Source organism: Bos javanicus, chromosome 11 (assembly GCF_032452875.1).
Source record: "Bos javanicus breed banteng chromosome 11, ARS-OSU_banteng_1.0, whole genome shotgun sequence".
Taxonomy (NCBI): Eukaryota; Metazoa; Chordata; class Mammalia; order Artiodactyla; family Bovidae; genus Bos; species Bos javanicus.
Window position 1 is genome coordinate 65,119,716 of NC_083878.1, and position 72,089 is coordinate 65,191,804.

Here is a 72,089-nt window from a genome sequence, read left to right on the forward strand (position 1 = left end):
TTCGAAGGAGCAAGCATCTTTTAATTTCATGGCTGCAATCACCATCTGCAGTGATTTTGGAACACCCCCCCAAAAAAAAATCTGCCACTGTTTCCACTATTTCCCCATCTATTTGCCATGAAGTGTTGGGACCAGATGCCATGATCTTCACTTTCTGAATGTTGAGCTTTAAGTCAACTTTTTCACTCTTCTCTTTCACTTTCATCAAGAGGCTCTTTAGTTCTTCTTCACTTCCTGCCATAAGGGTGGTGTGTTCTGCAAATCTGAGGTTATTGATATTTCTCCTGGCAATCTTGATTCCAGCCTGTGCTTGCTCCAGCCCAGCATTTCTCATGATGTACGCTGCATAGAAGTTAAATAAGCAGGGTGACAATATACAGCCTTGATGTCCTCCTTTTCCTAATTGGAACCAGTCTGTTGTTCCATGTCCAGCTCAAATCTAGTCCAGTCTCAGCACTATTGACATTTGAGGCTAGATAATTGTTTATTTTGGGCATTGTTTGATGCATTATATAATACTTAGTATTCCTGTCAGTAATAATTTGGTAGTTGTAACATCTGAAAATGTCTCTACCCATTGCCAAATGTCTTCTGGGGGACAAAATGGCACCTCTGTTTGTTTCAAAACCACTGGACTAGGTTAATCTTATAGAACAAAGTAGAACTATTACCAGCTTGTAGAAAAGCCCACTAAGAAGGTGGTGGGCTTTATTACTAATTTTTATTACTAATCAGTAAGGTCCCACAACAGAATAGAGGAGTGTCTGGTCATTTTGCATCCAAGCAAAGGCTAAGACTGTCAGGGATTTTTTTTTTAAATAGAGCACCTATTCTGGATATTATTTGTATTTGTAATTCCCATATTCTTAATTCTCCTATTCTCTATGTTCTTTTTGAAGCAAATTTCATCTCGAATGGGATTCTTTAGCACATCCTCAGCAAAGCACCAATGTGCTGGGGAGGACATAGAAGCTCTGGTCTTACTGTTTTTGAGTTACTGAACCTCTCTGTGTCTCAGGATCTCATATACTTCCTCTTGGTCAAATCCAATATTCCATGGTTCTAGAATATTGCTTCCTGTGATGTCAAGCCATTAACTTTTTCTAACTTTGTTTGTCTTTTATAATTAATGGTGTAATTTCTAAACCCTGAGAAATCCTTACCCACTCAAATCTAGATCTCCTTGGTGAGGTGATTTAACTCTTAAAATCTGAAGGAGAAGAATAAGATAAAATTTTATGAGCTTTGGGTGAGATATAAGTGGCCATTGCCTTTTGCTAGCAAATAAAGGGCATGGGTGAGCCTCAAAACTCCTTCCTGAAAAAGTATAATGGTGTGCCCATAGAAGGTAATTGATGTATAGTAATTGGATTAAATAAGATAAAAGTACCTTACGATGCAGTAGATTTTATGCCTAGAAACCCACCATTTACTCTGATTCTTAGAATGTTCCTGATTCCCATTTTAATATTAACATTTTTTTTGTATATAGTCTCTAAAATGATTATGTTATATTATGATAGGTCATTTTTGTCATGTAGCTGTCTGACCACATCATTCTAATATTAAGAGATAACATCTGTATACTTTCACATGTGCGTGCATGGTCAGTCGTGTCTGACTCTTTGTGACCCCAGGGACTGCAGACCGCCAGGCTCCACTGTCCATGGGATTCTCCAGGCAAGAATCCTGGAGTGGGTTGCCATTCCCTTCTCCAGGAGATCTTCCTGACCCAGGGATTGAATCTGTGTCTCCTGCAGCCTCTGCACTGGCAGGAGGATTCTTTACTACTGAGCCATACTTTTGTGTAAAACTGGATAAATGTGTCCATTGCAAAGATAATAAGCCAATGTTCAAAGACGATAATTACATGCTATGATAGTCAGATCCACAGTTGCTTCTTCCAGTTGAATTAGTCGTAGCATCAGCCTAAAATGTGTTCACTCCTGAGGCCCAAGAGAGCTGCCCAGCCTGAAACCGCACTTGAGGAAGATCAGGTGAATAAACCAAGGATAGAGCTAAACCAGACACTGACTGACTAGAGATAAGAACGAGATCATGACAAGAGGAAGGAAATGTGTGACATTCACAAGCAAGGATGTCACCCACCCTTCTATCTATTATAGGTGGTCCATTAGCTTTCTTAAATTGACTCAGAATTGGCTAGGCTCTTCGATGCTTCAGTAACAAATGACACCCAAATTTCAGTGGTTCCCAATGATAAAAGTCCTTTTCTGCTCATACTCATCTCGGGTCCATGTTAATACTACTTTGTGCTGTCTTCATTCTAGGACCCAGACTAATAGAGCAATTCCTCTTTGGAGCACTGCTGGTCATTAAGCAGAAGGAAAAAGAGAGCCTGGGCATTATATACTGGCCCTAAAACTTCTGCATATCAGTCACTTTCCACAGTTTTCACTGGTTAGAGTTGGTTGCATGGCTAAGCCCTGTCCATAAGGGACTGAACTATGATTTTCCTGCGGGGAAGGGGCTGTGTGTGTTTGGAAACAGTAACTTATGCTGCCATTGTTATTTTCCTTGCAGAATTCATCAATGCTCAGAAACAAGCTGAACGATGTAAGCCTGAAAAATGGAGGCACAGCTGTGTGTGTCCGTCCACAGATGGAGAATTCGGAAGCAGTTTCTTGGTCTCATCACCCCCCTTTTCCTCCTGCTGAGTGGGTGGGGAATCTGAAGCTCTGTTATCTTTTCCACAGCCTCCTGTTAACTTGGGGAGAGAAGACACTGGCTGTGTCCCCCCAGTGGAGTGGAGATGACAGCTGCAAACGGAAATACTATGTTTTCTCCTGTAGTTCCCCTGTCAGTGCATCTGTGACTGTGTGGCCACCTTGCTAACTAACCACTTGTAGAGATGTTTAGAAATTCATGTGTCTAGCCTTATTACAGCCAGATCATTCCACCAGAGCTGAGCACGCATATGTGCCACCAATGAGCTGCTAGTTAGTTTGCCTTTGCGGGCTTCTTTCCTTCCAGCCCCCATTGCTTATGACATGTGTGTTGTTGAAATGGTGTCAGAGTGAAAAAAATCTCTCCTTGACTGAGAGAAAAACGGGCAAATGTGGCATGGAATGTGTCTGTATAAATTTCCTGTGTTGCCTTCATCCCTTGCATTTCAGGAAAACAGCTTGTTTAGAAGTTCTATTCACTGTGCATCAAAATGCAGATTTGTCTTTCTTTTTTCTGTGTCATAAAACAGCAATGCCTCCTGAGTATTTGGTAAGCTGCAACTCTGCGAAAGCTCCCGAGCAACCCCCAACAACAGACTTAGAGCTCTAAGAGTTGATGAGGTCAAACGTTAAGTGGCCGCCTGTTTAGGCAGCCGGAGGACAGATTTAGATTTGAAGTTATCATCTATAATCTACTAAGTTCATGATTTTATGATATGATTAGGCAGGCTTTTCTCTGCCATGGCCTAAAAATAAGATCACGCAATGGAAACTGAATTCATTGGATGTATAAACAGCCCTCGCTCTGAGATGGGGCTTTCTCTGGGTCAGATTTCTTGTGATTGGCAGGAGATTGTGACAGCTCATATTGTATGTTCCTAAGAGGATCCTGGGTAGAAATGGTCAATTAGAACTGCCACTCAGCTTCTTCTAGCGTTGGCTGCTAGTGGACTGCCACTTGGGCTCTGAACTAGCTGTTAAGATGGGGAAATCCTGCTCCCCATTGTCATTGGGTTAAGTGGGGGTGATTCCAGGAAAATCTTAATTGCATGCCTATGTACCTAACATTATAAATCAGCAAAAATGAGGCAACTCATGCTGTAGGATAGAATTAGCCATCCTCCAGTGCAGGTACAGGAGAAATTTTTTGAGCGGAATATTTCTCCTGATTGTTGTCACAGCCACAAAGGTGGGTCTGCCTCTCACTCCACTACTGTAGCTTTCTCCTCTCTGTGCAAAGATCTTTCCTCACTTCCACTACACGCAGACACGTTCTAGCAGAGTATGTAGTGACACAGCCATGCACATGGCTTGCCTCTCCCCTTCCTGCTTCCAGCGCCCTGATTTCAAGGTGAATGAGGTCAGTCCAGAGAGCAGCTGGCTGGAGCTAGCCCTGTGCTGATTTTTTCCCTGAGTTATAAGGGATGCTGCCAAGTCATTCACCTCACCCTGCATGCCTTGTGATGTTGTAAAAGCAAATAGAAGGAGAGAGTTCAGTCCAATTTGGAAAACTTGACAAACAGGTGGGAAAGACAAACACAAGTCTTGTCAATGCCATTGGGAAGAAAATGTCATTGTGCTGAAGGTGAGCTAGAGAGAAGGCTGAGTTTGAACACAGAAATGATTAGGAAAGAGAGAAGAGAAGAGAGAAGGGGAGAGGAGAAAGAAGGTAAGAGAGGGGAAGGGGAGGGGAGAGAAAGAGGTAAAAAGCATTCTAATGAGGAGAGGTAGGTAAAATGAAGGAGAAAGATTCTCCCATTTGTCAAAATGACCTGGAGCCTTTCTTTCAGATTGAATTGAGAGGAATAAGGAAGCTCCTAGACAGATGGGCATGGAGTGAGCTTGGGCAGGGCAATGGGTGAGCAGCCAGTCTTGAAATAGATTCTGAGGATGTGGCATGTGTTGGAACACTTCTTCCATGGGGCCCCTCCTTTCTGAGTTCATTCTGCAATCTCCTGGGACTCAGCTGAAAGTGAGGCAGCCCAGAATCACCCACCAAGGGTGTTGGCTGACACCTCCCTTATGGCCAGTTTTCCAGGTACTGCTGAAGCCATCTCTCAGTCCAGGTTGGAATGGACTGGAGAACCTTCCCCACCAAGTTGCTGATGCAAGAGGGCGCTCCTCCAGCCAGTCTACCACCTATTCCTTGTGGTCTAGTCTAGGGAGTCACTTGTGGCAACTCATTTAGAACAAGAGCTTATTGGGATAATTCCATCAGAACATAAGTGCTCTGTCCTCTCAAATACACATGGCTCTATTGGGGACTTTGATGGCTCATTTCAACAACCAGTACTCCTGGAGTTCTATGAAAAAAGAGGTTAAAGCTCAAAATAAATTAGAGGCTGGTTTGCTGTTTTGTAGGAATTAGCACTCGAGTCAAAGAGGGATGACTAGATCACATGAAAGAGCAAAAGGTGGGTGAGGGCATATACTGAAATGTTGAAGCCGTGGCCAGACTTTTAGAGCCCATTGAGATCAGAGACAGTGGGGTCGCTCAGAGCTGTCCCTTGGAAGGGCTGGGACTTGGATTCTGAGGAGAGGATGAGACTGAGGAGAGGAGCCAGGAGAGCATCCGAGGTCAGGCTGAGGCAGCTGGAGCAAGCTGTGTAACCTGGGAGCGACAGTCTGTGGGGACAAAAACTCAAGACTTGGAAATGATGTGTTAACATATGAGACTTGAATGCTAAGTGCTAGGGTTTCCCATCCTCAACATGATAAAAGTCTCAGTCTTAGAATTAAAGACTGACTTTTATAATACTTATTGAGTGACTACTAAATGATTGGAACTATGTTGGCCCTTGCATATATAAAAAATTTAAGGACGATACCAGAACACAAGAGTACCTAGGTTTGGGTATGATTGGTTTATCTTTGGAATTATGGGGAATTTTCTTTTTCATTTAGTAGTGGAAGAGAGATCACCAAGGTATGTTGGAGCAAGAATTGTCTCTTATTGTTGTTTGGGGTGAATTGGAAATGGCAGGGAGTATGACTAGAGCTCTAGGCACCAACATTTATCTGCTTCTGGAGAAGTTGAATTTAACTTTCCAAAACCATCTTGAAATCTAAATGTTCAAAACAAAAATCCATCCCCTTTCCTTCAAAACTTAATCTCTCTCCCAATCTTTTTAGACTTTCTGATATAGTGACAAATCATTCAGATTCTAATTATCAATGGCGCGTGTGCATGAGAGAGAATTGAGAACTGAAATATATAGAATATATTTTATATTTATAAAAAGTAAATATCAAGTTAGTAGCATTGTTGCTAAAGAGAAAACTGGAGTCATTTACAGATGAAGGATTAATATATTATACCAAACTCACATCAGGACATTTAGAAAATAGGAAAGAATAAAGTTGGGATGGGATCTTAGAGTCTCCTAATACATCATGAAAATCATGGCAGACAGTAAAAGAGGTATTTTCTCATGACACCTGGCTTCTTAAAGGTCAAGAAGAATTAATGGTAGCTCAAAGGTTAGGCTGCAATTGACTTAAATGCACTTCTGGGACATGGTCCCAGATGAGAACACCAGCTTTGTTTCACTTAGAGAGGAAAGGATTAGGAATTCCTGATTTAGAACATTCCAGTCTGTGAAGGGGTTCATGGGCTAACAAGGAGAAGTTGCTTTCCATCTGGAGATGACGCCAGGAAGAACTTAGATATAAAGAAGACATTTGTGACAGGGTGGATCACAAGATGTTGAAATATGACATCTCTGAAAAATTCCATGAGTTCTATTTTGTAATTCTCTTTGCCTTCTCTTCTGTCTCAACTGTCTGTCAAGTCAGCATCCTCTTATCATTTCTTTGCTTCTGAAATGTCCCTTTGGATTAAGAAGCTTTGACATATCAAGTTTGTAAGGAGACATTCTATTGCAATTCTTTGTACTTTGCACCACCACCCACTCCTGTATACTAAGTATGTTTTGAGCCACTTCAGTGTGATGGGTAACGTAAACACTAGAAAGTTGAGAAGAGGCTCGCTTAATTCATCTGTGCTTACTTAGTAGCAGTTGGCATAGGCTGTGGGGGTTAGCACTGAAGAAAGCAGACACAGGCCTGACTTCATGAAGCTTACACTTCAGTGGACACAGCAGAGAGATATACACCTGAATGTGTTGCAGAATGATAGATAATGGTCAGTGCTAAGAGTATGTCAAGGCTGTATATTGTCACCTTGCTTATTTAACTTATATGCAGAGTACATCATGAGAAATGCTGGACTGGATAAAGCACAAGATGGAATCAGGATTGCCGGGAGAAATATCAATAACCTCAGATATGCAGATGACACCACCCTTATGGCAGAAGGTGAAGAAGAACTAAAAAGCCTCTTGATGAAAGTGAAAGAGGAGAGTGAAAAAGTTGGCTTAAAGCTCAACATTCAGAAAACGAAGATCATGGCATCTGGTCCCATCACTTCATAGCAAATAGATGGAGAAACAGTGGAAACAGTGTCAGACTTTATTTTTTTGGGCCCCCAAATCACTGCAGATGTTGACTGCAGCCATGAAATTAAAAGACGCTTACTCCTTGGAAGAAAAGTTATGACCAACCTAGACAGTTTATTAAAAAGCAGAGCCATTACTTTGCCAACAAAGATCCGTCTGGTCAAAGCTATGGCTTTCCCAGTAGTCATGTATGGATGTGAGAGTTGGACTATAAAGAAAGCTGAGCACCGTAGAATTGGTGCTTTCGAACTGTGGTGTTGGATAAGACTCTTGAAAGTCCCTTGGACTGCAGGGAGACCCAACCAGTCCATCCTCAAGGAAATCAGTTCTGAATATTCATTGGAAGGACTGATGCTGAAGCTGAAACTCCAATACTTTGGCCACCTGCAGAGAAGAACTGACTCATTTGAAAAGACCCTGATGCTGGGAAAGATTGAAAGAAGCAGGAGAAGGGGACAACAGAGGATGAGATGGTTGGATGGCATCACCGACTCAATGGACATGAGTTTGAGTAAACTCCAGGAGTTGGTGATGGACAGGGATACCTGGTGTGCTGGAGTCCATGGGGTCACAAAGAGTCGGACACAACTGAGTGACTGAACTGAACTGAGGGGTTGGGTGGTGGCTGTGATTCTCTATATTTGATGTGGCTGATCTGGGAAGGTTTTTCTGAAGAGCTGGCATTTGCCCGAGGTCTGAAGAGTGAGAAGAATGTCCAGGTAGACCTCTGGGCAAAGAGCCTCTGAGGCAGAGAGAGTGGTCAGTGTCAGAGTTCTGAGTAGGCATGTCCTTGGCCTCTTCAAGAAATAGTTGCAGGCCATGTGGCTGAAACTGGAGAAGGCGAGGCATGGAAGGTGAGGGTAAGTTCAGGTGACATCAGGCTTCATGCACTTGTTGAGTGTTTCTGGTTTTATTCTAGTATAATGGGCAATTGTTGGAGCTTTTTGAATAGAGGAATGATATGACTTGACATATGCGGAGAATAAGGTGCGACAGAGTAGAAGCAGGAAGCATAGGGAAACCAGTGAAGCCCACATGTTTGAAGAAACCACAACCTAACAAAGAAACAGACATGCCCATAGGTGTTCAGAGTACAGTGCTCAGAGGAAGAATCAGGAGGAGAATGTCAAAGGGTGATGAATACCTCAGGGAGGTAGAAATGAACTTGGCCGGACGGTCCAAGGAGGATCCCAGAGAGAGATCACATCCTAAATGCATCTTGAAGATGAGAATTTTTCAGATGGAAGAAAACAGAACAAGCACTGCTGACTGAAGGAGCTGTGGCTACAAAGGGCTGGCTAGGCGGACAGAATGTAACTTGTTTGAAGGACACCAAGCAGTTCAGGAGGGCTGGAAGTCTGTGTCTCAGGTGACCATGGCGATTAGCAAGAAGGGTGGTTGGAAAACCTAAATAATGGCAGACTCTGGAAAGCCTCAACTGTTTGTGACTTTAGTGTACAGGCAATGCATTACGAACCACTAGAATTGTGAGTGGGGCTTCCGAAGCGGTGCAGTGGTTAAGAATCCACCTGCCAATACAGGAGATGCAAGAAATGCAGGTTCAATCGCTAGGTTGGGAAAATCTCCTGGAATAGGAAATGGCAACTGACTCTAGTATTCCTGCCTGGAAAATTCCACGAACAGAGGAGCCTGGTGGACTACAGTCTCTGGGGTCACAAAGAGTTAGACCCAACTGAGCTCACACTCACACACACACACAGAATTGTGAACAGAGGAATAAGTGATGACATTTGTAAAAAGTGACTATTTATATGTCCTTTAAAACAAAGAATTTGGAACATGCAGAGGTGAATTTAAATCTTGGCTAGAATAGGTAGTACTTGTGTGATCATAGCTAAGTTTTTAATATCTCTTAGCCTTGGTTTTCTTGTTTATAAAATGAGAAAAGAAGTATCTACTTCAGGAGAGTTATGAAGATTAGATTTTTAAAAGTGCTTAGCACTTTTAAGGAGAAGGCAATGGCAACCCACTCCAGTACTCTTCTTGCCTGGAAAATCCCATGGACAGAGAAGCCTGGTAGGCTGCAGTCCATGGGGTCACCAAGAGTCGGACACGACTGAGCGACTTCACTTTCACTTTTCACTTTCATGCACTGGAGAAGGAAATGGCAACCCACTCCAGTGTTCTTGCCTGGAGGATCCCAGGGACGGGGGAGCCTGGTGGGCTGCCGTCTATGGGGTCGCACAGAGTCAGACACGACTGAAGCGACTTAGCAGCAGCAGCACTTTTAAGCTGGTCCATAATAAGGCATCATGTACTAAAGAGTTACTTCTATTACTGCAAAGAGTTGGAGTGCAGAGAGATGGGAGGCAGGCATACTATTGAGAGGACCATCCCATTAATGAAGGGGACCCATGTCAAGGGCCCTAACTCTGGTAGCAGGAGAGATGGGGATAAAAAGGAGATTCAAGAAATATTTACAGACTGATTGACAGAGTCTGATGGCTATGGGAGATGAGATATCAGGAAATGAAAATGTCTCCAAAAATTTTAGCTTATACTCATGGGGATTGTTGTGTGACGTGATCATTATTAAGACCTGAGAGAATGAAAGAGGAAAAAATATCCAAGGACTTCTTCATCTCTCTAGCAGAATGTTGCTTTACCATCCTGCTCAAACTACTCTCCATGGAAAAGAAATAGTTTCTTCCAGAGAATACCTAAGAACTACCAAGAAGAAGAAATGGGCATGAAGTTAAAAAAAATATATGGTTATCCACTACAGTGTCTTAGATTGGGCTTTTCTAATGGACAATGGTGACATCTCATATATTTTATTTATTTATATTTTAAATAAGAGGGCTATCCTAGTACTATTGATAAGCAGACATTTGTAAATAGTCTTTTATGCTGGGGTTGAAATTGGTGATGAGGTTGATCATGTTGACACTGGTCTTTTGTAAGATGATGGACAACTGTCTACACTTCGGGAGGCTTCCAGGAGGCACTGATAGACTTGGATAAACTCCTGTTGGCCTCCCCACTGCTGTGCTTCCATGACACAGCTGTGAGGCCTAATACCGCGTTATGAAATGAGTGATCACAGATGGTGCCTTGTGCATTTAGCGCCACCTCTCAAGTCAGTTCCAGAGGTTGTAGAAATTGCCATATTAAAAAAATGACATTTCTTTTTACTCAGGGATTGCCTTGTAAATAGTAGCAACTCAGGTAATATTCTAGAGTTCTCTGGATAGGCTTCAGGAGAGGTGCATAGACAGGGGCCCAGAGAAAGGTCTCCATTCTTCCCATTTCCCTGAGTCAATGCAAGCTGAACACTTACCCTGTGGAGCTGCATCACACACATATTTTGCCCTGGATAATTTCTTTAATATCAAAGAATCAAGTTTATACTAGCTTAAGACACATTGCAAACAACAGTACTTCCTGGACTGAGTATGAGTAATTAGCTGTGAGAGGCATGACCGTTTGGCCCCCAACCCATATTGACATTTTAAGACTTATTATAGAAATCCACATAGTGTTCATAACATAAAAGGCTAGCCCTTTAATGAACATCTTATCTGGGAAGCCCAGCTACAATATATTTCTAGAACCTCATAATGATCACGTTTACTTTATGCTCTGGTGCTCTTAAGCTAAAAAGAGGAGGGGGTGGGGGGTAGGGAATGGATGGAGAAAAATGTTAATTTAAGTTCTGTGGTTAAGACCAAAGCAAAAACTCCACAGTGTTGCCATGTTAGAGTGGACTGCAAAGCAAGTACAAGGACTTATTTCTCATAAATATTCAGCAACATCTCTGTGTTTTCCTTGAAGTGGCAGCAAATCCAGGAATGGAAGGTCTTGTTTTCCACAACTGCTTATGAGTTTGTTATGCTTGGGCATAAATTACAGAAGCCACGATTTCAACCACAGTGGAAAAGACTATAAAGATTTCTGCCCCTTATTAACTACTGTGGGACCACTAATTTTATGAATGGAGTTAAAAGTTCTGAATAGGAACAAAATATGTGGTAAATACACTCAAAAGCACTAGGAAGAAAATTTCACAGTAGTGCTGCCCAGACCTGGGGCGGAGCAGAGGAAGGAAAGAGAGAGAGAAAGAAAAGGAATAAAAACTCCACAGATCTCCCCAAGCCTGGCAGTGGTCACCCGCCAGTCATGGCAAACAGAAGTGCGCTTTCTGTGCTAAGTAAATAAACTTAATTGTAAGTTTGTAAGGCCACAGAAAGTATAAACTAAAAGTTTTGAGCCAAGGCCTGAAATGTCTCCATTGGAAGTTCATGGAAACAAGAACTATCTTTTTAAAAATCAGAATTGAACTGGCTGGAACTTGTAACTGCCCAAAACAGAGCCCCAGGGGCCAGTGGTTAAAAATATGATTTTTATAAACAAATCTGACATTGCAACTAAATGCAAAATCTTATGCAGATAGTATCACTTATGTGTGTAACTTGTTTAAGAGCTACAAGAAAAAGGAAGTAAAATTGACCTGTAACCTTTTGTTTAGCATTTTCAACTGTCTATATTTTGAAGTAGACAGTGGTGTACCCTTAGCCCTCCAAGATTAAGAATCTATTGGCATTTTCCTCTGAATTTTTTATGCATATTTTAATAAAATTCAGTTCTAAGTGCATGCTGTAAACATAAAATATCCTGGGTGCAAAATTTAACCTTGCTACAGAACTCCTGGGGGTGTCACCAAATTCATTCTGCTGAATTGAAACTTAAGAGAAACATTATAAACAACACTTATCTGAAGTCCTTCCTCACCCTCATACTCACAGGTTGAAGATAGAGGTAGTTTCTTTTCCCTCTGGAAATTTATTGGCCAATATTTCCCTCACTCCAATTTAATCTCCTTTGATATTTGAAGAGAAACCACAAAACACTAGCTGTTAATATTCTTTTAAGCCTCACCCTCTTGCTTCCTTGTCTCTTTGGTTAGATCTGCTCTTAATACGCCACTTTGCAAATTCAATTAAAATCATACAGCTCAATCCTATGAGTTTGGGTAACCCTGGATAGCAATGGTGATTTCAAGAATTACGACAGAGATGTAAAATCTCTCTTAGAGTTGGATGGTTGGTTTACCAATAATTCAGATGGAAAAGACTGTTTCTTAAAACCATAAATATTTAACATGATTATGACTCATTTGCTCTTAGTTCCATTATTCCAGAAGATCATGTATCGCTCCTGAGAGTGTTCTGAAACGCCTGGTTCTGATTTGAGTTTGGATCACCTTCCTCGTGTGTGAGGTCAGTGTGTGTGTGTTCTTAGTGTGACCCAAACGCCATTGTCTCATTTCAGCCCCTTTGAAAATCCACGTTGGTAGTTTGCCAACCTTTCCCCTCTTCATTCTTAAGCTTACAAACATTCTTGAGTCTTTACGATGATCAAGAGGATTTTGTTGTTGCTTATTTGCATGTTGCTTTCATTGCTGAAGCAGTGGAAGTAAAATTAGCTCTCTGTGCCTGAAGGGTCAAGGATGGATAAAGGATGGTCTGGTGCAATTGGAGCTTTGGAAGAGATTTACCAGATGGGATGATTTTTGAAGAGGTTTGGTCATTATCTTGGATGCGGTACATGTAGTACTTTCTGCATGATTTCTCTGAAGTGATTAACCATTGTATTGCTTTTTATCCACAGTACATTCTGTGATCTTCTTAGAAGCGTGTGTGGTATGCTTAGTTCTACTCTATTAATTATATGGGGTATCCTCAAATCTTTCCTCTATTGTTTTGCTATTAAGGATTAACGAAACATTTTCTTCAGCTGACTATTCATTTGTAAGACTGTGTCCTTCTCCTTCTCAGAGCCTCTGCTCTATGCCCAGAGAGGAATATTTTTGGACTCTATAACTTTATACCTCTAAAATATTAAGAAGAAACCCTCTAATTAAAAATACAACACGATTGCAACCACAAAGGAGATGTTAAATTCCATTTTGAAATCCGCTGGAATGGAAGGGATGTCAAAATGGAATTTGACATCATGAGATTCACTTGCACCCACATAAGTCTGATATTGGGAGGTGAACTAAGGACAGAGGGCCATTTTAGTTCTAAATATTGCTGGGTTTTGTGGGAATCAGCCAAACCCTAAATGCTAGAAGACCATCTCTTCAGATTAAATTGCAGGGGATAAATATCCAACTCTGGTTCAGTCTACACTCAGATATTTTGTTTTCATTCTCCCAAGTTCCTAGTAGTTGCAGAGATGCTGGCAAAAGGATAAAGGCTTCATGGGAATGTATCCTATTCAGAAATATCCCTGAATGATCACTGCCAAGGTTTTAAAATTTGTTGTCCTGAAAAATTCAGGCCTGTGTTTTGGTCAAGGTTGGGACAAAAATTATTAACTTTTCCCTCTATATCAAGTGAAATCATGCCTGGCTAAGTAATTTACTTGCATTAGAAAACCAAGTAGGGAACTTCCCACTTCCACCCGATCTTCTCATTGGATAGTTTAGCACATCTATAAATTCACTTTGATGAGTTCAAACAGAATTTCATATGTGTAGGAGAATAAAATATCATCGCCTGATTGTTGCCTATCTGACCTTGAATGTAAAACGGGTGTTAAGCCATAATTTTTGGGCCTCTCATTTGAGCAATATAATGAAGAGTCAGAAAGGATTTATTTTAAAATACATTTCCCAAGTACCATTTAGAAGCACTTTAAATTATTTCCTATTTTCTGTGCTTACTACCTTGCAAACACCGCTGATACTTGGGAGAATATTTTTCTACTTCCCAGGGCCAACAGAAAATTGGATCCAGCACAGGTATCCATGCTGATAGTTCATGTTGGATTCAGACGTAAATGTTTTTGGAAAACATTAGTGGTCATGTTAAATTTCTATAGTCTATGTAACTGTCACTCACACCAGTTGATGAAGCCTAGCTTGTTTTAAAAATAACCTACAATGTATGGCTGTTGCTTCTTGTATGAGGGAAATATGTGGTTCTATAGGATCTAGCTCTGGATAACTATCTTCCTATTTTCTCCCAAAGTGTCAATAGCAGTAATTAAGTTTGGATACTTTCTATCACTGTGACTTTTGCTATTAAAAACCCATAAAACTCTGAAATAAAAAAATTAATCTATCTTACTGTCAGAACTTAGGCAGATGTTCCTTATTTTACTTTTTCCTTCTTTCTTTTACTTCTTTAAACAGTATATTAAGATTAGAAAATGCATCTTTGTCTTTTTCAGCTGAAGAATAACAGAAAATTTACCTTTATTAATCAGGGTTATGTTTAGCTTTAAAATTTTATGGTACAGATTTTTATCATTTGTTTGGGTATTTTTTTCTGCAAAAAACCCTTTTCTTCTTTGATGTAGACAAAATTAAATAGTACAGCCAAAAAAAAAAACCAACCCACCAAGATGTATATATTATTCATTCTTATTTCTATTACTCAGAGGAAAAATGTTTTTAACATTTGGTGTATATGCTTTAGTCTTTTTGAAAATGAATATTTATTTTTCAAAATAATGATGTCAAATTACAAAGGTATTAGGTAACATTTTATTCATGACACAATAATTCTCTGTATTTTCACTGATGCTTTCTTATGCAACATATAATTATAATTGAAGCATAGTTTTTCGTGACACAGTCATAACATAACTTGTTTAGCCAATTACATAATTTCTATTCATTTAGGTCATTTTCAATGTATTGCTGATTATTGATATGGTAATTTTTATTTTAAATGTTATCAATTTGATTTGTGTGGTTAAAACAGTTAATTAATGAAATTTACTGGCTAGAAATTAAGCAAGAAATTCTAGCTACTTCTATCTTTTATTTTTCATCTTTCTATCATGTCATTTGCCTATTTTTCATATTATCTTTTGCTTATAATTGCAGCAATTACAAACAAATGCTTTTCATATTTTTGTGATAAAAAAATCCTTTAGAGAATTTTGACTTTTTAAAAGAGATTTGCTCAAATTTTGTTTGTTTTCTTTTTAAGACTTTTGCCATAAGTTCAAGTTTACAGTGTTTTCAACCACTGTAAAATTATGTGTATTTTAACCTGTAATTATTTTTAGTGGCTTTATGGTTGTTTGCATTTAATTTGAAATGCAACATTTCTAATTTATTTGTGATATGCTATGAAATTTATTTTTTTTAATGTTAGGCAGTTATACCAATGAAATTATTAAGGAATCCATTCTTTCCACACATACAAGAAAGTTAATAGTTGTTCCTTATTTTCACATTTTTAAAGTTTGTACCTATGGGGTCGCAGAGTTGGACACGACTGAAGCAACTTAGCAGCAGCAGCAAAGCTTGTACTCTTTTTTATTTCTTGTTTTATTACAATAGAACTTGAAGAATAGAAATAATTTTTGAATATTAGGCTTATCTTGTTTTTGAATCTAATAAAATGATTCCAATATTTCACATTATTCTGATATTGAGTATGTGTGTGCTATGATATTCTTTTTAACATTTAATAAATTGCCTTATTACCCTATCTAGCTATCATTTAAAGTCAAGAATGAATTTAACTATTATTAAGTTCTTCTATGGCACCTATCAGATAATAGTGTATTCTAACACTTTGATTTTGCTGTCGTACTTACATTTTCCAGAAACAAAGGTCATTTGCTCATAATTTATCATTCTTTTAGCATAACATTAGATTCAGTTTGGTAGAGGTTGTGTGTGTATGTTTCATCCATGATACCTGGTTTTATAATCAGAGATACAAGACATTAGAAAATGAAAGGGATTTCCATATTTTTGATGCTGAGAAATTAAATAACATAGAAATAAAATTCTTGAAGTTTTGAAAAACAATTTTTTTGTTGTTCTTTCTGAATGATCTGCAGAGAGTGGAATGCACCAAATGGAATGCATTTGATCTTTTATGTGCAGTTCAAATGCATAAACTCATGTAACTCACACCCAAATCCAGACCTAAAACATTTCCACCATCCCAGGAGGTTTTGTCATGTGACTTTCCAGACTGCTCCACCTCACAGTGGCGTGTGCTTTGATTTTCATCACCTGCCCGTTCTTGTAGTTCATATAAATTAAATCATACATTTGAAATTCATGTTGTTACATATATTCATGATTCATTACTTTGCATTGCCAGGTCATAGTTCATTGTATGAATATGCACCAATTTTTTCATCTAGTTTCTTCTTGATGAAATATTAGCTCTTTCCTGTTCTAAGCCCTTATAAGTAGAGTTACTTTAAACATTCTTCTGCAAGTTTTCCTACAGTAATCTATAAATACCTAATAGTAGAATTGGAGGAATCATAGAGCAAGTAATGAGTTTAACTTTATCAGAAACTACCACTTTTCCAGAGGTTGTAACTTCTGCATTACTGCCAGCATTGTATGTGAATTCCATTTGATCCACAGCCTCATTAATATTTGACATTTTCAATTGTTTTAATTTTACCATCCTAATTTTCTGTGAGACAGTATGTCATTGTGATTTCAACTTGCATTTTCTTGATGACTAATGATATTAAGCCATTAATATCAAGTCATTAAAATGACTAAGTCATTTTATGTGCATTTTTGCCATTTGTATATCTTTTGTGAAATGTTTATTGAAATATTTTGCCCATTTTTAAGTTGAGTTGTTTGTCTTTTTACTATTAAGTTGTAGGAGCTCTTTATATATTATGTATACAAATCCTTTGTCAAACATATGCACTACAAATATTTCTTCCATGTCTTCAGTTTGTTTACTCATTTCTTAATATTTTGATGTATATGTCTTAAACAGAATATTTCAAAAATGTATCTTATTTTGGATATCTTTAGTCATCTTTTATATTTTGATATGTACACTACTCCTTTTCATTATTAATTAATATGAAGTAATTTCAATTTTGATTTTCTCTCTGAACAAATTTATTTAGAAACATGATTTTAAAACTCTAGTTTTAGGAGTTAATTTATATTTTATTTTTAGCCTGTTTGTTCCTTTTCTATTTCTGTTTTATTATTTCTAATTTTTTAAACTTTCTATGATAGACATTATGATGCACACTTCAGACTCTCTTTTAGGAATGGAAAAATACATTTATTCCTGCTGAGACTGAGGCAGGTAAATAGCCTTTCAGCTATCACAATCCTTGGGCTTCCCTGATGGCTCAGTGGTAAAGAATCTGCATGCCAATGCAGGAGATGCAGGTTCAATCCCTGGATGGGGAAGATTGCCTTGAGCAGGAAATGGCAACTCACTTCAGTACTCTTGTCTGGGAAATCCCATGGACAGAGGAGCCTGATGAACCGCAGTCCATCGGGTTGTAAAAAAGCTGAACACAACAGCATCACAATTCTTGGAGATGGTCACCACTGAAAGGCTGTCCTGCCCAATGCCATACTCCCTTCCCTGGGGAGCCAAATTCAAAGACTGGTCTGTGTTCTCCAACTCACAGTTCTGTTACTCTCTCTTCCAATCCTGGCTCCTTTCCTTCTCCCCCATAAATGTTGAACCTCCTAAATGATAATCTCCACCTTAGAATGTGCCTCTCTGTGTGCTATATCTGCTGAGATTGGTGTGTGTGTGTGTGTGTGTGTGTGTATGCGTGTCTATGCATGTATATAACCAATTAAATGATTGAATTTGTAAATTTTACAGGGATATTGTAAAAATAAAACAAAACTAAACATAAACAAGGATAACAACAAAAGCAAAGTATATTTCTATTCTTTCACTGGTGGACACAAAGCCTGATATAGTTATCAAACCAAATATCTATATTATTATATCTTTTTTATATTTATGTTTTGCTATTTGATTTATCGAAGATTGTCTTAATTCTCTTCTATTGACTTTTAAAAATTTATTTGTGAATATTTGTTTTATATTTTATATATCATATTTTGATATAATAAAATTACCTATGTGGCAAATCATAGTAATGCATTTAGTAACCCTGTATTGGCATTAATTAACTGTATCTCTTTCTGTTTCTTTGCCTTGATATTTTATATGATGTTACTGTTGTAACCCTTTCATTTCTTTTATTTATATAATCTGCTTTGTTCAACTTTTTACTATTAACTTATTTGTATGTTTTTTAGATATGTTCCTGTTAATTGGAGCAGTTAAATTATTTTCTTCAAACTGAATGTTTTTAAAAAGGGAATATTTAACACTTTTATACTTGTTAAAACTGCTATGTTTGTCCTTCTGTCACTTTCTATAATTCTTTTAATAATGCTTTCTTGTATTTTATTATTTTCTGAAATTCAAGATATAAGCCATATTTTCTTTGCTATATTAATTTCTAGTGTATTAGGAAGAGTATTTTGTTTTAATTCAGCTATTGATTACTTTTCAATTGTTCAAAATTATTCTTTAATCTATTTTGTTTTAATTTTAGAGTCAAAAATTATAGTTTTTAATCTCTTACTATATAAAAGGGGGCATTATGCAAGTTTTTATTTCGTCTCAAGTCTCCTCTGTTTTTGGATTTTAGCTCCTGTTCATATAATCTGTAATTTCCAGTCAATACTATTGTTGAAGTTTTATTATTTATATTACATTTTTTTCTTAAAAATGAGTTAAGTTCTTAAATTTGTCCACCATTTCACAGATTTTCTTTTTTCTTCTTTATTCTTGTGTCTTTTCACCTTCAAGATGTTTTATTCCTACTGTAATATTTGTAATTTCCTCACTCTGTCCTTATTTTTTTTTTTACCATTGTGCTCTCTTTTCACTTTATTTTATTCATATGACTTTTCCACTCCTGTTCCATAGAATTCATGTCTTGTACTTGAGTATAAGAATTTACTGGCATAGCTAGAGATATTTTCTTTCTTTTGATATTCCAGGGTAATTTTTCCTAATTCTCAAAGGAAAGTGATTTGTTTTTCAATTCTCTGTGTCCTGGAGCCACTACTATAGTGATTCAGATATAATTTTGATTATGGGTTCCATAATTTTGATTCTTTGAATTTTAACCTCAAACGAAGACTCAGAATAAACTCTTACCTGGTATCTTCAACTCTAACTTTTGTATTTTAAATCCAGCTGGAACCTCATATGGTAATTAAATATAGTGCTTGACTTTTTGTGATCCCCATGGACTGTAGCCAGCCAGGCTCCTCTGTCCATGGAATTTTCCAGGCAAGAGTACCAGAGTGGGTTGCTATTCTCTTCTCCAGGGAATCTTCTGACCCAGGGATTGAACCCATGTCTTCTGCACTACAGGCAGATTCTTTACCATCTGAGCCACTAGGGAAGGCCTCATATATATTTTCCAGTTCAAAAATCTTCCCTAACTTTTAAAGCCTGTAAAATCCAAACTATTTAACCTGCATTAAAGATTCTCATCTTATTTGTCTCTGTTATCAAACTTCTCTACTCAAATTTTCACTACTTTCTCTACTTTCCACTCAAATCACACATTATTCACATCTGCTCATTTACCTTAAGCTGTTTCCCTTATTAGCACTATATTCCGTACTTCTTTATTTTATTTTCCTTATCTCTCTATTTACATTCTTCAGAGAACACTTTCAAACCTTCTTCTTATATTAAGGGTTTCTTGATCACTTCTTCCTAAAATGACCTACTCCTTACCTGAACTTCTCCAACAGTTATGTTGTAGTTCCACTGGCTCTTACCTTTTATCATCTTTACTTATGGGTTCTCTTGGTAGGTAACCTGACTCCCCCAGCTGGAGGATGGACTCTTAAGGTTAAGGTCACACCACAGTTGTTGTTGCTGTTGTATCACGTGATTCAGAGGAAACATCCTCTGATTCCTAGCAGGAGCCCCTTGTCTTTGTTGAGTCTGTAGTAACCATTGGCTGACTGATAAACATGAAACTAACCTGTGATCTTTGAGCATATTTGTCTCTGATCCTGGTAACCTATTGCTTAAAGCTGAGAAAAGTATAAAACAAATATCAGAATCAGTCCATAGACTAAACACATCTTATGAGAGGGGTTACTTTGAAGTATGTAATGAATTTAATGCTCCAACAGCACTCTAAACAATTATTCTCTTTCCTGTTTTATGTTGTGACTCTTCAAAAGCATATTGGCATGTTTCCTCTCTGATTCCAATCTCTTGTGGCTTCACTGTTCTTTGGCAAAGATTACTTGAATCTGTCATAGTCTCATAATCCAGCTTGGAGAACCAGAATTTAGACTGTGGTTCCCACACCTTGATCGTTTATTAGGTCCAGTGGCTTTTAAGGCTAAGTCAGGCATAGTAATGGTTTACGTGACTACGTTTCTTGGCAAGGCAAATGACATCTGCAGAAATTTGAAAATTCTTTTTAAATCTTTTTTTTAATGAGTTACTGCCAGTGGAGTTGGTAATTTTCCCTGGCATTGGGTTTTATGTCACACAATGACCTGTGCTTTTCTAAAATCATCGCCACAATTTGATGACTCCTTGTGAAAAGTTTTGACGGTTTATTGGCAAGTGATACATCCCAGCACCTGTCTGGGTGAACTAAAAAACTGTGTATTTAAAATAAATATTTATAAATACTTCAGCATTGAACATCAATCAGAGTATACTGCATGCTTATTTAAAGCATCTAAACTTTGAAATGAATCCCAAGTCTTTCTGGGGAGATTGTTAACTCAGTTTCCTTGGCAGTCGTAACAAGGAACAAGAAGATACTTTCAAATAGCCCAGTGGGGTTTTCCAGGGAGTCTTTAGTCTCATTAACTTTCTTTCTCTTAATGAGCATGTAAAAGACCTTGAATTGTTCACCATTTTTTAAATGAGGTATTTTATATGGCTTTTAAAAGTTCAAGGATTGAAATCCTTTTCATTCCTTTTAAATCTGCAATTGTAACATTGAATACTATTTCCCATTCTGTCCATTTACATGTAGTTAAATGAGAAATGTTTTTTTTTTTTTTTTAATTAGGATACAACAGTATTGAATTCTCTGCAAGAGTTGGCTCCAATCTCTTGCAAGATTCTCTTGCAAGAAAGAGATACTTACGAGATATTTATAGCATCCCTTTTACTGGGGCTTCCCTGGTGGCACAGGTGGTAAAGAATCTGTCTACAATGTGGGAGACCAGGGTTTGATCCCTGGGTCTGAAACATCCCCTGGAGTAAGGGAATGGCAACCCACTCCAGGATTCTTGCCTGGAGAATTTCCTGGATAGGGGAGACTGAAGGCCCCAGTCCATGGGATCGCAGAGAGTCAGATCTGACTAACACTTTCACTTTTTTAAACTGGGGATTAAGGATAGCAACCTTGAAGAACTCACTAGTTTAGTTCAGTTCAGTCACTCATTTATGTCTGACTCGCTGGGACGATATGGACTAGGCTAGGCTTCTCTGTCCATCACAAACTCCCAGAGCTTGCTCAAACTCATGTCCATCGAGCCAGTGATGCCATCCAACCATCTCATCCTCTGTCATCCCCTTTTCCTCCTGACTTCAATCTTTCCCAGCATTAGAGTATTTTCCCAGGAGTTAGTTTTTCACATCAGGTGGCCCACGTATTGGAGTTTCAGCTTCAGCATCAGTCCTTCCAATCAATATTCAGGACTGATTTCCTTGAGGATGAACTGGTTGGATCTCCTTGCTGTCCAAGGAACTCTCAAGAGTCTTCTCCAACACCACAGTTCAAAGGCATCAATTCTTCAGCGCTCAACTTGCTTTATAGTCCAACTGTCACATCCATACATGACTATTGGAAAAGCCATAGCTCTGACTAGATGGACCTTTGTAGGCAAATTAATGTCTCTGCTTTGTAATATGCTGTCTAGTTTGGTCATAGCTTTTCCTCCAAAGAGCAAGTGTCTTTTAATTTCATGGCTGCAGTCACTATCTGCAGTAATTTTGGAGACCAAGAAAATAAAGTCTGTCACTGTTTCCATTGTTTCCCCATCTATTTGCCATGAAGTCATGGGACCAGATGCCATGATTTTTCTGAATGTTGAGTTTTAAGCCAGCTTTTTCACTCTCCTCTTTCACTTTCATCAAGAGCCTCTTTAGTTCTACTTCGCTTTCTGCCATAAAGGTGGTGGTATCTGCATATCTGAGGTTATTGATATTTCTCCCAGCAATCTTGATTCCAGCTTGTGCTTCATCCAGCCTGGCAATTTGCATGATGTACACTGCATATGAGATAAATAAGCAGGGTGACAATATACAGCCTTGATGTACTCCTTTCCCAAATTGGAACCAGTCTGTTGTTCCATGTCCAGTTCTAACTGTTGCTTCTTGATTTGCATACAGATTTCTCAGGAGGCAGGTCAGGTGGTCTGGTAATTCCATCTCTTGAAGATTTTCCCACAGTTTGTTGTGATCCACACAGTCAAAGGATTTGGCCTAATCAATAAAGCAGATGTAGATGTATTTCTGTAATTTTCTTGCTTATTTTATGATCCAACAGATGTTGGCACTTTGATCTCTGGTTCCTCTGCCTTTTCTAAATCGAGCTTGAACATCTGGAAGTTCATGGTTCATGTACAGTTGAAGCTTGGCTTGGAGAATTTTGAACATTACTTTGCTAGTGTGGGGGATGAGTGCAATTGTGCAGTAGTTTGAACATTCTTTGGCATTGCCTTTCTTTGGGACTGGAATGAAAACTGACCTTTTCCAGTCCTGTGACCATGGCTGAGTTTTCCAAATTTGCTGGCATATTGAGTACAGCACTTTCACAGCATCATCTTTTAGGATTTTAAATAGCTCAACTGGAATTCCATCACCTCTACTCGCTTTGTTCGTAGTGATGCTTCCTAAGGCCCGCTTGACTTTGCATTCCAGGATGTCTGGCTCTAGGTGAGTGATCACATTGTCATGGTTATCTGGGTCATGAAGATCCTTTTTGTACAGTTTTTCCATGTATTCTTGCCACCTCTTCTTAATATCTTCTGCTTCTGTTAGGTCCATAGCATTTCAGTCCTTTATTGTGCCCATTTTTGCATGAAATATTCCCTTGGTATCTCTAATTTTCTTGAAGAGATCTCTAGTATTTCCCATTCTATTGTTTTCTTCTATTTCTTTTCATTGATCGCTGAGGAAGGCTTTCTTATTTCTCTTTGCTATTCTTTGGAACACTGTATTCAAATGGGTATGTCTTTCCTTTTCTCCTTTGTTTTTCATTTCTCTTCTTTTCTCAGCTATTTGGAAAGCCTCCACAGATAGCCATTTTGCCTTTTTGAATTTCTTTTTCTTGGGGATGGTCTTGATCACTGCCTCCTATACAGTGTCACGAACCTCCATCCATAGTTCTTCAGGCACTGAGTCTATCAGATCTAATCCCTTGAATCTATTTCTCACCTCCATTGTATAATTGTAAGTTGCTCAGTTGTGTCTGACTCTTTGTGACCGCATGGACTATAGAGTCCATGGAATTCTCTAGGCCTGAATACTGTAGTGGGTAGTCTCTTTCTTTTCCAGGGAATATTCCCAACCCAGGGATTGAACCCAGGTCTCCCACATTGCAGGTGGATTCTTTACCAGCTGAGCCACAAGGGAAACCTGAAGAACTCATTAAATGCTGCTTAAAAAGAACTTCACACCTGGACCATATTTGACCATATTTTTGCCCTTCGTACTATCATATTTCTGATATTTAAAAATAATTTCAATATTTTATAAAAGAAAATTACTAAGCGTTATGAATATTTTTACTTCATCCATCATAGGATTTCCTGAGAGACAGCATGGCATAACAAAATTGAACTGGGATTCAGTTCTGACCACTACTTGCTAGCTATGTCACTTTATATAAGTACTTGTTTTCTCTGAAACATCTAATTTTCACAGAGTGAATGTGAGGATCAAGTGAAATAATACACGTGTAAGCAATAAATTGTTTTTCTTGTTGTCTGGGAAGAAGGCCCATATATAAACTACTGGCTATTTCAGAATAAAATTGTATAATGCATCCTTGTGGCTGATGGATGGTGATGAACAGAAATAAAGCAGTTCTAGAAAACAAGAGTCCAAGGGAATAGAACTGGGTTCAGCTGTGAAGAATAAATATCCTGCAACAGTCTTGCCATCACTGTTTCCATCACTCTTTTCCTGCTATAATTAAATGAAAAATATGTTTAGGGAAGACTTCATGGAAATACTGGCTTTCTGAATAACAACATATCTGACGATGCTGAAAACCGCTCCCCACCTACAGACAGACCATTGGAAAAACTGACTCCCCTGAAATTAATCTCCAAGAGGATTTTGCATGGCCAGAAATGTACATTGAATAGACATGGAAGAGAAGTGAAAAGACAAAGTATGTATTTCTATTTGAAAGTATAGCTGAGAATCTAGGAATAGAAATGAAGATTGGATCTCAGCTAAATGCTTTAGAGTTGAGGAAAACAAGCTGTTAATCTTGTCTGACTCTCAATATTATAGATAATGAAATGGAAGTTCCCAAAGAGTTTGACTTGCCTAGCCTGTGGGTGAGATTGTGTTCTGGTTGGTTCCGTGTAGACCTGTTGCTTTAGCTTAGTTCTTCTGAGCACTTTTCATTGTCCTTTTGGAACAATAAATTGCATGACGGCCATCAGTGGTGGCCTCAGAACAACACAGCATAGATTGCTCTCCAAATCTTGATTTCTAGTCTTCCGTCCCTGCAACTATCTTCTACTGTCTTTCCTTGAGTGAGCTGGAATGAACTTTATTTTTCAAATAGGTTCCTGATTATTTTGCTCTGTGGGTCCAGAGACCTTTGGAGATGTGTGTTTACAAGTCTAAGAGGAACAGGAAAGATGTAGTGAACACTAGGAAAGTTCAGGTTAGAAATTCACTGGAAGAGAGCTTATGGCAAGGTTGGTCAAATATCACAATGGGTGTTCATCCAGTCAGGAAATAGGTAAGTCCCTGTGTGTCTAGCAAACTATGTGAGAGCTCACCAGTCAGTGTTTCATGCACTCTTTTCACATCTTTTTTTGTCAAGTAAACAAGTAATACTGAGCACTTTCTAAATGCAGGGCACTGTGAAAGAATCAAAGAAGTGGCAATGGATGAGAGCCTAACAGCTTTAAGAGGTATAATCAGTAGTCTCTAACCTGTAAATTTAATCAGGTAGCATTTATGTTAATGGTCATCCTTTCCAGTGTGAGGACTACTTGCACTCTTGACAGTTTAAGATGACTTGGTGACCAGGCATCAGTGGTCGGGGAGATATTTTAAATATTTGGTAAGGCGGCAGCTGGGGGGTAGGAAAAAGAGAAGGAGGGAGAGAATTTCCCAGCACCCCTCAAATCACACCATCTAATTTGTTTCTTACGTGAGCCCAGACCACAAGGTCAGGCGGCACAGCCTATGTAATGAACAAAGAGCCTTGTGTGCTTACTCCATGGGCCGAAGTGTCAGTGACTTATCCCTGAGAGGTCAGAAACACGTCTGAAAATCTCCCACCACAAGAGGGCTATAAAACATGAGAATGCAAAATGTAATGGCTTAATGGTTTGGGCTCTGCTCTGGTTTGCAGGGACCTATCTTCTTACATAGTCAATGAGCTGTTTCCAACCTACACTTGATTTCTTTAGTGGAGGGAGAAAACAGATGTGCTGTTGGCAGTATGGGAGTCTAATCCAAACATCTAAACAACGCTGCTTGGAGGAATTCAGAATGAGGTCCAAGAGTAGGAAGGAAATATTAATATATTCAAGAATAAGGGACTCCAATGGAGAAGGCGATGGCACCCCACTCCAGTACTCTTGCCTGGAAAATCCCATGGATGGAGGAGCCTGGTGGGCTGCATTCCATGGGGTTGCTGAAGAGTCGGACACGACTGAGCGACTTCACTTTCACTTTTCACTTTCATGCACTGGAGAAGGAAATGGCAATCCACTCCAGTGTTTTTGCCTGGAGAATCCCAGGGACGGGGAAGCCTGGTGGGCTGCCGTCTACGGGGTCGCACAGAGTTGGACACGACTGAAGTGACTTAGCAGCAGTAGCAGCAAGGGACTCCAAAAATCTACTTCCCCCCACCCTGCCTCGTCTGCTGTCTTTGGCATAGCAGTCATCAGTGGCTAATGACCTGGAAGAAGCAGGAAGTTGGGTGGAGGTAGGGTCACATGTGATGGTCTGTAGCAGCTTACAAGGAGGCTTTCTTAAGTTGTTTTCCCCATTGCATGGGATGGAATCGTTTATGAGTTTTAGTCAAATCCATTCAAATCGGGTTTCCTAACCTGGCACCGTGCAAGCTCTCCAGAGCTAGAAAACTGTAGGAATTAGACATCTTTCAATTTCCAGAACCTTATTGTGTAGTGTAAGGGGTTCCCCTTCCTTTAAAAAGTACCTTCTATCAAAAATAATCTTGAGAAATTTTATCCCAAAAGTACTATGAAAGATTTGGCTTCTTATCAGTTGAACCAAGAGTTTATTTGTACGTCAAATATACAAGTTGAAATCATTAAGGAAAAAATATATGATACCATAAAACTCCTTTTATTTGTGATATTTGAAATTCTTTTAAAAAGTTAAAGTTGTGTATGGGTGTATATGTGTGTGTACATGTGCACACACTCTTAATACCTTCAGATACAAATAGAGTCTAGAAGCCAGGAAGAATCCTGAATTCAATGGGAATTCTTGTTAGTAACTTCCCTGTTCCAGCAATCATAAAATATAAGTCTCACCTTGGCATTCATCCATACCTATAAATAAGAATATTTATCATTGATCATGCATATGGTTGAAAGGATGAACATCAAAGCTTCCTCCTTTCTTATCTATGTGTAGCTAACCTCAGATATAGTCCTATAAATTATGGAAAACAAACAATAATGGAATAGCTTGCCATTTTAGAAATCTGGAAAACAGATGAGCACTCTGGAGAGAGAAAAACATGTGAGTATATGCCATGTGCCTTACCATCAGTATTCTTGGTAAAAAACAAAACAAAACTAGCTCATTGATATAAAACTTTATTAAGTGGAACACAAGCTAATATTATAGGGAAAGAAAGCAGATTAATAGTTGCCTGAGGAGTGGGTTGAAGGTGGGAAAGGTTGATGGGAAGTATTTGCTAGGACACGATAAAATATTTAGGGATGATGGATGTATTTACTATCTTGATTGTGTGGATGATTTCATGGACGTGTGCATATTCCAAGCCTTATTCAATTATGTCCTTAAAATGTTCAGCTTATTGTATCAATCATACCTCAGTCAACCTGAAAATGATTGTAAGTTCTTAAGAAATAGCACTAGCACATAAGAAACTTACAGTTTCAAGGCATTTTTCAGTGTGGCCTTATAACCTCAATTAAGGTTATAATGTTGTCTAGCAGAATGATTTGAGTTAGAGGTATTTGCATGAAACAAAGTTGCATGTCATTTATCTCAGTTGCTAACACCTTAAGTCTCAGTGCAGATCCTGGGTCATCATGAAGGTGCATGGTATATTTTGACTGAATAGACAAATAAAAGCAATATAATCCCAAAGTATGCAGAAAAGAAGGATATACCAGTTAGGATAGGATGATATATCAATTTTATTTGACGGCTAGTAACAGAATCCCAATTCTAGAGGATAAATCTAACAAGCATTTATTCTTTTCTGCAATAGTGGTTCAGAGATACGCAGTCCAGGGCTGTTTGGTGGCTCTCTGAAATCACTAGAACACAAGATTCTATTTTTCTGCTTCACAACACATGGCTTTCATCTTCAAGGACAACTAATTTTCCCAGATGGCAGAGGAAATTCTAGCCATTATTACTAACTTCTAGAAAAAGGAAGGGAGGTGGTAATTCTTCTTTAATAGACTTTTCCTTTTAAGTGACATTTTCTAAAGACCAACACAACACTTGTATATTTCATTCATTATACTGAATATCCAGGGAGGCTGGAAAAAGTAGGCGGTATGTCAGATGCTAATGTCTGCAGGTAAAATCAGGTTTTGGATCACAAGGAAGAAGGAGAAACTGGGTGGCAACCTGCTCTCCTAATCACGTTGGGCCTCCGTGTTTCTTTTATGATTATCATTCCTCTTGTTCTTGCCACCAAAGTTGAGTAATAATTAAGAGTTTATGAAGCACACTTCTAGGTGTGGCCTTTTAACCACTCAGGTATTTTATTTCACAATAAATATTTGGCAGACATCAAGCAGATAGAAAAGGAAGTGGTTACACCTAGAGGAAACTAACAACACTGAATTCCAATTTACAGATTCCCTCTTTTGCATTGCAAAGAATACTAGTCAAAGACCACTGTTAAAAACAAACAAACAAACATGGTCCACGTGATTTTATTTTTGTTGTATATTTCTTAAGACAAATGGGTTATTGCCAAGAGCTAGTAAATCTTTCTTCTTACAGGGGACTGGAATGCAAAAGTAGGAAGTCAAGAAACACCTGGATTAACAGGCAAATTTGGCCTTGGAGTACAGAATGAAGCAGGGCAAAGGCAAATAGAGGTTTGCCAAGAGAACACACTGGTCATAGCAAACACCCTCTTCCAACAACACAAGAGAAGACTCTACACATGGACATCACCAGATGGTCGACTCCGAAATCAGATTGATTATATTCTTTGCAGCCAAAGATGGAAAAGCTCTATACAGTCAGCAAAAACAAGACTGGAAGCTGACTGTGTCTCAGATCATGAACTCCTTCTTGCCAAATTCAGACTGAAATTGAAGAAAGTAGAGAAAACCACTAGACCATTCAGGTATGACCTAAATCAAATCCCTTATGATTGTACAGTGGAAGTGAGATTATACAGTGGAAGGGACTAGATCTAATAGACAGAGTGCTTGATGAACTATGGATGGAGGTTCATAACATTGTACAGGAGACAGGAATCAAGACCATCCCCAAGAAAAAGAAATGCAAAAAAGCAAAATGGCTGTCTGAGGAGGGCTTATAAATAGTTGAGAAAAGATAAGGAGCAAAAAGCAAAGGAGAAACAGAAAGATATACCCATTCGAATGCAGAGTTCCAAAGAATAGCAAGGAGAGGTAAGAAAGCCTTCTTCAGCAATCAATGCAGAAAAATAGAGGAAAACAATAGAATGGGAAAGACTAGAGATCTCTTCAAGAAAATTAGAGCTATCAAGGGAACATTTCATGCAAAGATGGGCTCGATAAAGGACAGAAATGGTAGGGATCTAACAGAAGCAGAAGATATTAAGAAGAGGTGGCAAGAATACACAGGAGAACTATACAAAAAAAGATCTTCATGACCCAGATAATCACGATGGTGTGATCACTCACGTAGATAGAGCCAGACACCCTGGAATGTGAAATCAAGAGGGCCTTAGGAAGCATCACTATGAACAAAGCTAGTGGAGGTGATGGAATTCCAGTTGAGCTATTTCAAATTCTGAAAGATGACACTGTGAAAGTGCTGCACTCAGTATGCCAGTAAATATGGAAAACTCCGCAGCGGCCACAGGACTGGAAAAGATCAGTTTTCATTCCAATCCCAAAGAAAAGCAATGCCAAAGAATGCTCAAACTACCACATAATTGCACTCATCTCACACACTAGTAAAGTAATGCTTAAAATGAAGGAGGAGATTGAAAAAGTTGGCTTAAATCTCAACATTCAGAAAACTAAGTCATGGTATCCGGTCCCATCACTTCATGGCAGATAGAATGGGAAACAGTGGAAACATTGGCTGACTTTATTTTTCTGGGCTCCAAAATCACTGCAGATGGTGATTGCAGCAATGAAATTAAAAGATGCTTACTCCTTGGAAGGAAAGTTATGACCAAACTAGACAGCATGTTAAAAAGCAGAGACTTTACTTTGTCAACAAAGGTCCATCTAGTCAAGGCTATGGTTTTTCCAGTGGTCATGTATGGATGTGAGAGTTGGACTGTGAAGAAAGCTCAGTGGTGAAGAATTGATGCTTTTGAACTGTGGTGTTGGAGAAGACTCTTGAAAGTCCCTTGGACTGCAAGGAGATCCAACCAGTCCATCCTAAAGGAGATCAGTTCTGGGTGTTCATTGGAAGGACTGATGTTGAAGCTGAAACTCCAATACTTTGGCCACCTGATGCAAAGAGCTGACTCATTTGAAAAGACCCTGATGCTGGGAAAGATTGAGGGCAGGAGGAGAAGGGGGCGACAGAGGATGAGATGGTTGGATGGCATCATCGACTCGATGGACATGGGTTTGGGTGGACTCCCGGAGTTGGTGATGGACAGGGAGGCCTGGCATGCTGTGAAGAGGAGCAAAGAGTCAAAGAGAAGTGAAGGGGTTGCAAAGAGTCAGATATGACTGAGTGACTGAACTGAACTGAAGAAATCTTTTGCTAGATGGAGATTTTTTGACACAATAATGTTTGTTTTGATGAAATTTGACCTATATTGTATTTCTTTATGTCTGTTGCTAATTTTCAGTAGGGCTGTGGTTCTCAAATTTTTTTACATGGAGAAATCCTTTGTTAGAACAAACTCTAGCAGAAGCATACAAATAAAGCAGATAAAATTGATGTGGCTCTAGGTGAAGGATTATGAGTATAAATAACCTACAAACTTCACAAGCTCATCCAGTTTCCTATCACCACCCTCTATTTTAAGGCACACATAACATGTTTGGGCCATGGTTTAAGATGTTGTCAATGATTTGTTTTTAGTAAGATTTAAAGGTATCTAGTCAAGAATAAGTAAAAGTCCTGGAAAATATTCTCTTCCACCAGATCTATGAAATGACCACTTAAATCTTCCAATTTGTACATCAGTTAGGAATCTGAGAAACAGTAGCAATTGGTGTTTTTAAATAGTGTCTTGGCTTGAAAAACAGAAGTTAATCAACTGCTGAGGCTTTGCTGTTGTAAAATCTTATTATGGCAGGGAAATACAGTCCTTCACTGCACTATTAAAATCCACACACATTCATTCTAATGGGAGAGAAATTACTATGTTTATCACTCTTTGAAGAAGCAGTTTTTAAGAAAATGGATAGTTTTGTTGTTGCTTTATGCTTTACTTATCACATCTATAACTAAACATTGTGGAATTCATCAAAAAAAAATCCGAAGTTCTTTCATTAACAAGAAACATTTTTAAGAAAAAAATGCACTTATTTGGAAATAAGATCATCAGAGAAGCCACCATTTTTTTATTATTGCAAAATAGATGCTATGTGATTTTTTTTTTTTTTAAGAAAGAAAGAAAGAATATGGGCACAGGAAGCTTTAGGAGTCAATCTGGCTTTTTGTTAAAACCAAAGAAGGACCTACCAAGGAAAGAGTAAAGTTATTGTTTAAAAAGCTGTTTTATATTCAAGACAATTATTAAACTTATTTATGTATTTGTTTTTGTTTAGTCACTCAGCAATGTCTGACTCTTAGAGACCCCACGGACTGCAGCATGCCAGGCTCCTCTGCATGGGATTGTCCAGGCAAGAAAACTGGAGTGGATTGCTGTTTCCTCCTGCAGGTAATCTTCCAGACCCAAGAATCGAACTCACGTCTCCAGTTTTGCAGGTGGATTCTTTATCACTGAGACACTAGGATATGCCTACATTTACATTATTGTCCAAATTAGTGGTGCTTAAAAGAAGTTTTGCCTTCTCAGAGGTATGTTAGATATGTGTGGGGGTGGGTTTGAACTGTGAAAATATTTGGCATGTGCTTCTGGCAGCAATCAGATGGGAGTCAGGAATGTGGTATGCTCTACAATATGCTGGAGAGTCCTACAGAAAATGCCATTGGCCATGACCTGCAGGACGTCTAGGCAATGCACTAGACACCTCCTCTGTTACACATATTAATGTTAAGTACAAAGCATTTTTTGCATGGTTTTAACATATACTGACACCAAAACTGGTCATAGCAAACACCCTTTTCCAACAACACAAGAGAAGACTGTATACATGGACATCACCAGATGGTCAACACCGAAATCAGTTTGATTATATTCTTTGCAGCCAAAGATGGAGAAGCTCTATACAGTCAGCAAAAACAAGACCAGAAGCTGACTTCAGATCATGAACTCCTTATTGTGAAATTCAGATTTAAATTGAAGAAAGTAGGGAAAACCACTAGACCATTCAGGTATGACCTAAATCAAATCCCTTATGATTATACAGTAGAAGTGAGAAATAGATTTAAGGGCCTAGATCTGATAGATAGAGTGCCTGATGTACTATGGAATGAGGTTCATGACATTGTACAAGAGACAGGGATCAAGACCATCCCCATGGAAAAGAAATGCAAAAAAGCAAAATGGCTGTGTGGGGAGGCCTTACAAATAGCTGTGAAAGAAGAGAAGTGAAAAGCAAAGGAGAAAAGGGAAGATATAAGCATTTGAATGCAGAGTTCCAAAGAATAGCTAGAAGAGATAAGAAGGCCTTCTTCAGTGATCAATGCAAAGAAATAGAGGAAAACAACAGAATGGGAAAGACTAGAGATCTCTTCAAGAAAATCAGAGCTACCAAGGGAACATTCCATGCAAAGATGGGCTCGATAAAGTACAGAAATGGTATGGACCTAACAGAAGCAGAAGATATTAAGAAGAGATGGCAAGAATACAGAAGAACTGTACAAAAAAGTCTTCACGACCCAGATAATCACGATGGTGTGATCACTGACCTAGAGCCAGACATCCTGGAATGTGAAGTCAAGTGGGCCTTAGAAAGCATCACTACAAACAAGGCTAGTGGAGGTGATGGAATTCCAGTTGAGCTCTTTCAAATCCTGAAAGATGATGCTGTGAAAGTACTGCACTCAATATGCCAGCAAATTTGGAAAGCTCAGCAGTGGCCACAGGACTGGAAAAGGTCAGTTTTCATCCCAATCCCAAAGAAAGGCAATGCCAAAGAATGCTCAAACTACTGCACAATTGCACTCATCTCACACGCTAGTAAAGTAATGCTCAAAATTCTCCAAGCCAGGCTTCAGCAATGTGAACCATGAACTTCCTGATGTTCAAGCTGGTTTTAGAAATGGCAGAGGAACCAGAGATCAAATTGCCAACATCTGCTGGATCATGGAAAAAGCAAGAGAGTTCCATAAATATATCTATTTCTGCTTTATTGACTATGCCAAAGCCTTTGACTCTGTGGATCACAATAAACTGTGGAAAATTCTGAAAGAGATGGGAATACCAGACCACCTGATGTGCCTCTTGAGAAATTTGTATGCAGGTCAGGAAGCAACAGTTAGAACTGGACATGGAACAACAGACTGGTTTCAAATATGAAAAGGAGTACGTCAAGGCTGTATATTGTCACCCTGCTTATTTAACTTATATGCAGAGTACATCATGAGAAACGCTGGACTGGAAGAAACACAAGCTGGAATCAAGATTGCCGGGAGAAATATCAATAACCTCAGATATGCAGATGACACCACCCTTATGGCAGAAAGTGAAGAGGAGCTCAAAAGCCTCTTGATGAAAGTGAAAGAGGAGAGTGAAAAAGTTGGCATAAAGCTCAACACTCAGAAAACAAAGATCATGGCATCCGGTTCCATCACTTCATGGGAAATAGATGGGGAAACAGTGTCACACTTTGTTTTTTGGGGCTCCAAAATCACTGCAGATGGTGACTGCAGCCATGAAATTAAAAGATACTTACTCCTTGGAAGAAAAGTTATGACCAACCAAGATAGCATATTCAAAAGCAGAGACATTACTTTGCCAACAAAGGTTCATCTAGTCAAGGCTATGGTTTTTCCTTTTGTCATGTATGGATGTGAGAGTTGGACTGTGAAGAAGGCTGAGTACCGAAGAATTGATGCTTTTGAACTGTGGTGTTGGAGAAGACTCTTGAGAGTCCCTTGGACTGCAAGGAGATCCAACCAGTCCATCCTGAAGGAGATCAGCCCTGGGATTTCTTTGGAAGGAATGATGCTGAAGCTGAAACTCCAGTACTTTGGCCACCTCATGTGAAGAGTTGACTCATTGGAAAAGACTCTGATGCTGGGAGGGATTGGGGGCAGGAGGAGAAGGGGATGACAGAGGATGAGATGGCTGGATGGCATCACTGACTCGATGGACGTGAGTCTGAGTGAACTCCAGGAGTTGGTGATGGACAGGGAGGCCTGGCGTGCTGCGATTCATGGGGTCGCAAAGAGTTGGACATGACTGAGTGACTGAACTGATACTAAAATTAGTGAAAGATTCTATTTTATCATAGTTTGTTCCAAGTTTATCAAGATTTGATCATCATTTCAGAAAGTCATATCTTTGGCAGCAAAATCATTTATGGTACCTGCACCACCTGCAGCTCTCCGTAGGTAGCATACTTAGTGGTGATTCAGTGAGAAGTCCAAACACCTTCCAGTGTCCTTGTCTCTTAGTTTCACAAACTGAATTATAGATAATTTTCTTATAAACTATTATGCTTTTATTTCTCCTTTACGTTTAGTCAGGGATACATATAATTCATATGGATTTCATTTCTAGATAGTAAAAGTGGTTATAAGAAGTAAATGTTGGTTCTGTTAAAATTGCAGACTATTAGCCCAGGGCTTCTCAACCCTGGCAGCATGGATATTTTGGGTCGGATTATTATTTGTTGTGAGGATCTATCCTGTGTTTTGTAGGATCCTTAGCAGCATTCTTGGCTTCCACTTACTGGATGCTAGGGATATTCCCCTGATATACACCCAAGTTATAACAACCAAAAATTTCTTAAGACAGTGCCAGATATGCCGTGGGGGACAAAAACCATCCCTAGTTGTGAACCATTGCATTAGTGTAAGTTATAAGAGTTTTAAAACTGTCAGATGTGCTGTTTTTCTGGCTCACCATTACTTATTTTTATTGAGTTTTTCCCCAACTGCTTATAGATTTTAAAATTTATTGTTTTTTAAATTGAAGTATAATTCATTTACAATGTTGTTTTAGTTCCTGATGTACAGCAATGTGATTCATAAATATATAAAATATGTATTCTTTTTCAGATTCCTTTCCATTATAATTTATTATGGTGATGGTGGTTTAGTTGCTAAGTTGTGTCCAACTCTTGCAACCCCCTGGACTGTAGCCAGATCCTCTGTCAATGGGATTTTCCAGGCAAGAATACTGGAGTGGTCTGCCATTTCCTTCTCCAAGGGATGTTCCCGACCCAGGAATTGAACACGGGTCTCTTGCATTGCAGGCAGATTCTTTACCACTGAGCTACCAGGGATATTGAATATAGTTCCTGTGCTATACAGTAGGACCTTGTTGCTTATCTATTTCATATAGTTTGTTTCTACCAATCCAAAACTCCTAATTTATCTCACCATCTCTTCTTTTTCCCCTTTGGTAGCCATAAGTTTATTTCTTTATGTGTATGAATCTGTTTCTATTTTGTGAGCTGGTTAGATAGCATCACCAACTCAATGGACAGGAGTGTGATCAAACTCCAGGAGACAGTGAAGGACAGGGAAGCCTGGCATGCTGCAGTCCACGGGGTCACAAAGAGTTGGACACACCTTAGCGACCGAACAACAATTAATAAATAAGCTAATCTGTATCATTTTTTAGATTCTGCATATATGTGATATCACATGATATTTCTTTGGTGACTTACTTCACTTAGCATGATAATCTCTAGGTCCATCCATGACGCTGCCCAGGGCACTATTTCATTCTTCAAATGGCTTAGTAGTATTCCATTATATATATATACGTCACATCGTTATTCATTCATCTAGAGATGGACGCGTCGGTTGCTTTCATATTCACTATTGTGAATAGCGCTGCAGTGAACTGCGGGGCACGTACCACTACTTACTGATGAACATCTTCCCTGTGTTCTTTAAAACTGCTGTTTGTAGTTCTTTGGTGCAGACCCTGTCCCAGTTTCCCCCAGTAGTTTGTCATGACTGTGCTAGCTATTGCTTCTTTCCCAACTTTTGGATTTTGTTTCTGTTTTAGGAGGAAGGAAACTGAACTTGGAAAGGCTGAGTTTTATCCCGGTTTTGCCATAGTTTATTTATGTGACCTTGGGCAAATCGTTTCACCACTATGTGTCTCAACTTCATCTGTGAAGTGAAGAATTGGGCTAGAAAATCAGAGGTTCCTTCATCTCTCAAAATCTTTGATTAGTTATTCTCTGACTCATCTCTTAAAAAAACCTGTTTAACTGTTGGCAATTCTACATGTGATTTGGCAGAAGACATCCCAAACATGCCAAGAAAGTATGAGTTTAAAGACAGTGATATTCATGAAAAATATCATCACTCAGAGAATTTTAAAATAGTCCAACAGAAGTTAGCAAAACAAATTAATGTAGCTTAAAAAATCTAAAATTTAAAAAAATCTTCTTTTTAAAGAACCTTGCTCTGAAATAGAACAAAAAGACTTATTAAAATATTAACAAACTTATACACTTGGACCTTCTGAGGGAGCAAGAAAGAGTCAGTAATTTGGCCCATGATCTGGACTGATGAGGACAAAAATCTTTGAGTCTTCTGAAGACTCAAAATAACATTAGTATATATATTGATGACTCTTCCTCTAAAAGGCCAAGCTGTATGGATGATCAATGAAAAAGTCATCAGGTCATATACTGTTTCTCTCAAATGACTAAATACCTGGATATTTGGAGATAGAGGGAACAATTAATTGGCTGAATTTTCACTTTTTTTTTTTTTCCAGTGTCATGGACAAGAGAAAGATGGAATTCACTTTATAGTGTTGGTAACAAGCACCTCTACATCTGGGTTCTCAATTATGGATATTCCCTATTTTTCCTCTCATTATGTAAAAAGGCTGTAACAGCATTCTATTGGCCGACAGTGATGATAGCTCAGAATTAAAGGCCAAATTTTAAAGGCATTGCAATCCCATTGAAGGGGAAGGAAACTTACTGAACACCCAGTATTTGTCAGGTGTATATTACTTCCAATTCTCAGAATGGCTTATGACATAAGCATTGCGATTCTTATTTAGGGATGAAGAAACCTAGTCTTTAAGATGACCTGTCCAAGATCAGCTAATTACAAAAGGGAGCATGAATCCTTCTGATTCAAATATCCCCACTCTTTCCACTGAGCTGCTATGGTATCCTTATGTTAGCTGAAGGTGGTTACCAGGGTTAGCATTGCTGTTTTTCCCAAATGCCACCTCTGGCTGAGGCATAGTTAGAAACTCTAAAGTTTGTGTAGCTTGTGTTGCATTCTCCTCTCCTTTCTCCTTCCTTTTTCTACACCCTTCCAGGTCTGACTCTATTTCAGACATCTGTATCCCAAGGCTGCACACTAAATGCTCTGACCAACAGCACCACCATTGGTCAGAGCAATCATCTGAGCATTCCCCAAGCATCCTCCCCTTGTCGAATCTTACCACTCCCAAGCCCATGACCTTGGACTTTGCTCTCTGCCAGATGGTGTTATGAGGCTGTGGCTTTGCAGACATTGCTACTGGATTAATTGTCTAGCCTTCTAGGGATCTTAATCAAGATAACAAACCTATCTAAGGGAGGTTAGGGTGTTGTTGCCAATGTCAGGGTCTTGGTGACTAAGCAGACCAAGAACCTCTCTGCCAGGATCCATCAACATTTTTATGGAGATCAAAGCCCTGAACTCAAATGGTAAAGCCCTCATTAGACATTTAAAGCCAGTACACTTAAGAAAAGGTAATAAAGAGACAACTGTGCCTTTTTCTAGGGTCTCTTAAAATAAAATCTTCACCAGACCAAAGTCTTCCTTATGATGAATCAAATTTTGATCAAGACAGTAAATACTCAAGGAGCTTATGTCTAAATTGGCTTAACTGGGAAAAAAAAAAGTTCAGTGTTTCAATAATCAAGAATTTCAACATGATACAAATAGCAGTAGCACAGGGTACTAGGCAAGGTCTCTGGTTCTGCTTAACAAAGATGTCAGTTATTCCACTGGGCATAATGAGCTTCCGTTCATTAGTCAATCATTTAATGCTGATTGAGCACTTGTGTTCAAGGCTTTGTTTTGGGATGAAGATAAGAGATCTTACTACTGTGTAAATGGCTTAAAATAAATTAATGTATTAATTTTTTTGTCATTCAGTCATAGTCACTGTCATGTCTAACTCTTTGCGATCCTGTGGACTATAACTCACCAGGCTCCTCTATCCATAAGCTTTCCCAGGCAAGAATACTGGAGTGGGTTGCTATTCCCTTCTCCAGGGGATCTTCCTGGATCATAAAGTCATGTAAATTAATGCAAGGTTTGCAGCAAGACCTGGGATTGATATATGTGTTTCATTCATTTATCTGTGCTCATTTTACAGCAGATAATATTTATCTGAGGTATGAATAGTACAGCCACCATGTACTATGGGGAGATAGAGCCAAGATTCAGACACAATCTGAACTGGAAGGGCCAACCGTGTGGTCAGGAACACAAATACAAGTAGGATGATTCCACTCCAGTATGATCACTGTGCAAAAATTGATCATCTGGGCAACTTTTGACATGACAGCACACAGATGGAGCAACAAGTTCTTGTCTTAAGGTGATAATGAAAACATCCTGGGAGAAGTGGTGCCCAAACTGCAACCTAGAGGAAGAGGAGTGAGCCGGACAAAATGTGGGCAAGCTGCTGCAAGAAGGATGGAGAGAATGGCACGTGCAATTCTCAGAGACAAGAGAGAGGCTGGCCAAGTATAAAACAGGCAATAATTTGTGATAGCAAGAATTTAGGCATGAAAATAACAGAGGATACAGGTAAAGAAAGACTAATTCATGAAGGTATTTGAATCCATACCAGGGAGGTAGATGCTATCTTGGGGACAATAGGGCTTCAATGATGAATTTCAATCATGGCAGCCATTTCAGTGATTAGAATGCAGGCAATGAGGAACCTGGGTAATTTTGCTTTTCTGGAAAATACAAAAGTCAACAAAAATGCCTGAAGCCAATAACCAAATTATCTTGAATATTTTGATTCATCTGTGATGGTGAATGAGGCATAAAGTATTCTATATGTTCTTTCTTCTCTCCACGGTGGTGAGATTCCTTAGAAAAATCAATAAAAGGCATTTTTGAATAAGAAGTTAGTAAAAGTCATAAAAAGGCTTGAGTTAGAATAGACATTTTGCAGCTGTTTCTGGCTGAAACCAGAAAGTGGAAATGAAGCAGCTGACACATCTCTCCTTATATTATAACTTTTATTAAGCAGACAACCTTCCTTCACCCTTACCAGCGCCATCTAACTCTAGGCACCTCTTTTTTTTTAATGTGAAAAGGATTTTTTTTTAATGTTTTAAAGTTAATAAAATATACAACTTGACCTGGTTAATCTGAATCAGTTTGCAAACTCCCTTTACATTTGGATAAAAAAAATAAACCCTTAGATTAACAAACTCTTGGCAAATTCCCTGCCTCTCCTGCTAGTGAATTCTTTGCTAGTTACATTTCCGGCTCCCCAGACATGGGGATGAATAAGCCTGGATAAACCAGGCCTGGCTGTAATTTCATTAAGCACTTTTTTTCTTTTTTTTTTGCAATAAGAAAAATTGTGTCATAGTGTACAGATATCCTTAAGGTGACATTCACTCTGATCTGCCAGTTTGGGGGCTGGGCCTAAGTTCCTTGCATCCAATAAAAATACTTGGCCAAAGGCACTTTCTACCTTTCTGATAATTAAAGATTTTGCTACTTGTGAAAGTGATAATGCTGCTGGCTAGACAAATTGAAAGGTGAAGGTGAGCTCTACAGAGGAGGCTAAAAGGGGCCTCAGTCAAACCAACTTTTTAGACTCCAGCTTTAATATCTTTTAAGCTCTTAAGAAACCAGGCTCTGGGGAATAAGTAGGGGAAAGTGTACAGATGCCAATTCCAATCGCCAATTGCACTCCACCATTTTATGTAGGGAACTTGAGCATTCATGGATTTGGGTATCCACGTGGGTCCTGGAATCAACTCACCACAGATGCCAAGGAATGACTATATTCTGGAAAGAACTGTTATCCTAGAGTTGGAAACAATCAGACATCCTTCTCATCTCTTCCTTAACATAGGACTTTGCTCAATGACTCATCTTTTCCAGAAGCGTTTTCTGATGAATCTTCTTCCATCTCAGTCATTTTCAAGGGGCTATTATAATTCGAGTGATACAATATTTCTCCTTGTGTGTTAGTCACTCAGTCGTGTCCGACTCTTTGCGACCCCACAGACTGTAGCCCACCAGACTTCTCTGTCCATGGAATTCTCCGGGCAAGAATACTGGAGTGGATTGCCAATCCCTTCTCCAGAGGAACTTCCCAACCCAGGGACTGAACCCTGATCTCCTGCCTCACAGGCGAATCTTTACCATTTGAGCTACAGGGGAGTCTCTGTATATTTCTCCTTAGCTGGCTTTAATTCCCTTCTTATATCTTTTTCTTTCTTTGCAATGGCTCCACCTAACTCTTCTGTCTTTCTCTTGGCACCATGCTCAATGGTGTATGTGGTTCATGCAGTATGTGCTTAATACTCTGAGAAGGACATTATGAAAGAACTTAATGCTCAGAAAGAAAATGTGTAATGCCAGCCCCTAGCTGGCATTACAGCTAGCAGATTTTCCCTGCAAAATTACATTAATTACTCTCATAAAATATAACACTATCCTTATTACTTTTGGCAGTAAAAGAAAGCCTCTAATGTATACCTTTCCTACCATACCTCACACACTTAACTGAAGGGAGTTCAAATAGAGGGGTGGAAAGGCATGGAAAAGCTAGATTCTTCCAGTGGGAACCAAATGAGTTGGAGTGTGGAAGTCTGATTTTGAATTCAAAGTGGTCTGGGAAAACACAAACCTTTATATATCTTGAGTGTGACCCATTGGCCCCTTCAGTGTTTTGCAATGGAGTCTTCCTTTCAAAGTCTTCCCCTAATTCTTCTTTTTGGAAAAGTAGTGTGAAACTTACTTTCAAAGCCCTTAAGTGTAAAAATAAACAAGCATTCAGTCAATGAAGTCCCTGCTGCCTTGCTACACCACAACACTTTTGAGTCATAAATCACAGCTTTGACAGGTCTATGATGATGCATTGTGTTAATACATCATAATGACAATGTTGATGATGTATTAGTACAATATATCCTGAAAGCCTCTCACTTTAGAATTCTGTGTTTATGGATAGCAGAGGAAAGATTTGAGAGGGCTGAAATTGAGAAAAAGGGAGGCACAAGGGAGGGTTCAGGATGATGAACATCTTTTTTTCTGACAGACCAACAACCAAAAAGGGAAATCAAAGGCTTCTACCTCCCAGGCACTAATGCCTTCCCTCTCCCAGTAGTTGTACCATGGATGCAACTCCTGGAGATGTACATGGTGTGTGGTGAGTTGCTTCAGTAGTGTCTGACTCTGTGACCCCATGGACTGTAGCCCACTAGGCTCCTCTGTCCATGGGATTTTCCAGGCAAGAATACTGGAATGGATTGCCACGCCCTCCTCCAGGGATCTTCCCGACCCAGGGATTGAACCTGCATCTCTTATGTCTCCTGCATTGGCAGTCGGGTTCTTTACCATTGGAGCCACTTCATGGATGCAACTTCTGGAGATGTAGACGCTACCAAATCAGGAGTTGCACAGCTATCTATTGGCGGGGCCAGACCTGATGCAGATCTTCTGGGTCTAAGCCCCATAGTCTTTTCAGACTTTGAGGTGAATGAAATATCCTTTATGTTTGTGAAATAGGAGCTCTGTTTTAGGTGAACTCATTAGACACAATTTTCCATCACACTTGCACATTGCTGCTGCTGCTGCTGCTGCTAAGTCACTTCAGTCGTGTCTGACTCTGTGTGACCCCATAGATGGTAGCCCACCAGGCTCCCCTGTCCCTGGGATTCTCCAGGCAAGAACATTGGAGTGGGTTGCCATTTCCTTCTCCAATGCATGAAAGTGAGAAGCGAAAGTGAAGTCGCTCAGTCATGTCCGACTCTTAGCAACCCCATGGACTTCAGCCCACCAGGCTCCTCAGTCCATGGGATTTTCCAGGCAAGAGTACTGGAGTGGGGTGCCATTGCCTTCTCCAACTTGCACATTAATGTTTGCTAAAAGTTTGTGATCTTTAGCAATAAGTGGTCTTTTCTCCCTTGGCTTCTGGTAGATGCTGGAGTTCAATGAGCAGCCTAAGAAGAGTGATGCAACCATTTCATTTGTTGGGCATTCAGTACTACAACACACTGGTTCCCAGCATTCGCTACACCAGGCCATCAGACCAGACCAAGCCCTAATTGCCTATTAGTCTCTGCCTCAAACCAATTCAGCAAGGCTATTTCTCTTTTTTCAGCAGAACATCTGTGGTGACTTGACAGTGATGAAAGCAGTTAGTCCTTCAGTTCAACTCACCATCCTGCCTATAAAATACGTCAATTATATAGAAGTTGTGCCATCTTCATAATGAGATCAATTGGAAAAAACGCATGTTCTTTGTGGGGGAGAACTCTTATTACATCATATCTATCAAATCTTCAACTATTTCCAGTCAATCCAAAATTGGCTTTGACATTCTTCATTTAAATCATCTTAGTTCAATTTTAAGATGTTCCTGAAAAATAACAAAACAAACAAACAAGAAAAAAGTAAGTCAAGTAGAAAGATAAAAACCACTAGAAGTGCAATGAAAGCAGGGGAGAAGAGTAGAAAACTCAGTGCAATGGGTATATCTTTGGTTAGGAAATAGGCCAATGTCTATTTTTATATTAATGAGAAGAAAATTAAGAATTTAGATTATAAAATGGCTGGAATCATCATCATATAAATTCATATGTAAGGATGAACAACTAATTTTTAAATTTAGATTATAATGATATAAAACTAGAAATCAACTACATGAAGAAAGCTTAAAAAATCACAAATATGTGGAGATTATTACAGCATGCTACTAAACAAGCATTGGGTCAATGAAGAAATTCAAGGAGAAATTAAAAACACTGGACAAAAGAAAAAAAAAACGAAAAGTGATAATGATTATAAAGCATTATCCATACACGCGTAAGACAAAGCAAAAACAGAACAAAATTGCAGGAGAGCAAAAACTGATACAGACATAGAGCACTAACGTGACAGGACCTGCAGATACACTGTCAGCATACCCCACCGCGGGTCAGGGAGACGCCAGGTATTTCAGGGTGACCGGGCACACTGGCACCTCAGGCTTCCCCCTTGAGTACTGGAGGAGGACCTAACACAGCAGGCTTCAGAATACGGAGGCGGGGAGGAATGGGGACAATTCAGGGTGCGTGCTTGGGGCTGTGAGAAGAAAACTCCTGAAAGAAACCCAAGGAAGCGGAGGAACGCAAGTCTTGTCATCCCCACTCCAGCTGGGGGTGCTAGGCGCGGACGTCCCCTGTGTCTTTCGGGCTAGGGTGCAGCCGAGGCTGGTGGGCCAGGAGCGGGAGACGGAGGGCCTCCGTCTGCAGGTGCTGGAGGTGGTGGCTGCTGCTGCGGCGGAGGGGGATACATGCCGTTAGGTGCCGTGAGGGGTACCCGGGGTCCTAAGATGTTTCCTGGGATTGGAGGCATACCAGGAGGGGTGGGGCCACTCCCAGGGGGGTGGATGCTGGCTGCAACAGTGGGCATCTTAAGATTTGCCTTTCAAACCCTCAGGTGTTACCTCTAAGCAGGTGGCCCTGGTCACCATCAGAGTACTGGAACCAAGGAGACCTTGTTCCTTTAGTGAGTTTATTCCAGGCGCTTGGAGTGAAAATGAGCTTGCTCCTACTGGAGTTTAATTCCATTGCTTTTGACTCCAGAAAAATTCCAGTGCCTTTCGACAATGGCCAGGGTTTTCTGTATTTTCCCGCCAGTCTTTCCCAAAGGAAACTCATTCCAAATACCTTTTCCACTGAGGTCTTTAAAGGAAAATGGAATTCAGGTTCATACTGTGGTCTCTTGCAACCTCAGGTCTTTAATGTGATCACTTTCAAATTTAAAAGATCTAGGTGGAAATATTTTAACTATGCTGGTAATAATTCTACAGAATACCTGAATTCTTAACACTGTTGTGTTTCAGTATAAGTGGTGACTTTTTCTTTTTATGTCTTTGATCTGGTTTTGTTCCTGTAATACAGCCACCCGATTTTGTGAGGGGGGGGGGGGATAATACGTGGTTTTTGTACAAAAAACAACAACAACAACAACAAAAAAAACACTGGACAGCTACAGACAAAAGGATGATATTGGACCACTTTCTAATACCATATGCAAAAATGGAATCAAAATGGATTGAAGACTTAAATGTAAGAATAAAACCACAAGAATCCTAGCAGTATGTCACGTCAGTACACTCTTTGACATAAATCATGTAATGTCTTGCTGGATATGTCTCCTCAGGCAAAAGAAACAAGCAAAAATAAACAAATAGGACTACATGAGACCAAAAAGTTTCTGCACAACAAAGAAAACTCTGAATAAAACAAAAGAATAACCTATTAAATGAGGGAAGATATTTGCAAGTCATATATCCAGAAAGAGGTTAAAGTCCAAAACATATAAAAGACTCAAATAACTCAACAACAAAATATGAATAACCCAATTAAGAAATGGGAAGAGGATCTGAATAGACAGTTTTCCAAAGAAGCTATGTAGATGGTCAACAGGCACATGAAAAGATATACAACATTACTAATTCTTTGGGAAATGCAAATCAAAACCACAGTGAGATAATAGCCTCATGCCATTAGAATGGCTATTATCAAAAAGGCAAGAATTAATACATTTTGGAGAGGATGTGGATAGAAGGAAACCATCATTGTTGGTAAGAATGAAAATTGGTGCAGTCAATGTGAAAATAGTATGGAGGTTCCTCAAATAAAAGATTAGAACTATCATGTGGTCCAGTTATTCCACTTCTGGGTATTTAAATAATTCTCTCTCTTTCTCTGTCTCTGTCTCCCTCCCTCTCTCTATATATATACATTTGGAATATTATTCATCCAGATAAAAGAATGACATCTTGCCATTTGTGACAGCATGATAGACCTTGAAGGTATTAGGCTAAGTTAAATAAGTCAGAGGAGAAATACAAATATCATATGATTTCATTCATACATGGAATAAAAAAATAACTGAACAAACTTAACCAAACACAAACACATAGATAAAGAAAACAGAGTAGTGATTACCAGAGAGGAAGGGGGCTTAAGGAAAGGCTTAACTGTATGGTAACAGATGGAAACTAAATTATTGGTGAATGTTCTATAATGTATACAGAAGTCAAAATATAGTGTGTACGCATGAAATGTATAACAATGTGAGCCAGTGTTACCTCAATTTAAAAGCAAGTTGCAAGAGAGTTCACTGAAATACACAGGTAAGTACATTCTTAAAACTAGCAAAACAGCTTTGTTTCCAACAAATTCTGGAATTCAGATTTATCCAGATTAAGGCAAGTGCCAACATACCATAAGTGAGGGTTTGATGTATATGAAAAGTCAGACAAAGAAGAGGGCAATTATCTGATGAAATTTTTTGACACTAGAATGACATGTTTTGTGAGTATGTATTTTACTTCACATAGAGGTTATTTATTTATTTATTTTTTACTGATTTGCATATACTCTATTTCCCTACAGACTTGCCATACAGATGTGGGTAAGAATTGTCTACACTCTCCATTATTATATTTTAATATTCCAATATACTATATTCCAATGTGTGGACCTTCATACATATTTACTACTGAGGCTGATGTTTATATTTGCCCTATAATAGATTTCTGATGTCGTGTATTACTCACCCTCCCCACTTCCAAATGTGCTTTTGAAAAGATTCAATAAACTCAATATTAGATGACTTTACTGAGATAACCACTTATCAGGATCAGATCACATACTTAAAAATACTCCCAGATATTTTCTATACCACTAGTTTCTACCAGTAAATGTGGCAGCCCGAGGCAGGAGGGACTTCATTACCTCCCGCTTAGTGCTAGGAAATCATTAGGTAAATGACTGACCTTACTTAGTGCCTGTCTTGGATCTTGGAACCTGATGGAGTGAGTGTCTGGAGAGGGATGTTAACTACCAGAGCTCAAGAGCCATGGCTCACTTCTGCCTCTGCAGGCTCTATTGACCATCAGCTTTGATGGCTATTGCTGTCCTAAGAATTTTAAGGTCGCTGTACAGACTGATGACAAAAACCCAAGGGTCTCGTGGCAAGCCTCCAGACCTTTGAAGAGCCTCAGCTCTCTGACCAGTGGGATTGTGGTAATGTTTGTTGCTCTTGGCCTCGAAGCCAATCTGTCCCACACCCAAATTGAGCATCTGGAGAAAGTACAATTTCCAAGAAGTGTTCCCAGAGGCCATATCTATCTCTCCATTACCAGAATAAAAGTATCCCAGCTACTCCAAAGTACCCAGCTAATGAAAAGCTGTCTTATTTGGCTCAGCTGGATCATCCCAATGATCTATAGGTCAACTTACCCCTGCTCTGTTACATCTCCCATCAAATCAAGGGCACAGGATACTTAAACATATGTTTAAAAAATTCTCCTTGTTGTCATTCCCCAGGATCCATAAATCATTTTTGCTCTTATAAATCTACAAGGCTTTAATGCATGAGACCTCGGGGGATGGTAACATGGGCATACAGGGAGAAAAGCTCCCTTTGCTTGCCCCAGGCCCATCAGCCTCTTAGGGTCTCAGTTTACTTATCTATAAAATGAAGCTTTGAGTTAGAGGAGAATGTAGGTATTTTCAACAGTATCTTATACTTAAAGAACACATTGCTATAGCATTTAATAGGAAAGTGAAAGACTGTATACTGATAACTGCTATACTTTTAGAAAACAGCACTGAAGCTTATAGATTTTTCCAACAGCCAGTGATGATAAACCTGCATTCTCTAGTGAAGTAACGAGTCTCCCCTCACTCCACCATCAGAAACACATTGCAAGACACTCAACCCTAAGCAGTCCCTCTCAAGCCAAATGTCCCCAAACCGTGTTTATTAAAGCTTTGGTTCATCAATTTGGAATTACTGTAGGGTCACTCATGTCTAGTAACATGGTCACAGCAATCCCTGCTCAGGATTGCATGGAATTCTTCTTCAAAGTGCCAAAATTCTAGTCATACATCCTCCTTGGGGGAACTCAATCTGCCAATGTATTTGACTGTTACTACATTTATGTATTTCTGTTTTATGTCCTAAGAATTGAGCTGAACTGGGAAGTTCCTTTCCTCAGGCTTTTAAAAATTTAGAAATTATTTTATTGACGTATAGTTGATTTACAATGTCATGTTAGTACAGCAAAGTGATTCCGTTATATGTATGTATGTATGTATATATATATATATTATTTTTCATATTCTTTTCCATTATGATTTATCATGGGGTACTGAATAAAGTTCCCTGTGCTATCCAGTAGGAAATTGTTATCCATTCATTCTGTATATAATAGTTTGCGTCTCTTAACCTCAAACTCCCAATCCACCCCTTCACGTTCCCTTACTCGCTTGGCAACTACAAGTCTGTTCTCTGTGTCTGTGAGTCTACTTCTGTTTCATGCATAAGATAATCTATGTCATGTTTTAGATTCTACATATAAGTGATATTTGTCTTTGACTTATTTCATTTAGTATGAGACATAATCTCTAGGTTCATCCATGTTGCTGCAAATGGCATTATTTCATTCTTTCCTATGATGGAGTAGTATTCCAGTGTGTGTGTGTGTGTGTGTGTGTGTGTGTGTGTACACCACATCTTTATCCATTGATCTACTAATGAGCAGTTAGGTTGTTTCCATGTCTTGACCATTGTAATTTGTGCTCCTATAAACACAGGGGTGTGAGTATCTTTTTGAATTAGAATTTTGTCTCTTGTTGATATAGTTCTTTGGTATAATTCTGTAATGGGAAGGGAAAAAAGTGTTTCTTAAAACCCAGATCACATCCTCTACAGGGCAGATTCCTGACTTAGAAGCCCTTTTGCCTTGCCAAGAGGCTCAATAAAGCAGTCCCAGAGACGCTGAGGGAAGAAATGTGAAGGAAATAAGAATGTAGGGTTTCCGGGGCACTCTTAAGGGTCAAGGGGAAAAGAGAAAGTCAGCTGGATAGTAACAGTCTGAGTGACGGGGCCAGGAGAATGTCCCTACGGTAGGATGTTCTCAGACTTTAAAAATCAGGGGCCGCATCCATTTGTGGTCTATGTTACTATGATAGAAACAGCTTCCGCCCCATCCACACCCCGTATCCCATTTTTGAACGGAGTTTCTGTGCATATTAACACAATAATCATAAAAGATGAAGGAAAAAGCTGTTTCTCGCTTAGCTCTTCTCGAATACAGCAGGCCCAGATTGGTAGGATAAACTGTCCACTGAACATGTTTAAGAAATGCAGGAGTTTTGATTCAGAGGCAGCCTCTGAGAATTTGCAGAAATCTTGGGGACTTTTTAGATTCCCATAAAATATGGAATATAAAGTTTGAGACAGTCTTATCTGGAATGTGAAGGACCCAGAGACCTCAGCTGACATATGGGTTCCATTATGGGGGAGGACTTTTGTTACACTGGCATCAGGAATTAAGCTAATCTCCTCATATTGGACTTTATCCATCTATGGTAATATTTTGTGAAATAAGATAAGCCTTGGGACATAGTTAAATGGGTGATAACAAGTGATTTCATGACTCAGTTTTGCTTGTGTTCTGTCCTCTAGTGAAGTTTTGACTTCTAAATGCAAATCTCATCCCTTGCCACTCCCTCCCAACATACACAAAAAGCAAACTCATCATCACCACTTTCACTTCTATTTCAACTCTAAATTCAGATGAAATGGTTAACTGCCTCCAGTGTGAACTGAAATATAAGTCCCCCTCTCTGTGTGGCTCCCCATCTTGAATTATCTCCCCATCCTAATTTCCCTGTAGTGGCCCTTGGCTACCCTCAGGGTCAGCCTCTCCCCTCCAAAGAGGGGCTTTGCTTCCTCTTACATCTTCAGTGAACCACAGTGACCTGTGAGGCTGATGCAGGTGCTTTGGGAAACCAGTTCATCAAGTGCTGCAGACAGTAAGGGCTGGGGTGAGCCATCAGCCCCTCAAAACTATGGTCTAGAGTTGCCCTGGACCAGATTGCTGATGGTGACCTGGAGGTGAAAGGCTCTGGACTCCATTACCGGTCTCCTGAGTATTCTACCTAATTCAGTATCCTTTCATTTAATTGAAACATTATTTTCTCTCTGTTAGCCAGGGCACTCAAGCTGGTGTAGAGCAGTGTTAATCTTTCAGCTGATTTCCATCTTTGCAGAATTACTTTTCTAGCAATTAGATCCACTGGTATAAATTTGCCTTGCTCCTTCCTAGGGTTCAATGTTCAAATGGAAATCTCCAAGCTCAATGTGTTTCCCTCCAGGCTGACCCAGGGCAGATATTAATTAACTGGGGTGTCGTGAAAATGTTGAGCTTGAAAAAAGCCAAGTAGGAGAATGTTTCTCTTGGGATGTCATTGCAGGCAGTAGACAGACTAAAGAGGGTGAGACCTGGATGAAGAAGAATCACATTTAAAGTCAAGTGGAATGACTGCACTATTAGTGAACCAGGGAGCAAAACAATGGTTATTCTGGAAATGCATTAGAACTTATATGTAACCAAATATTCCACATCCTTTGTGGAAGTCTGAACATAGCTCATTTGAGCACATTCTCTAGGGCAGGTCACGGCCTAGGTCAAGGACAGGGTCACGGTCACCAGCCATCTCAGCTTGCTTGGAACTGAGGGGTCCTGGGACCAGGAGCTTTCCAAGCTAAATCTGCAAAAGTTCTAGACAAATGCAGAAGGTTGCACACCCTATTAGAGTACAGTTTCTGAGAAAGATGTATAAGTCAGTTGACTTCTCACACTTCGTGCTAAACTTAACGATGAGCAGTTTATGCTTACCATCTTATATCCTGAAATTGATCCTTTTACGAAATCTGGCATCTGCTCCTGCAAATCTAGTTGAGAAACTAACACTGGATTTTCAAGGTAAGTAGGACTGCTAATCGTCAAACCCAGTGGCCTTCTCTTAGAACTTGCCTTCTCTCTGGCAGTGGATACATTTGAATGTCTGCCTTTTCAAATTCTCTCTTCATTGGACTTTTGGGACACTTAATTTTTCTGGTTCACTTCTTTCTAACCATTTCTCTTTCTCCACTGCTGCAATTTCTAGCTTCATCCCTGTTCTCTCTCTGCAGTGACTCCTATAGATGCTGTGCTGGTTATTTACCTGTCTGTCCCCTTTAATATTCTGCTCTGTGCTGCCAGGGCTGAGGATCAGCAAACTCTCACTTCCCTCGGCTTTCTCAATAGCTGGTTTTCTGTTAACTTGGGCAGTAGAGGCACCACGGGGTGGTCAGAAAGCAGGAGAGAGGTAGGACCTTTTCCTGGCACCCCGCTCCTCCCAGTGCAGTGCTTACTCACAGTTGCCGGTGGTTGCCATGGCAGCCGTAAAATGTGGTATTTCTGGTCTCCAGCAGCTGCAGCAGGGAAGCACCTTCCCAGAGATGCCCACTCTAGTCAATGCTGGATCTTGGAGCTGTGATAGCCCTTGCAGGAACACAGAAGCTGGTGAGGCTTGAAGCCAGGGGGATTTCTAATTATCAATAGCATATATTAGACTCAACTTCAGACTTGCATCCAACACTTCGAGGATCTATCTGTGTGGATAATCTAGTCTATACTATTCTAATCATCCTCCTATAGATCTTGAGCCTTCCCCCTGATTACTAGAAAAACTTCTGGTGATGGACCTATCATTCTTCTAGTAATTGATACTTGCCTTTCCCGTGTTTCCAAAACCAAACTCGTCACAACCTCTTGTCTTTTTATATAAAATGTAAAAAGAATACATTTGAATCAGTTCTAATGAGGTGGATGAAACCGGAGCCTATTATACAGAGTGAAGTAGGCCAGAAGGAAAAACATAAATACAGTATACTAACGCATATACATGGAATTTAGAAAGATGGTAACAATAACCCGGTGTACGAGACAGCAAAAGAGACACTGATGTATAGAACAGTCTTATGGACTTTGTGGGAGAGGGAGAGGGTGGGAAGATTTGGGAGAATGGCATTGAAACATGTAAAATATCATGTAAGAAACGAGTTGCCAGTCCAGGTTCGATGCACGATACTGGATGCTTGGGGCTAGTGCACTGGGACGACCCAGAGGGATGGTATGGGGAGGGAGGAGGGAGGAGGGAGGAGGGTTCAGGATGGGGAACACATGTATACCTGTGGCGGATTCATTTTGATATTTGGCAAAACTAATACAATTATGTAAAGTTTAAAAGTAAAATAAAATTAGAAAAAGAAAAAAAAAAACTCAAAAGTATTTTGGACTACAAAGAAAGCTGAGTGCCGAAGAATTGATGCTTTTGAATTGTGGTGCTGGAGAAGACTCTTGAGAGTCCCTTGGACAGCAAGGAGATCAAACCAGTCAATCCTAAAGGAATCAACCCTGAATATTCATTGGAAGGACTGATGTTGAAGATGAAGCTCCAATACTTTGCCCACCTGATGCAAAGAGCTGAGTCATTAGAAAAGACCCTGATATTAGGAAAGATTGAAGGCAGTAGGAGAAGGGGATGACAGAGGATGAGCTGGTTGGATGGCATCACCGATTCAATGGACTTGAGTGTGAGCAGACTCTGGGAGATAGTGAAGGACAGGGAAGTCTGATGTACTACAGTCCATAGGGTCACAAAGAGTCGGACAACACTTAGCAATTGAGCAACAACAAGGTATTTTACATCTTTTACTTTCTCTCCTTTCCCTGATTTTGGCCTCTACAACCTTATGTCTGACCAACAATATATTTCTTATTTGTTCACAAATGTAATTAATACCTGCTCTCTTTTAAGGGTTTTACACCAGATACTTTGTGTACATGATTTCTAAACATCATGATGACTTTCAGATATATGCCTCTTTCTTCTGCAGATGAAGTAACAGAACTCAGAGAGGTTAGTCAACTTTCCAAAGGTCACATAGGCATTAAGTGGAAGAGCCTAGATCTGAACCTCTATCCTTTTAACTGCAGAGGCTATACTTTTTTATTTAGTTATTCCTTTTCTGGTTTCTTCAACTTCACATTTATCTGCATTTAATCAGTCTAGATAATTATTCTAAATTTCCTGTTTTAAAAAACCTGATCAATAGTTAAAATCCAATCAATTTTTACTGAATGAATTGGACTTTCTACTCCTCTAGTTAAACACCTTTTAAAAATGTTAACAGCTTTATTGGGATGTAAGTGACAAAATAAAATGCATATATTCAAATCATATAATATGATGATTTTTGACATATATACACCTGTGAAATCATTATCATAATCAGGATAACGAATATTTGTTACTCCAAAAAGTTTCCTTGTGTTCCTTCCTAATTTCTCATCTCACCACTCTTCAGCCCTCCTCCCAGCCTATCCCCCATCAACTCCCAGAAAACTACTGATATGCTCCTGTCACTATAGATCAGTTTATATTTTCTAGAATTTTATGTGAATGGAAACATACAGGGTGTATTCTTTTTTTCTTTTTTCCTTTAGCTTCTCTCATTCAGCATAATTATTTTCTGATTCATCCATGTTGTTGCATGGTTCATTATTCTTTATTGTTCAGTACTATTTCTCAAATTGTTGATTCCTTCTCCTGATGATAGACACTTGTGTTTCCAGTTTTTGCAATTACAACTGCTGTGAACGCTCATGTAGAAGTCTTTGTCTAGTCATATGCTTTCATTTCTCTTGATATATGTGTAGGAATGACAAGGCTGGGTCAGGTGAAAGGGGGAATGTTTAACTTTTTAAGAAACCAGCAAACTCTTTTCTACAGTGGTTGTGCAAGTTTACATTTCCACCAGGAGTATATGAGAATTCCAGTTGCTTCACATATTTGCCAACATTTGGCAAGATCTGTCTTTTTAACATTATCCATCTTAAAAGGTTGGGGCTTACCTTGTAGTTCAGTCGGTAAAGAATCTGCCTGCAGTGCAGGAAACCTGGGTTTGATCCCTCGGTCGGGAAGATCCTCTGGAGAAAGAAATGGCAACCCATTCCAGTATTCTTGCCTGGGAAATCTCATGGACAGAAGAGCCTTGTGGGCTGCAGTCCATGGGGTCGCAAAGAGTCGGGCCCAACTGGGCGACTAGCACTTACTTACTTACTTATCTTAAAAGGTAAGATGATTTGTGGCTTGAATTTGCATTTCTCTAATGAATAATGATGTTGAGCATTTTCATATGTTTTGTCATCCATATCTTCTTTGCTAAAGTGTCTGTTAAGTCTGTTGCTCGTTCTTATTGAGTATTCATTTGACATTTTTTATTGTAGAATTTGAATAGAATTTATTGTAGAATTCTTTTTATATTGTGGATACAAGTTCTGTATCAGATATGTGATTTGCAAATATTTTATCATAGTGTGTCTTATCTTTTCATTTACAGTGTCCGCCAAAGAGAAGAATTTCTTATTGCAATGAATCCTAATTTATCAAATTTTTGTTTAATGAATTATATTTTGGTGTTACATCTAGGAAATCCTGTCCAACCTAATTCACAAAGGTGTTTTTCCTATTTTCTTTCATTAGAAATTTTAGATTTTACATTTAGATGCATGATCCATTTTAAGTTAATATTTGTTTACAGTAAATTATATTGATCAAAGATTTTTTAAATGGATATACAATTGTTCTGACACTATTTGTTGAAAATGTTATCCTTTCTCTATTGAATAGCCTTTTATACTTTTGTTGAAAATTATTGACTTATATGCATAAATCTGTTTCTTTTTTCTCAATTATTTTCCAATGCCTTGTTTGTATATGTTGATGTCAACGTCACAAACACTCTAGCTTTTGAATAAATCTTGAAGTTAGGCACTGTAAATTCTTCAGCTTTATCTTTTCCATGTTGTCTGGGCTATTTTAGGTACCCTGCATTTCTGTATGATTTTGAGAATCAGTCAACTGATTTTTACAAAATTCTGGTGGGATTTGATTTGGATTGTATTGAATCTATAGGTAGGTTTGGGAAAATTTTCACCTTAATAATATCGTGTCTTTCAGTTTATGACCATGGTATGTCTTTCCATTTCAGTTCAGTCACTTGGTTGTGTCTGACTCTTTGTAACCCCATGGACTGCAGCATGCCAGACTTCCCTGTCCACCACCAACTCCTGGAGATTGCTCAAACTCATGTCCATCGAGTCGGTGATGCTATCCAACCATCTCATCCTCTGTCGTCCCCTTCTCCTCCTGCCTTCAATCTTTCCCAGCATCAGGGCCTTTTCCAAGGAGTCAGTTTTTCGCATCAGGTGGCCAAAGTATTGGAGTTCAGCTTCAGCATCAGCCACTTCAATGAATATTCAGGACTGATCTCCTTTAGGGTGGACTGGTTGGATCTCATTGCAGTCCAAGGGACTCTCAAGAGTCTTCTCCAGCACCACAGTTTGAAAGCATCAGTTCTTCAGTGCTCAGCCTTCTTTATGGGCCAACATTCACATCCATACATGACTACTGGAAAAACCATGGCTTTGAACAGATGGACCTGTGTTGGCAAAGTAATGTTTCTGCTTTTTAATATGCTGTCTAGGTTGGTCATAGCTTTTCTTCCAAAGAGCAAGCATCTTTTAATTGCATGGCTGCAGTCACCATCTGCATTGATTTTGGAGCCCAAGAAAATAAAGTCTGTCACTGTTTCCATTGTTTCCCCATCTATTTGCCGTGAAGTGATGAGACCAGATGCCATGATCTTAGTTTTCTGAATGTTGAGTTTTGAACCACCTTTTTCACTCTCCTCTTTCACTTTCATCAAGTGGCTCTTTAGTTCTTCTTTACTTTCTGCCATAAGGGTGGTGTCATCTGCATATCTGAGGTTGCTGATATTTCTCCCCACAATCTTGAGTCCACCTTATGCTTCATCCAGCCCAGCATGTTGGTGGCCTGGGTGTAGCCCACCAGGCCCCTCTGTCCATGGGGATTCTCCAGGCAAGAATACTGGAGTGGGTTGCCATGCCCTCCTCCAGGAGATCTACCTAACCCAGGGGTTGAACCCAGATCTCCTACATTGTAGGCAGATTCTTTACCATTTTAGCCACCAGAAAAGCCCAAGAATACTGCAGTGGGTAGCTTATCCCTTCTCCACAGGATCTTCCTGACCCAGGAATTGAACCAGGGTCTTCTGCACTGCAGGCAGATTCTTTATCAGCTGAGCTACCAGGGAAGCCCTACAACCACTGTGCATCAGGTAAATATATAGTTACATATTAAAGGTAGAAATTGTTTAGAAAGATTCCAGCTAAATAGGACTCTTAAATAATTCCTTTATTACTTAAACATTTTATGCAAGCATAAATAAACATGTATTTTGTTTATAATTTCTAAAAGTGTAATATTATTTTTATTTTAAAAAAATGGATTAAATGAAGAATAGCAAGAGAAAATACAGAACTAAGGGTGAAAAATTAAATAGCATACGTCACTTAAGTTTGATTTGATAATAACTCAAATTATCTTCAAGTAGGCATTTGCCAATAGATATCTTCTCCCAGGAAGGATTTTAGGAAATTTCTATAAGTGTATATAGCCTGAAGCCAAAAAGAGAAGTTCATTAGAGCTAGAGTTATAGTTGATAGTATTGTCCAAATGAAGCTGGCTCTATCTATAATGAAAAATCACCTAGGAGAGTAATATCTACCCAACTTTATTCCAGAACCATAAATTATAGTCTCCTACAGAGTACCTCTAAGAGTAAGTGTGCTGAAGGCAGGTCCCTCTATTCTTACTAATCACCCTAAAATAGGAGGAAAAGGTGGACAGACTTAGCTCTCCTCAGAGTGATTTGATTGGTATTCACTGCTTTCTCCATAGAGCTAATGACCTCTAATCAGAGAGTCTTGGCGAGCAGACCTTCCAAATGCCTTGTCTAAGGCTTATCCCTGTGAAGACTCTATCTCCTCTGTGGGACCCATCTAATTGATTCCCTCATTAACTGCTAATATGGTCCATTTTTTCCCCTCAAATTTTATCCCTTTCCAAATGGATATAGCTCTATGCTAGGTATGATGGAAGATACTCTATAGATAGGTGGTGAGGTTCTTCTTCTTCAGAAGTGTGCAGTAAGACTGAAAGGAAGATTTGCATGTAGAGAAGTAATAGAATCAAGTAAGAGTATTCTTTAGCCTGTTGGGAATAAAATCATAAAAAGAGATAGATGTGAGCTGGGATGATCAAGGGAGTTTTCCTAGAAAAACTGACCTTTGGTATGTTGGTGGACTGATAGGTTTCTGATCACTGTGAGCACTCTGAATGCTGACAGCTCATCATCCATTCATTCAAACATCATGCAAGAAATCCATTAAACCCAGAAATATTGAGTAGCATTCATTTCTGGTTTTCCCCTATGCTCTTATCCTTAGGGTTTTAGTAAGTATCAGTAGCAGGGAAGAACAGGTGGAGGTGTGTTTGTTGTAATGGTCGTCTTTATTCATCCAACACTAGTTCTGTAGCATGGATGCAATTTGAAGAGTTTATCCAAGAAAAGATATCTAGTGTCTCTTACTGTACTCACAAAGTTCTCTAGAAACTTAATAGTTCACTATATTTAACCCACTTTTACTACTTTTTAAAAATTTAGCATATGTTCACTATGTACTGTCTATGCGCCAGTCAGAGGTATGGGTATGGAGAACTAAGACAAGGCTGTAAGTGAGAGGTAAATCACAGCCTGAGAGGTCCTCTCCAAGGAGTAAAGGGTCCAAGCCCCATATTAGTCTTCCCAGTCCAGGGCACCTGCACTGAGAAGACAAGCCCCCATAATGTCTGGCTCTGAAAATCAATGGGGGAACCAGAGGGCTGAGGAAAACTGAGATTCCTTTCTTGAAGGAGTCATACACAGACTCACTTGCTCTGAATTTTAGCACAGAGACAGTGTTCATCAGAAGATGAATGCAAGGACTTCCCAAGTTGTGTAGTGGTTCTTCCTGCCAATGCAGAGGGCATGGGTTGGATCCCCAGTCCTGGAAGATTTCACAGCCAAGGGGAAACTAAGTCCATGCACCACGACAACTGAAGCCCAACTCTAGAGCCTGCATACTGAAACTATTGATTCTGTGTGCTGAAACCACTGAAGCCATGTGACCTAGCACCCATGCTTTGCAAATAGAGAAGCCACCAAAATGAGAAGACTGTGCAGCACAACTAGAGAGTAGCCCCCGCTTGCCACTGCTACAGAAGGCCAGCGTGCAGCAGTGAAGAGCCAGGACGGCCAATAAATAAATAGCACATGGTTCCTTAAGTACAATTCGAAAGAACCCTTTTAGAAAAAGATGAACAGGTAAAGAATATGGGGCCTATCTACCTATTTATATACAATGGAATAGTGTTCAGCCACAAAAAATACTACACTATTGGAATTTGCAACAACATGGACATGGGCCTAGAGAGTATTATGCTAAGTGAAATGATTCAGGCAAAGAAGGACAAACACTATTATTTCACTTATGTGAATTTCACTTATGTGGATTTCATTTACGTGCAATCTAAAAAAAGCATATGAACGAGCAAAACAAATCAGAAATAGACTCATAGATACAGAGAATAATCTAGCAGTTACCAGAAGGAGGAATGTTGAGCAAAACTAGGTGAAAGGAATAAAGAGGTACATGTAACCAGTTAAGAAATAAACAAATCACAAGGATGTAGGGAATATAATCAATACTATTGTAATAACTTCATGTGTGACAGATGGTAACTAGACTTACTGTGGTGATGGTTTTTTAATGTATCTAAATGTTGATTTACTGAGCTGTACACCTGAAACACATGATATCATATGTCAACTACACATTAATAATAAGAAGGAAGGATAATTCTAAAGAGTTTTGAACCACCAGAAAAATAGAGCGCCCATGGATAGAAAAGGGGAGAAGCAGCAGGGGAGGGGATGGGGCGGGAACTCTGTTTGGAGCACTTTAAGTCTGAGATGTTCATTGGGCAACTGTATTAATTTTCAAGGCTGCTACAAAAAAATACCCAACAGTGAGTAGCTTCAAACAATTGCAATTTATTTTCTCACACATATGGAGGCTAGAAATCTGAATCAAGACATTGGCATACTTTCTGTAATGGCTCTGGGAAGGGATCCTTTATTTCCTCTCTGAGCTTCTGGCGTTTGCCAGCAACATTTGGTGTTCTTTGACTTGTCGATGCATCATTCCAGTCACATGGCCATCTTCTCCTTGTGTGTCTTCACATCATTCACTCTGTGTGTGTGTCTATTTCTGTGTCTAAATTTCCTTTTTTTTCCCAGAGGGAACCAGTCATATTGGATTAGAGTCCAGCATAATGACCTCATTTTAACTTGATGACCTCTGTAAAAACTTTACTTCAAAACAAGGTCACATCCGGAGGTACTAGGGTTTAGTGCTCCAACAGATCGTTTTGGGGGGATGAGTCAACCCATAACAGATTTCAAGTGAAGAAGTCCAGTAAACAGTTAGATGTCAATGAGATAGTCAAAAGTTAGCAGAGAGATTTGGTCTAGAAACAAAAATGTGGGAGTCATCAGCATTATAAATGGTATAAATAAGGTGGGAGTGAGATCACCAGAAAGTGAGCATAAACAAAATAAAATTTGGAGTCCTTTAGAAGTTGGGAACAGCAGAAGAAACGTCAACATCTCAAACTGGGAAGATGTGTTCTAGTTCCTCATGTAGGTGGAACTCATAATACAAACATAAGGAGCCTGCCAACCCCAGAGTGTCCTTGAATTTTTTTTTTTTTCAAAATGCTTGTTTCAGAAGAGAATAGTGCTGAATTCTCTGTAGCTCAGGTGGTACTCTGGTAGTCTGGTAGCTCAGATGGTGAAGAATCTGCCTGCAGTAAGAGAGACCAGGGTTTGATCCCTGGGTTGGGAAGATGCCCTGTAGAAGGAAATGGCAACCCATTCCAGTATTCTTGCCTGGAAAACCTGATGCACAGAGGAGCTTGATGGGCTACAGTTCATGGGGTCACAAGAGTTGGACATGATTTAGTGACTACACCACCACCACCAGTGCTGAATGATATTCCTAATTCAGTTTGTCTAAGTAAAAATCATTCTGAAAAACATTTAGAAAGCTAGTGTTGAATTTAAATAGTGCATCTCATCAAAGCTCATTTAAGAGTAAAAAAAATAACAGGAATGGGCTCTGCATAATGATAAAGAGTTGAACCTTAAGGGGTTAGATTTTCAGTTTTCACTTATGAATATATTTTGGATTACATAGTTATGTAACACATTTTCCAAAAGCAAAATTTTCTAGTGGAGATAGAATTTAGAGTTGAATGAGGTTTTCTAGATCATTCTGTTGACAGATCAGCAAAGGGAAACCTAGAGCCAGGAAGCAATCAACCCAACTAAGATGGTCATGGGCTGAGGCTAACAGAGTCATCCATTTCAAGTTCAGCTGCCCTGCTTTACAGTTAAAAAATAAAGGGAATTTGTGAGAAAAGTTGTAACTTAAACACTAGCCCAAATCTTATTCTAACAAAAAGTAAGAATGTATAAATATTGCAATTGCATATTAGTATACCATTGATCTTGGAGGTTGTATTGGCAGTAGCTTAGCCTGAGAAATTCCATTTCAGTTTTATCAGAAGCAAAAGTAAGACAAAGTAAAGGTGCACCCTCCACTTAGGGAAGCTTTGTGTTAAAGTGAGGAGGAAATGGAAATATCAATAACCTCAGATATGCTGGTGACACCTCCCTCATGGTAGAAAGCAAAGAGAAACTAAAGAGCCTCTTGATGAAGATGAAGGAGGAGATTGAAGGAGCTGGCTTGAAATTCATTCAAAAAACTAAGATCATGGCATCTGGTCCCATCACTTCATGGCAAATAGGTGGGGAAACAATGCAAACAGTGACAGACTTTATTTTCTTGGCTCCAAAATCACTGCAGACAGTGACTGCAGCCATGAAATTAAAAGATGCTTGCACCTTGGAAGAAAAGCTGTGACCAACCTAGACAGCATATTAAAAAGCAGAAACATTACTTTGCCAACAAAGGTCTGTATAGCCGAAGCTATGGTTTTTCTAGTAGTCATGTGTGGATGTGAGAGTTGGGTCATAAAGAAGACTGAGTGCTGAAGAATTAATACTTTCAAACTGCGGTGTTGGAGAAGACTCTCGAGAGTGCCTTGTATAACAAGGAGATCAAACTGGTCAATCCTAAATGGAAATCAGCTGTGAATATTCATTGGAAGGACTGATGCTGAAGCTCCAATCCTTTGGCCAGCTGATGCAAAGAGCTGACACATTGGAAAAGACCCTGATGCTGGGAATGATTGAAGGCAGAAGGAGAAGGAGATCGCAGAGGATGAAATAGTTGTATGGCATCACCGACTCAAAGAACATGAGTTTGAGTAAGCTCCATTTGGTGAAGGACAAGGAAGCCTGGTGTGCTGCAGTCCATGGGGTCATGAAGAGTTATACTCACTGAGTGACTGAACAACAACAAAGGAGAAATTGAAAAGGCTTCTATAAGACTAATGAGTTGTTTTCAATTAGTCTTGATAATTAATGTTAAACTAAATAGACTAATTGAGCATATAAGTGTGACTTCTTTTTATCCCAGGGAATTTGATCATCCCCTATCGCCTTATGAATAACCCTTAAACTATTGCATATCAATATTTTCCACTCTATATTTAGAATCAGCTTAAACTTCTAGCACCCCTATAATGAATGTTAACAGAATCCTCTCTCTTTCAGTTAGTATCGCTCAACAGAAAGTTTATCAATCAATAAAAGAGTGAAAAGAAGTTGTATCTTTCTAATTGAACCTAGGCTTATGCTTTGGCCCTATGATGCTTTGGTTGTATGGTGTTTCCAAGTCTCTTGATTTCTCTGAGGCTCAGACATCTCATCTGGGACTCAGAATGATTTTATAAAGAGTTGTGTAAAATAAAAGACAGTTACAATATATGAAATCTTAACACAGTACTTGGTACTTAGTAAATATCAATAAATGACTTTCCTAGTAAATAGTCCTGTTCTAGACATTTTTCTTTCTACCTCAACTTACTTTGTAGTATATCCAGGTTGTTATAGACAGGGAAAATGAACAAAAAGGTATTTTAAATGTTATGTTCCTTTTTATTTGACAACTATAAACATTTACCATCCTTCCAACACCTTTTTGGGTGATCTTTTTGTATGAGTTGATTTCCATTAAAGTGGCAGAATAAGCCGCTCTTGTTTATGTAACTGCATGTATCTGTTTACTACTCAAGGACAATACTGTTTCCTTTCTACTAAGTAAAAGAAACTGTTGTTCTTATGAAATATAAATATTCGTTTAGTACCTTCCCTTTATCTTAACTCTACACAAACCCCACCTTCAGGTTTTATATGTAATCGATTTATGAAAGATAATTTTGAAAAATAACCACATTTCACTGGGATTTCTCACCGATTTCTAACTTATTTAACTATTTAAAGAAATAGCTGCATAAAAGCTTCTGTAAAGGAAAATGGCAGCTTTTCCTTTAAACAGCAGCCACAACAACCTGTCTGCTGCTGCTGCTGCCGCTAAGTCGCTTTAGTCCTGTCCAACTCTGTGCGACCCCATAGACGGCAGCCCACCAGGCTCCCCCATCCCTGGGATTCTCCAGGCAAGAACACTGGAGTGGGTTACCATTTCCTTCTCCAATGCATGGAAGTGAAAAGTGAAAGTGAAGTTGCTCAATTGTGCCCGACTCTTAGCGGCCCCATGGACTGCAGCCCACCAGGCTCCTCCGTCTATGGGATTTTCCAAGCAAGAGTACTGGAGTGGGGTGCCATTGCCTTCTCTGAACAACCTGCCTACTTATGACTAACCCATCCTTGAGGTTCAGACAGTAGGTTAACCTAAAAAATACCTTATAAGTTTGGTCAGAAACATAAACAAGGTGAAATAAACCCGCCCATTCCACTTGAGGCAGTTTTGTCAGAATGCAGAGAGTAAATGGAAACGACTTCCAAAAATGTACACTTCTGCAAGGTGTTCAAGCTTGTGTTCCTTTTGTCTAAAGTTCTGCTTTTAAAAGAACCAGCTGTGGGAGACTGAGAGCCAGAAGTCCAGCACCTTCAGCCTGCACACGCGAGGACTGAAGTGAGAATGGGCTTCCCTGTTGGCAGCATATCTGATGGTTCAGGAAACCTGTCTGGAAAATGCTTTATCACCAAGGAAACACTCCCATTACAGCAAGTCTAGCATCTTCCCACTACAACTCATTTAACAAGCACCAGCTGTAAATAAGATTACACTCAGGAGTAGGGATCTGTGGCATCCTTCACTGGCACCTACCGTAAGAATTATAAATTGCCCAATATGGGGATGGAGTGAGACACTTTAACAAAAGTTCAGAACAACGGCAGATCTGGTACTGAGACTATTGCGCACTAATTGTTTCACTGAGATAATTCTGAGATAATTACACTCCACCAACCGGCAAGTAACCTCACTCAGGCTGTACTTAATCCAGTGTAGCTTGCTATTTCTAAAAGGTCAGGAAATCTCTTTCCTCACCTCTAACTGCTCACCTTTCCTGGGTGCACTATGGGGATGCATAATTCCAATAGAGTGGAAATTCAGTCAGTAGATGGAGTCTGGGCATAAATATTCATAGCCAAAACTTTTCAAAAAAAAAAGTCCGAAAAGGAGACTAAGTAAATCACAGCCCCCTGTAGAGATGACTAAGATATGCTCTGACAATTTACATGGATTTGCTTAAAATTCTACACTGCTGTTTAAGATCTCTTTTCATGGCAACCAGTACATCTCTATGCCAGTGTTTAATTGCTTCACTCATACTTTGCTCATTGGAGAAGAAGGCAGGTGCACTCGGAGCTTTTCAAGTTCTTCTTATTCTTTGTGATGCATCTTTCCTTCTCCAGAACTTTGGTCCTTAAAAAAATTTCAAAGATTTATTCACATTCCAATGTGGTCAAGCATGCCTCAACTTATATACAATTACTTGAAAGCTTTGGATTTGTCCTACACCCTGAAGTCTGCTATTGAATTCATTAATGATCAAAACTGTCTAAATAGCTCTTCAACATGGATTCCCATGTATTCTAAAACTTATAAATTCTATAAAATCAATAACACTGTCCCTTACCCAAATATGTGTGCCTGTATGAAGATGTTTGGTATTTTAAATTATAAATGGCATCAATAATTAGTAATAACAGTAATTTACCTTTTTATCACAATCAGTTAGTTTCTATCTCATTTAACCCAATAAAGTTCTCAAAAGGTTACTTTTCCTTTAAGAATCAACACACAGAAATCTCATGATGTGACTACAATTACAGAAGCAATAAACAAAGGAAGAGTTTTAGCAGTCTTGTACTTTATCTTCTCAAGATTTAAGAAAACTACTAAAAATTTCTCTTGTCAGGGTAAGACATCCACGGAGAACCAGCTCAAGATGAATGAGAACTTTTGGTACTTTTTGTATTCGATCACCAACCAAACGGTGCCAGCAGGCATACCTTGTGAACTGATATCATGGGATTTTGTCCAATGACTGTCAAGACCTGAACTTGCCTGTCACAGTTAATTTCAGGATAAGGTAGAATTTGTTAATTCTATGCAAAGCAGTTAAGATATTCAAATGCAAGGAGCTTTTTTTTTTTTTTGCCTTAATTTTTGTTTGCCTTGTTTTATTGTTTTACCATTAGCTGATGTGGGAAACTCCATTAATCCAATGAATTTAAAGATGGAACTTAAGAATTAAAAAGCACCAATAGATAGATAGTACCAGATAGATTTGAGAGTTCTAACATGATTTGCCTGGCAACACATTTTTTGGATAGCCCTTCTTTTTTAAGCACAGGTTAGCTGGGAAGGAAATATATGACTCTAGCATGTCCCAAACCCAATGCTGGTGGAAGTCAAGAATGTTACCATATTGCTTACAGTTTCCCCTGCTCATTTGCAAGGTATAAAAAGAAAACCGAATACCTTTTCACAAATTATTGTGATATTGATCTACATAATTATATAAATGACTTTAAAATAATCTATTTGGGAACTTTATTGAAAATTATGAAAAGACCTGACTTCCTTGGTGGCTCAGAGGTTAAAGCGTCTGCCTGCAATGTGGGAGACTGGGTTCAATCGCTGGGTCGGGAAGATCCCCTGGAGAAGGAAATGGCAACCCACTCCAGTATTCCTGCCTGGAGAATCCCATGGATGATTAAGCCATTGAAACGTCATCTTTATCCCTCTATTACCAAATTGTAAAATAAAGAGAAGACTATACATACTTGTTTACTTGCTCTTATAAATGAAGTACCATGAATGGCAATTTTCATGTTTGATCATCAGGAGACTATAGAACTGAAGGGGAGACCCATTTCTTCCCCTCCTCTGACTCATGTAGCTATTGGACTAACAGGGGTTCAGTAAATAGTTTGGAAAATTGCTCTTTTCTTCCTTAAAATCCAATTTTTTAGATGGGTAAAAATGAATGTTTCTTCTTTGGGATTAGGGACTTCCATTTTAGAAGATCTATTTCCTGTCATATTTTCTATAGCACATACTTATAAGCCTCAGGTGAAAAACAAGTAGTTAGCTTTTGGAAGTCCTATAGGTCATATGCAACCTTCCTGACATATAAATTGTTTTTAAATGGGTTTGGTGAGACATGAATATACTCTTCCAAATTCAAACCCAAACTCCAAATTTTCTTTCCTGTTTCCTGTTTTCCAGGGATTTCTGAGAATGGCCACTTCATAGTTCAGTTGTGAAATAAAATCTTGTTATCACCATCCAGGGATGTGAAACCATAACTAAGGGGAGCTAGAAAATGTATAATTTGTTTTTATGGCTTCCACTATAATTTCATGAGATTTCTTTCTCCCTTTCTTTCTTTCTTTTTTACTTTCCTAATATACTCACTTATTAAAAAGCTTTCTGGCACCATGATTAGAGTATAAAAGATTCTGAAAACACAAATCAAAGATGAATGCTAGTTTTCAATAGGAATGTCTTCCCAATCTCTTTTCTTCAATCTTCTACTTTCATAAAAGAGGTGATGTCATAATTTATGATGTTAAGCTGACTGGTGAAATGTCATTACACAAGTGATGTTTTGATCGATGATGTTAGGCTGGTTAGCAGGAAAGTGTCAAATGTCACTTTTGTGACATAAACTGGCAGTTACGATTATATAATATCAATTATTCTTTGGAAAACTGCATTAGATCAGTTAGAGCTGAACCAATTTAGTTTGAGCAGGTTCATATTTTTTTTCTAGCTGTTCATCCAGTTCTAATTATTAGGAGTAAAATACACTTTGGATGTAGTTTAGATTTTCATAATGTCCTCCATGGAAGTGTAATGGGTGCCTTACATGCCCCTTGTGTTGTACAAAGAGGTGCAAGAAGAATCTGTACTGACCTTCCAGAAAGGAGGGTGTACCTTGAATCCTCTTCCTCCTTAATTGAAACTCTTGGAATTATTTTAATTGCTAGTTGAGATTTAATTGAAATATGACATTATAAAGGAACATATTTTAAAGTCTTACTTTACTTGATCTTCTATGAATGTCAGCTGCTAAGTTAATTTCAATTTAACCCAAAACTTCTATGAATATTTACCCCTCTCCTTTTCTTTACAAATTAAAGTGAATATAAGAAACAAAAGAAGTGAATAAACATTTTCTTATTGTCCATTACTACATAACACCATTTTGAAAATATGATGGGTTCACCAGAAAGAAATGGTGGCACAAAACTCAAAACCTTAAATATTAAACTATTAATCATGTATCATGATAGCAGCAGCGATCATTTATTGTAATCACCATACACAGGCACTGGTTTAATTCTTTACACACATTGTTTTCTTTCTTCCTCATGAGCTAGATATGCTTTCTATCATTTTGCATATGAGAAAAGTGAGGTTTAGAAAGACTTAAGAATGCAACAGAAAATGAACAATTTGTAAATGTTAAGTTTTCCCAGGAATATGGAGCAATTTGGTATAAGACATACATGGGGAAATGCATCAATAGCAAGTCTCTGCCATCATTAGACCCCAAAAAAGAGACTCAGTAGGTGAGCCCTGGGATGATAGCTAAGTGCTAACAGAATGAAGAGCAAAGGGGAGTTGGGGTAAAGCGAATCCATCCATGTGTGTGGACTCTGTTCAGGGAGTGGGAATTAGGATGAGGAAGAAGTGTAGACTGGCCCTGATCGGGAGCAAGATTAGACACCTTTAACACAGATCAAATGCAACCTGAGTAACTGGTACAAATTCAAAAACAGATCTTCCCACTTGGTCCAGGAGATGCCATGCTGAGCCAGTCATTAACCACCCACTTGTTGAATTTTCAGCAGAGAAGACTTTTGGGTGAGGGGCCAGGGCATCCAAGGCAGGAGGTGGGCCCTCAGGCAGTAACATGTATTTACCAAGTGATACAGCTATATTTCAATAATTGTCCAAGACATAAAATCCTGCCATTTAAAGCTGAGCATCTATAAAGAACACAGACTCATAAGAGGTTGCTGGCCCATATCTCATGTTTCCAATTCTATTCCTCATTACTGCATAATGAACTGCCTTCTTCCTACAACAGTTTAAGCTATTCCCACAAAGACATTGGACTGATAGCTCTCTCTAAGCATTTCAGTTCTACAGACCTGCTTTCCTTTCTACAGATATGATTTTGGTGAAAACTAGAAAGAGATTGGGTTTACTGGAGCTGAGAAAATCCATGGGAATCACAGAGGAATGTGAAGTCCTAAGCCAAAACCAGACATTCTAGAACTTGGATGAAAGGCTCTCATGTTCCCTTTCAGGCTCCATCAGACCACATCAAAAAGAAATCAACCAGTAAATGTGTCACATGAGAAAGGATTGCATTCTTGTTCTTGGCAACATTCTAAGTCTTTACGTTAAGTCCTTATGGCAAGTTATATTTGCTTCCATCCTAGTTTCTCCCCCTTTATTCTCATCTATGTTTTTACCTTGGTTTTACCTTGGCTTCTACCTTGCATTTCACCAAAAAAAAAAAAAAAGCCAAAATATTTGATGTGGAAGGTGAGGAAAAAACAAATGGTTCCTGGGGCTTTGGAATTTTTCTTACGGATCTAACTTGGACAGGGAAGTCACCTTGAAGGTGACTACCTGAGAAGGCAAGACAAATAGCAACAAACACTTGCTCAGTGCTTTGTGAATCTGCAGATACTCTTATATAACAAACAATGATTCTCCCAACTTTGCAAGCTCATGGTTATTACTCTTTCCTTTAACACACACACACACACACACACACACACACACACACACACACACAAGCAAAGGTCAAAGGAGTTTAGCCAAAGAGCTAGTAGGTTGTCTGAGTACTCATCCCATGATCTTTCCAGCATAATGTGGGGATCTGTAAACTCTTCTCATTCTGGTTGTTAGGAAAAGTCCTGATTACTCTTGCCACCACTTGAAAATCAATAAGCTTAATCTTTCCTTGATTCAAATACTGCACTACTCTCTTCCTCTTCACCTAATTGTATTCATTCAACAAATGCTAATTGAGCATCTATTATTTGCCAAACACTGTCCCCATGGCTGGTGGTAGGATTGTTGGTCAAATAATGCATTCTTGAAGCTCACATTCTCATTCTGTCTTGCCTAAAGAAAATTGTAAATAAAGTAATTTTGAAACTCAGTGTCCCATGACTTTTTTTTGCATTAGAAGCAAATCACTAGGTCCTGCTCACAAACAAGGAGAGAAGATTACACAAGGGCATGAAAGCTACAAGGTGGGAGTTTGGGGAAGTATTTAAAGGCATTGTACCACAGAAACTGAGGTATCTAAGAGGCCAAAATCCCTCCAGTTCAATGAGACCATTTTATGGCACCTAGTGAATCCTACAAGTCAAACTTGCCATTCAAAGATAGAAATTGTGTCTCTTAGCTTCAGTACTATTTCTTAATTTCCACTCAGAAACAAGCTATTATGCACTTGCATTGTAAGCTCTCTGATGGTTGATTTTGTCACCATAAGAATGTTCCATCTGAAAACCTTTTATTAAAGACTAAGCTCCATTTCAGGCTTCCCAGGTGGCGTGGTGGTAAAGAATCCACCTGCCAATGCAGGAGACGCAAGAGACGTAGGTTTGATCCCTGGGTTGGGAAGAAAATGGCAACCCACTCCAGTATTCTTGCCTGGAGAATTCCATGGACAGAGAAGACTGGTGAGCTACAGTGCATGGGATCGCAGAGAGTTGGACTCGACTGAGCATGTGCGCAAGCACCATAGCACCATTTCTGGCCATCAAAGTCACACCTGTATCCTAGGTCAGCCATTATTGCCAACAATAGTTCTGTGTAGGCTCCAGCCAGTTTCCAATAGGTGCAGGCTCCCTTCAGACCAGTGCTATGTACACCTCTTGCCTCTGGCAGACACGAGGCTGTTTTTATTGGCACCACAGCATGGGATGCTTTAGGAACATACTTTTATGCCCGAGACCATGCAACCCAGAAATGTGAGGAATTAATTTGAGGTTGGGGAAAATGTTAACCAATGAGGACTGGAAGTCAATGGGGAAATGCTTCTTCCTTTGTCCCCTCTTGTGCCCCAGGAACATTCAGAGACACATTCCATTTTATGGTCCCATAGGACGAGCAGCCTGTCCTTTCTTCTCTCCCATTTCACTCTAGTTCCCTGAGATCATGTTCCCAAATAAACTCCTTACACATGGCCTTTTTCTGAGATTTTGCTTCTTGTGGAATCCAAGCTAAGACAACCTTCAAGCTTTAATGACTCAGAAAAAAATCAAATTACTGATGATAAAAATTTCAGTGTTATACACAAAACACACATGCTGCAATAAGCCTGGTTAAGAAGGCATTTCATAAAATGTGCAACTTGCCAGATGTTGTCCATTCTGAACACTGAAACATTCATCCTGATAGTTGGCACACTGGACCATGGCTTTCTCTATTATGATACTTAGCTGTTTGAAGACTCACTCTATAACAAAAATAATATGATATTTTCTATAAGTATTGATGCACATACACTTACCTGAGGCAAAGTTCCCAGGAGGACACTAGCAACATCTCTTGGTGCAGCTGAACCTCAGGGGCAGAAGGGCCAGCAGGCATGGTGTTCAGTCCTCTGCTCATTTCGTGGGACAATGTGCTTCGGCAGTACACCAAGGGATGTACTATGAAGCTATCTCTCCCTTGAAGGAAAGTCAGGCCTGCTGATTTCCCTTCTTATAAGGCAATCATGAGAGAAGATTTGAGGAGAAATAGGCACTCTGGGCTTGCTTTGTTTAAAGAAGTCTCAACTTATAACCAAAATTGTTAAGGGTGTTCTGAGGAAGTACAGATGGCTAGCATCTGGAAATCTTACGATTTCTGGTCCCTTGGGAAGTGATTTAGAGCAGTTCCTTATAAACCTATGGAAAATTTTATACTTCATACCAAAGAAGGAAGCCCTCAGTCCCTGTTAGGTCAGCTGTCAGGCAAGCCAGAAAGAGCTCAAAGGTCATCCTTCAGAAAATCCTACTCATCCCTTCACAAGATATTACAAATGCATAGTGGACGGTGGTGACAGTCTTCCAGTTCCTCACCATTTAGGATTAGTGATAGCTTTTTTTTTTTTTTTATCAGCATGGCCAAAGGAATGTTCCTAAACTATTCTATGTTCTCCTTTATTCACCAAACACGGCTGCTATCACATCATTTATGCCTCTTGCTTGGGCAAATTCTGCTTCTGCTTTCAATGGCTTTATTGTCAGGTGTTAGTCTTGCTTAGGCATTTGACAAAAGTAGAGTCACTGGCTCAGCGTGTTCAGTGGTGATTTTCACTGAAGGCTTTGCTTTCATCCATCACATTCTGTGCAACGCTGGTCGCGGCTGGCTGCAGGTGATTGCAGCACTCCAGCTCTCTTGGCTGCACTGCTGTGTCTGCCATCTCCATAGCCTGATGGAGGTTTTCCTCTGGACTTTTGGAAGAGGCTTTGGATGTATAAGACACATGAAGGAAACGGGTACTGATACCAATGTTTTTTCAGATTTTTTTTTTTTTTTTGCTTATATTTGGAATTGAAAATACATTTCTTTTTTTGCACTAGGCCATGTTCCTCCTGTGAATAACATCATTACATTTCTTGCCAGTCCCCAAGAGTGTAGGAAGACATCCAAGGTGCTACCCTTTCATTTTGTTGGCTTGCAGATTTCACTAGGTGCCTTGATAGTATGTCATAATAATGAATGGGTGGGCGGATATTTTAGACACCTGAGAAACCTTAGTTCTTTGGGTAAAAAGACTTAAGAGACTTAAGACAATGTATTCTCGACCTCTTGAATGGGGGCTAAAGCGTAGTGACTTGCTTCTAACGTGAATCATAGGCTCCTTCCCCTCTTGAGCCTTGAGATGACCACAGTCCTGGCTGACCCCTTGACTGCAGCCTCTGAGAGACCCTGAAGCAGAGGAACCAGCTGAGCCAGCCCAGATTCCCAGCCCACAGATAAATAAACAGTTTTGAGATAAAGAAATAGTTTTAGAGTCAATCATAACACAGTAACAGCAAATACAGCCCCCTTCAGTTACAGGCTGTAGGAAGCTCAGTCTTTTCTTGTGGGCCATTGTAACAGCATCCTTTGGTTGCAATATCCAGGAATTGTCTGTAATCTATGATCTCCTTTGAATGCAGGCAGCCATTTCCCACTCCTGGATCACTAAGCAACATTCAACCTGTCAGAAACTAGGGCATACAAATTCTATTACAGCCACTATATTTAACACAGGAGCCTGGCTAATAAGGTCAGAGATGTATTTTACAGCCTAAGCCTGGAATCACATCTTTTTTGGACTAAAGGCACTTTCTATAGTTCTGATTGAAAATAGCAGTTATTTTTTTCTCCCCCTGATCAGTTATCTTTACTGAAAATGTACAGTGCTGTCGCTCCTGACAAGGAGGACATGTATTAGACACCATGGGCTTGCACTTGAATACCCAAGTGATGCATTACATGAATATAATTTACATAATGAGCCAGGGGAAAAGCACATCTTAGACTGTGCATGCTTGTCAACATTTAAAAATGTTGAAATCTTGACAGAGAGTTGCCTCTTAGGGTGAAGAAAAGAATGAATCTTACCCTCCTCCCCCTTCAAGCTCTGATCTGGTGACATGCCCCAAATATTACTCGTAGAGGGAGTTCACACCAAGAAATAAACCTGTTGTATGTTCAAATGTTAATAAAACTAGTACATTGAACTTACTTGGATGCTTTAGAGAATATTTCTTCTAGTTTTTCAATGAATATGAAAAGATTAAATTCAAACATCAAGTGGATTTTATGGGTAAGTCTCTATTTATAAGTGGGCATCACATAAAAACTGTGATTCCTTAAGGAATTATATATTGCCTTGTCATTAGTGGCAGGATTATAATTATAAACCTTGTTGGACTGAATAATTAAGAAACTGTAATAAATGACTATGCTATAGTAAGGCCCTTGGATAATGAAAACAGCAGCATTTGGAAGAAGTTGTAGTAAATAACTCTTTACACTTGGGTCAAATGCATTCCCCATGGCAGCCTTCATAACCTCACAATGATTAATTAGACCTTAACAATTATACCAGAATTTCAGAAGTATTTTAGTGTTTTATTAGACCTGTGCTTCCTGAGCTCAGGTAAAATGAGCTCTAGAAATCCAAGCAGACTTTTTGGACTGCACGTAGTTTCAAACAAACTTGCTTATAAATCTGAACAGAATGCATTGCCTATATCAACTGTAAAGTAAAATACTTTTCTAATACGCTTTTTGTCCATGTTTTGAGATTCAGGACTATATCTACCAAAGCGTATCTTCTTAGTAGAAAGAAAAAGCCTACCAAAATGGCTCTTTGGCTTCTCAGAAACAGCACCGAACCCCATTCCTCCAAATCCACCTTGTTTAATTAATTCAACTTTTAAAAAATATAATACATTTTTTAATGCTTATCGAAAGAACAGACAGGAGGGAGAAAACTTTTAAAGGTGAGAGTTTATGGAGCTATAGATAGTGACAGATGCATAGGTGGATAATTATCTTCAAACTCATCATACATTAAACATGTACAGGTTTTTTTTTGTATATCAATAAAAAATAGGAGATGGACAAGACGGTTCAATAACATCACACACCCAAATGT

The 72,089-nt window shown here is 39.1% G+C and overlaps 1 long non-coding RNA gene across 1 annotated transcript; it reads left to right on the forward strand.

The window, feature by feature from the left end:
• Positions 1 to 4,226: 4,226 nt before the first annotated feature.
• Positions 4,227 to 55,242, forward strand: LOC133257225 (uncharacterized). The gene is made up of 3 exons (XR_009739461.1): positions 4,227 to 4,356; positions 31,347 to 31,459; positions 53,347 to 55,242. It is a non-coding gene; the product is annotated as an uncharacterized LOC133257225 (long non-coding RNA).
• Positions 55,243 to 72,089: the final 16,847 nt, after the last annotated feature.